General features: G+C 36.2%; 6 protein-coding genes across 9 annotated transcripts; 1 reads left to right on the top strand and 5 right to left on the bottom strand.

Moving 5' to 3' along the window:
• Positions 1-4,394: 4,394 nt before the first annotated feature.
• LOC113285835 lies at positions 4,395-5,132 on the bottom strand. Its single transcript, XM_026534582.1, has one exon. It carries the CDS (start codon positions 5,027-5,029, stop codon positions 4,730-4,732), a length of 300 nt encoding a protein of 99 aa, XP_026390367.1. The 5' UTR covers positions 5,030-5,132; the 3' UTR covers positions 4,395-4,729.
• Positions 5,133-6,109: 977 nt separating this feature from the next.
• LOC113288318 (pentatricopeptide repeat-containing protein At3g59040-like) lies at positions 6,110-12,248 on the bottom strand. Of its 2 annotated transcripts, XM_026537325.1 has the most exons (8): positions 11,936-12,248; positions 11,644-11,840; positions 10,464-10,776; positions 9,669-9,959; positions 8,653-8,901; positions 7,760-7,884; positions 7,178-7,276; positions 6,110-6,864 (listed from the first exon to the last, which is right to left on the bottom strand). In XM_026537325.1, exons 2-8 carry the CDS (start codon positions 11,691-11,693, stop codon positions 6,303-6,305), a joined length of 1,689 nt encoding a protein of 562 aa, XP_026393110.1. In that variant the 5' UTR covers positions 11,694-11,840; positions 11,936-12,248; the 3' UTR covers positions 6,110-6,302. The 2 variants fall into 2 exon arrangements, with proteins under 2 accessions (XP_026393110.1, XP_026393109.1); XM_026537324.1 differs by having other exon boundaries at positions 11,644-12,248.
• Positions 12,249-15,640: 3,392 nt separating this feature from the next.
• Positions 15,641-21,041, bottom strand: LOC113288317 (probable polyamine oxidase 2). Its single transcript, XM_026537323.1, has 10 exons — positions 20,634-21,041; positions 19,662-19,771; positions 19,413-19,501; positions 19,193-19,306; positions 18,537-18,624; positions 18,245-18,330; positions 18,022-18,124; positions 17,476-17,573; positions 16,936-17,365; positions 15,641-16,361 (listed from the first exon to the last, which is right to left on the bottom strand). The coding sequence occupies exons 1-10, from the start codon at positions 20,668-20,670 to the stop codon at positions 16,059-16,061; spliced, it is 1,458 nt and encodes a 485-aa protein (XP_026393108.1). The 5' UTR covers positions 20,671-21,041; the 3' UTR covers positions 15,641-16,058.
• Positions 21,042-22,213: 1,172 nt separating this feature from the next.
• On the bottom strand, positions 22,214-22,792 carry LOC113291024. The gene has a single exon (XM_026540605.1). It carries the CDS (start codon positions 22,790-22,792, stop codon positions 22,214-22,216), a length of 579 nt encoding a protein of 192 aa, XP_026396390.1.
• A 20,664-nt stretch (positions 22,793-43,456) lies between these two features.
• On the top strand, positions 43,457-49,987 carry LOC113288316 (kinesin-like protein KIN-14Q). 3 transcript variants are annotated; one of them, XM_026537321.1, is made up of 19 exons: positions 43,457-43,723; positions 43,812-43,880; positions 43,968-44,015; positions 44,101-44,181; positions 44,257-44,825; positions 44,916-45,087; positions 45,183-45,250; positions 45,334-45,556; positions 45,646-45,722; positions 45,811-45,910; positions 46,020-46,127; positions 46,207-46,383; positions 46,661-46,901; positions 47,061-47,222; positions 47,339-47,554; positions 47,716-47,753; positions 48,345-48,508; positions 48,660-48,785; positions 48,918-49,987. In XM_026537321.1, the coding sequence occupies exons 1-19, from the start codon at positions 43,663-43,665 to the stop codon at positions 49,767-49,769; spliced, it is 3,552 nt and encodes a 1,183-aa protein (XP_026393106.1). In that variant the 5' UTR covers positions 43,457-43,662; the 3' UTR covers positions 49,770-49,987. The 3 variants fall into 3 exon arrangements, with proteins under 3 accessions (XP_026393106.1, XP_026393105.1, XP_026393107.1); XM_026537320.1 differs by having other exon boundaries at positions 46,616-46,901; XM_026537322.1 differs by lacking the exon at positions 44,101-44,181 and having other exon boundaries at positions 46,616-46,901.
• A 10,822-nt stretch (positions 49,988-60,809) lies between these two features.
• On the bottom strand, positions 60,810-62,503 carry LOC113288315 (U-box domain-containing protein 21-like). The gene has a single exon (XM_026537319.1). The coding sequence runs from the start codon at positions 62,370-62,372 to the stop codon at positions 61,041-61,043; it is 1,332 nt and encodes a 443-aa protein (XP_026393104.1). The 5' UTR covers positions 62,373-62,503; the 3' UTR covers positions 60,810-61,040.
• Between the last annotated feature and the right edge of the window lie 9,172 nt (positions 62,504-71,675).

Here is a 71,675-nt window from a genome sequence, read left to right as displayed (position 1 = left end):
TGCTACCACACACTACAGACAAGAAAATTCAAGAATTATCTCTAGAAGATATATTATATAAACCATTTTGTTGAGCGCTTAATTTATATTTCTAGCTTCCATATTCTCTATAGCTTTGAGCTTTAATTTAGCTTGAAGTCTTGTGGCATATTGATCAGGTAACGAAGCACCAGTTTCTTCTAACAAATTCAGTTCACCAATTTTATTAGTTAGAAGTATTTTTTCCCCTTATGACATACCCGAACTCATGCAATCTCCAAGATTTGATAAAGAATTTCAAATTCTGCAGCTTTAAGAAGAATATAGTACTAGTACTCACACTGAAGCTCATAGTATCCCATCAAAGCTTTACTTTGTTAACAAAATCATTATGATCAACTCAACTTATTTCAAGTTTAAAGTAAGGTTTATTACCTTCTGAATGACACGTAATCACCGCCATAGGGTTATAATCAGAATTGGTTCTTGCTAATGCGATCTGAAGAGCATTTGGGAAAGCTTTATCAAAATCAACACGAAAAAAGAATCTATCCAGCCTGCATAAAAGAGGGTCAAGTTTATTATTAGACCAAGTATAAGACCCACCAATCAGTGGTTGACCAACCAATTCCCGCTGAAGAATAAAACTATTAAGCAAAGCATTATTTCTGTTATCTCCAGTTCCTTTGTTTCTTCCATCTTTAAACCTAACAGAGTTGAATTCACCAGCAATAAAAATAGGACCACTCTACCAGTTCCTTGTCTCTACCATGTTTTCCTAGAATTCAGATCTAGGGTTGTTATCGCAGCGGCTATATGCATTACTTACAACCATTTGAAACCGTTAGACCTGGTAGAAAAAGCAATTGATATGTAGTTGTATCCCATCTTTTCATTCTCCTTAGTCAATATGGATCTATCCCATAAAAAAAACCTTTCACTTTCACCAACAGAGTGAATATAGTTTCATTCAAAGAACTCATCATACCAGAGTTGTCTAATAAACCAATCCGAAAATTTCATAATCTCGGTTTCTTGTATAAGATACACTTCACAGTTTTGTGTTGCAATAAGATTCTTTAGAGCAGTGATTTTTTTAAAATCATTTAAACCTCTCATGTTCCTGTTGGGGATTTTATACTCCATTAATATCAACCAACTCCCTTGTATTTCTTCTTTCGTCACCAGAGATTATCAAAGTATCTACAACTTCGGTAATATCATCATCTTCATCTCCATTAGCTTTAAATCTTATTTTATATTTCATTACCAGTTTAGTCATATTTTCCTTCAGAGACTTAGGATTTTCACCACTTATTTGGCCATAACTACATGCGAGACTGACAAAAGATGTGATATTCTTATCGACTATTGTTTCACCTAGATCACCACCATGCTTCGTGTTTTTTTTGGTTTTCAACGAATGTATTCTCCATTTCATTCCTTACGGAATTATCAATAGAGTAACCAGACTCATCTCAATCGTTGTCATCAGAAAAGTATCTTTCGTCCTCACCGTCTACAGAGACTTCATTGTCACATAAATAATTGAACCTTGATCCTAATTTAGATCTCTTACTCTTAGAGTTTGAACCGATATATGGACTGTTATTTTTGTTTGTCTTGGTAAAGTAAATCCAACTACTTTTTTTATCATCTCTAGTGACTTGACCCGAGCCATTTCTAATGTATCCAACTATTTCGTCAGTTGTAAGAGCTCTTGGATCAGACTCATCCATATCCTACATTCTCTTCGGGCTCAAATTTTTCTCGCATGAATATCTGAACTCAATTTAACCGCACTTATATAGGATACCAGAAAATCCTTTATTTTAGCGTCAAAATCTTGAACTTTCCTAAGATAGTCAGATTCTGAAACCTTTGATTTATAAGAATAATCAAAATCCCATTCAGAAGTCAACGCCACCTTCTAACCTTCAATCTTCGTCAAAAAAGCCGCTGAGATATGTTTAAAATCTCCATTAACAGCGATCATGAATAAAGGATTCTACTTTCAAATATTATTGACAAAGTTTTCAGTGAAATAAAACTCATCCCCTTAACTCGTTGCCTATCATTCGAAAAGAGGTTAAGCTCCACCATTTTAATGGCAGTCCTTTTATCTTAATCCATTTGGTTTTCTGATAAAAATAATCAACAAAGTTGATTCGTTGGTGGATAATAATCTATTTCTTAGACTTTGATGTATCCAAACCATCATTGTTTGATGAGCTTTGATGTAGCGAGTCATTCTTGTTAATCTCCTGCGAAGTCTTGAGGTCACAACATCCTCCAAAGAATCAATTAGTGTGATCCAGCATGTTCCATTTTCCTCATTAGGAAAGAAAATAATGAATTTCTTTCCCTCTCCTAAATCTTGAGAAGCGTGTATATTCTTCTTCTTCATTGTTCTGGATTTGCGCCAAATAAACATCTTCACCAAGCTTTTCTGGCCATTTACTTTTGTTTGAATTTCCCATAATAGCTTATTTATTGTCGCCAAGATCCAAGAAACCATTTTAAAATCAAAAGCGGGCTAAGATATGAATCCACCACTTCCTCTTTCAGTAATCTTCATCACTTTGATAAAATTAAAATAATCTACATCTAAAGAAAAGGACTTTCTCTCCACTTGAATAAGTTTCCTCAATGGAGTTAGATTCATCTCCCATACAAACGTTACTTTCATACTTCATTCTATCTCCTACTGTCAATGGGGTCTCTAGTGCTTTTCGCATTCGATCTCTTCTCTGTTTTGATCTATCAGTTAACATAAGAACCCTAAAAAAGAAAAGCGAAAAGACGATAAAAACTTAACAAATGACGAATAGAAAAAACTATACTGATCAATAAATATCGTCCCCAAGAGGAAGGATCAAAGATTCGTCCTTGGACAACAAAAAAGTTCAATTAGCACGCGCACAAAGTGAATTGAATCCTAAGATCCGATTTAATATGATTATTTCTTTTCAACAAATAACTTTAATAAAAAAAAAACAATTACTTGATGGCGTGTTGGTGGCACATGAGTTTACTGACTCAAGGATACGAAGTGGAAAACCAGGATTGTTGTGCAAAGTTGATTTTGAAAAAGTCTTTAATCATGTGGATTGGTATTTTCTAGATGAAATGTTTTTACTTATCGGATTTAGAGCAAATTGGAGAAGCGGGATAAGATGTTGTGCGGAATATGTCGGGTTTTTTATGCTCTAAAATGGCTCTGCAATAGGTTAGTTCAAAAGTAGAAAGGATATTAGACAGGGCGATCCCTTGTCAACCTTTTTATTTCTTATAGAGGTGAAACACTCTATTTTGGATCAATAAAGCTCAAATTGAGGGTTTGCTATCTAGATTTCAGGCTTCTAATGGTGGTATTATTATTAGTCACCTGCAATTTGTAGATGACACTCTTATATTTCTTGGTATAGATATTGAACTAGTGAAGGTTATTATTACTCTCATTTGAATTCCTTACGGTTTTTAACTCAATTTTTTTCCTTATTGGGTTGTTGTACTAGCTGTAAGCTTAATTTTCAGGTTATTATGAAGTAGGCTTCCTTATTCCTAAGAGTACTTAATGCAACTCTGCAAGCTGAATTTGATCGGTTGCTTAGAAAATTAAATAATTATATACAAAATTCTAAGTTGGAAGATGTGAAAGAATGGTTTCCAAACAACAAGAAGGTTTTTTTTCTGTCAAATCCACCTATAAGTCTATAATAGTTTAAGTACTCTCAAACTCCAATATTGAGGTACGGATGTTTTTAAATTTATTTGCAAGCAAAAGTATCCACCTAAGGTCGATTTCTTCATGTGGACTTTGGCTCATAAGTATTCACCTACAAGAGATCTATTAAGAAGAAAAGGTATTGTTGTTGAGCAAAACTGCCTTCTTATTCACAAGATGAAACAACAGACTATCTCTTGCTGCATCGTAGTTTTGCTAGAAAGATTTGATCTTATTTTGAAGAAAAATCTTGTTGGCATTTCACTGTGAACTCTGATATTCTCTTCATGACAGCAGCTTGGGCTTGTTCTTTTTCTTCTAAGACTCGACTTCAAATCTGGAATCTCATACCTGCAGTAGTTATGTGGCGCATTGGTGCGAAAGATCAAGAGCTTTTAATATTAAGGAGAGTAATGATGTATTGATGTGGCAGTGAGGGATAAAACTATTTATCAACTCTTCTTGGTGTTTGGTGTTTAAGGAGTTTGAACATGGTTCGTATAACGATATAACGGTCAATTGGTCTAATTTTTTCGACATTCATTAAGCTCGGAGGTTGTCTTGTAACTTTATTTGCTAATTTTTTCCTGTAACTAGGGTTGTTTCAGCCTCTTATGCACTCTCTTTTTGTTCAATAAAAATTTTCTTTGCCGATAAAAAAAAACCATGAGGATCTGCACACACTGTATAAAGAGTACTACGATAGCTAAATAGTCGATAACTTGTACTATAATTTTTCATCGATCCGGTACATATTAACAAAGCAGTCACTAGCAGTAACTAGCTCGATATAAATAACAGTAACTAGTATAATAATTTAAAACAACCTGATAGTAGAAGCGAGAGTTCCTGTGTACTACCACCACAGTTATACACACCACAAAAACGTCGACCTTGGGACTTGGATCATTCAAGCAATTTGTGTTCCAAATGACACGACGTGGGCCTGGCTGACAATATACACCAGAGCACGCAGGTGGGCTGCTAGCAGAAGATCAAACTTCACGCAGAGGGTTAGTTAGCTTAAAACCCATAAATTGATGACGCACTGTTAGCGTCGTTAATGAAGTAATTAGAGGAAGAGGAAGAGGAGGTCAATATTGCTTTCGCTTTTGTGGCCATTTGAAATGATGATGACGACGGCGAAGAAAACTTGGATGATGAAAATGAAGAAAGATTGTTTTCATTGGTAAAATTGCCAGCATCTCTGTGATCTTCTTCAACTATTGTATCTAACATCTTTGGAGTTCGGCGTCGCATTACGCTTACAAATTGTGGTGGTGCGACTTCCATAACAAACCTTCCAACTCTTGAAGTTGCCATTAATTAAAATCTTAAAAGAGATTCGATCAAAGGAAAACTAAATAATCTAAGAAGATATCTGGAGAAAAGAGGAGGGTATGAATTGGTCGGATAAGGAAAAAACTAACAATTGGACATACCATTTTATAGTGCAAATGAGGTGTGTTGTGGATTCATTTACAAGTCTCAATCGTTGTGGAAATTGTTGCTTTTTAACCACAAGTGCATGCCCCTCTTTACTTATTTTTTTGTGCGAGACATAAATTGGCATTAGTCGTAGGTCCATGTATCGATACGTGTCAATCTTTGGATAAGAAAACGAATAGTCTGGTGATAAGGTGGCCTAAATTGATTAGCAGCGAGATAAGAAATTGGTTTATTGACGTAAGATGGACATTGACAATACCGGCCCTCATATGTGATCTCATAAAGTGTGCACTTGTTGCTTTGTATAGGATGGCCGGTGGGCGTGGGTCTTTCCGTTGTGGGCACTCAGCCTGTGGTTCAATTTGACTCGACATGAGAAAATTTACCAGGTCTAGACAATTACTTGTAAAATGATGGTAAAGGTATCCGGAACTGAGCTCATACATGGATGCATGATACTTGCCCAATGCTACCCTTGAGCTCTCTCTCTCCTCTGCAGGCTGTAGCTAATCTCATTGATCATGGATTCATGATACTGGACACCATTAACTCTAGCAACCCTTTAACGAATCCGGAACTGAGATGAGATCTCTCAGAAACATTTCACATCCAAGTATATGAGGGCTTGGAAGTTGACAAAGGATGGCAAATTTCCCTCTTGGTTAATTTATTATGTTGATGAAGGATATGAGTACACTTATTTATCCTGTAGGGAGTAGTCCAAATAAAGCATCAACAACTACAACCAGTTTGTTAGCAGCAAATACTTCATCTTTGGTTAATTTCACAGTAAGCCACACAGGAAGATTGCATTTGAAATGCCGGAAAATCAGAAAGTGTAAACTGGAACTGACAACAGGTCTAGTCTAAATAAAAACAAAAGGACTCTTTTCCTTTTACCATCTAGAGCTTGGTTGGTTATCACCAGGAACAAAGAAATCAAATAAGACAGTCTTTTGGAACAATATCAATGGTAGCCTATAAATTTAAAAATTAACGAATTACATGAAGCTGTTCTACATACTCTTTCCTATAATACAAAACTTGCAAATCATACAACATCCAAATTTGCATTATTTTACAGTTACAGAATTTGTGCAGTATTACCATAATGGCGATCAAGTCGGTTTGTTATGGGAACAAGAAGCTAAGACATCACTACCTCAGTCTCATCAGTCTTAGTCTCATCCACATCCTCGTCATCCTCATCCTCATCTTCATCTTCATCGTCGTCATCTTCAACGTCACGGTCTACGTAATTGGAGGATCCACTAAGAGTTTGTTTATCGAAGTCATGGTCGGCAAGGCCTGTAAGCTCGTTTGCTTCCCTCTGTTCGTCCGTCGTTTTTGCCAAAGACATGAGGATGTTTTTCGCTTTCTGATCCGGCGGGAACCCAGAAGATCCCATTTCGTTAAACCAATATACAGCACTTCCGAAATCCATGTTCTTGCCATGAGCATCCATTATAATTGTGAAGATTGTCTGGTTAGGTTTTATGTTGTGTAATCGCATCTCTTCGTATTTTTCCATCATATTGTCTAGATTACTAATCCTTGCATATCCTTTTATTAAAGTTCCATAAGTCACAACATTTGGTGTAAAGCCATCTTGTCGCAGTCTCTTAAAGAAGTTCTCAGCACCTTCCATGTCAGACGCATTCACATATGCAGATAACATTGTTGCATAAGAACAGAGATCAGGAGTGCACCTACACAATACAAATAGCAACTAATACTTGAGAAAGCTAAATTGTCGATTTAAAGACCGGAACTCAGAAATGTTATGGACTGGCACCAGAATCCTTATTCAAAAAACACCACTACGACTCATGCTAAAATGAATGTCAAGATTATGTTTTGCTTCCTAATGATTGTGTACATATGGTACAAGAATCCAGTATTCCTCGAGCAACATTGATGCTAGCCGATTATAGGCATACAGTTCTATCTGAGACATAAAAATGACATGCTTCTATAATATTTCAAATTATTACAGGAGGGAGGGAGGGAAAGGGTTCGTACCTGTCTCTCCTCATGCTCTTGAACACAGTCCGGGCTTCTTCTACCATTCCCGAAAGGGCAAAAGCATCAAGCAAAATATTGTAAGCTTTGCGGGTTGGCCTGTTAGAAAGAAAAGAAAAAAGAAAAATAAGAAGGAAGTTCAGTATACCATAATTGTATAATTTGTATGATGTTCTCCTGTTCAACTATTATGAAGTCATATACATGTTGTTAGCTGATTACCTTCTTACTTATAGCTAGGTTCGGTTAGTTTTTTGAAATACTTACCCTACTGCGAAGATGAATCGGTTCAGTGAGTCAAAATTAGCAAATTAGAAAATAAAGATCAGTCCAGTTAGTGATTAACAATATTCTTGTCAGGGTCTTATACACAACTCAACTAGTGCAGTTTCTATTAATGCATTATTATCATAAGTCGAAACAGATCTGAAGATATTTGTGTTCTCTGAGAAAATAAAACGTTATGTGAAGCATATATTAACACAAGCTAAGATCATTGTGAAACCATTTATGAATCTAATGCCGGCTACCATTTGTTGGAAACACAAATAAATATAATTATACATGCAAGTTGCAGCGCACCTTACACCAGCATCAAGCATCTCTTCAAAAACGGCCAACGCTTCTTCATCCCTTCTGGCCTTGCCGTAAGCACTAATCAGCAACGTATAGCTCACAACATCAGGTTTAAGACCAGCTCGTTGCATCTAAACAAGCAAATTATTCTTCAGATTTTAATATCCCCGTATTCAAGAAATACCAAACATATCATATTTTAATGCATGATTAAGGACTTGGGCTGCGAGATTTAGTCAGTATATCCAGAAAAAGAAAGTCAAGAGATGAATGAGTGAAGAAAATTAGTGAAATTCCCATATACTATGGTGTAGATCTATTAATGTTAAATCCACAAGAATAGAAAACAAAAATACTGTATCGTGACTGGGCTGAACTACAGACTATTGAATATGAATCTCACTTTTAACACTTGCGACCAACTTGTAAGTAGTTTGCGGTAAGCATAAGTCCACATTAAAGCATAAAAATATATACCACAGTTTTTAGTGATTTGCTACTATTATAGTAAAACATATCAGTGGTCTCAGGTTCCTATAATTCTTTAAGAGTTTGCTGTCTTTATATAGGAGTAAACTAGTTAAAATAAATATAAGTAATTTCTTCTTGTTCTTTTTTGATTAACTTCTGATTGTCCCTAAAGTCACACCACGATCTCTGTATTCGCTAAAAAGTAAGGAAAGAAAAGGAAAAGAGAAAATGAACTCTAAAGATTCTATATTAGAAACCCCCTATGAGGAGTAATTTTTATATGGTATCAGTTTTGAGCATACATGTGACAGTTACATACTTTTACACGCAAGGTGTCCAATCTCATAGAAGATGGAATATGCCGCAAAAAACTGGGTAAGGTTAAGAATAATGTGTGGATCCCTAGTACTTAAAACAATTTGTAGTACCTGATCATAAATTTTTGAAGCCTCCTTATAATTGGTCTCGAAGGACATCAGGCTGTTATAAGTAATCGTAGATTGGGGGACCCCTTTTTCAGCCATCTTTGCAAATAACTGGCGAGCTTTTTCATAATTTCCAGCTTTCTTATACATGTAAATCATCATATGGAACATTTTCTGATCTGGCTTTAAAGGTGATACCTCATCGTTTAACAGGGTCTCGAAGATTGATTCAGCTTCCTTGAACTTGTCCCCCTGGAATGTGCGCACATTGAAAGTTTTATGAGTTATAAAGCAAATCTGAGGATTAAATTATTTCTAGCAAATCGATGGAGCTGCCAACTCCCTATACTTGAGAGATTCAGGATAATGTGCATAACCTCTTTTCAAAAATATAGATGCCAAAAAGAAGCAATCAGAAAACAAAAGAAAGGAACAGCAAAAATATAATGGGACATGGCGCATAGGGAGTTAAAATAAATATAACATGCTATGCTATGTCTACAAAATGCATTTGTAACAGGTTCATTTTCCTGTTTGATGTTCAAGCCCATATGTTCAGACAAAGTCTAACTGAAAGCTGCTATAGAGACTGCAGTCGACCAACCATCAAGGAAATTGAAGACGAGACCTTGACTTCGACATTGGAAATATGCTCCCAAGATTACAATAGGCAGAAGCAATCAAAACCTACTGATTTTATTAATATTCAGTTAGGTCAGGATGTATGCATTTGGGATCTACATAATCCAGGCATGAGTAAGCAACCTAGAAACTCAAAATCAACCACAGAAAATTTTAAGTCAACTAGCTATTGATCACTGGTATCACAATAAACCAAACAAAGTACGAGTAAACCAGAGTTTAAGTCCACCAAACTCTGATTTACAAATCCCAAGGAAGAAAAGGAAAGAAATATTACTTCACTCCATACACTCCCCAGACTAGATCAAACATTCATGTCGTTCCTATAATACTAGAAAAAGAAATTTCAAGGTGGGATATAAGTCAGAACAAGTTACCCCAACAAATATCTTTAGTATTATCTGATAAGTTACAGCTGACGGTTCAGGGCCTGAAGTCTGCATCCTTCGAAATACAGCTTCAGCCTTATTGTATTGGCCTCCTTTTCCATATGCTTCCATCAGAGCTGTTTGGGATATCACATTTGGAGGGTATCCATTCTTGTTCATGTAGCTTAATACCCTCTCCGCCCTGTTGAAATCACCTAGCTTTCCATAAGCCGTAACAAGCATCAAAAAATCCATCTCATTGAAGTTCCACCAGTGTTGAGTCCTGAGCCACTCAAGAATCTATAAATGGAATACAAACAAAGTACACCATCAATATAACAGATTACCGAGATATATTAAACATGTTGGTAAGGTCTGGGTCGGAAAGAAAAGGTTTCAGTCTACATGCATGAAACTGAACACTAAATGAACAAACCACATTGACATTATTTACAGAAAATTGACTCCCATAAAGATGGGAAACTTCTCGCATTTTTAATAGAAGGCAAAATGGCTCTGTGGAGAACATTCTAGAATAAAATAATGCAAAATTAAGATACATGGGAACCCTAACAAGTCGATTAATCAACTTCAAGCGAGTCTCCTAATTGTATAATATGCTTGGCATCAAATGAGAACTAACAGCTAAGTTAAGCTTCAAACTAGTCGAATTACTTCTTTAACAAACCATGTGAGATCCTTCCATATTTGAAAACATGTTCAAGAAGGTGATTTAATTTTCTAAAACTAGTGAAGAAAATGGAAAGAAAAATTTGATGTGCCACAAGTGTTTCGTTTGAATACCTCGCTGACTAGGTTCCATTTCTTAATCTGCTTAAATCTCACTAAGGAGCCCAGTACAAGGTCCTTTGGAAGACCTTGGTTTTTCATCCTTTGGGTTCTAAGGATCGCAACTGCAGAACCCTCCTCTTCAATTTCTGTCATCAATTTCCTCCAATTCTTCTGATCTACTTCATCAGCTGCATCTTTGAAAACTTCTACTTTTTTTCTCCTTTGCATAAACTTTCTTGGTGCTAACATACCAAGACAAACAACCTCTCCTCTTCGATGGATTTTTACCGTGGGAACATATGAACTTTGGAAGATCTTTGCTTCGCTGAAAAGGAACAAGAGACTAATGGTTAAATTACAAATATGACAAAATGAACTTAAAACAGTATTGCATGTTTTCACAAGAAACCAAGTAGTCAAGTGGAGTATCCCTATAAACAAACGGGGAGACTCTTATTTGTTTGTCATTGATAGTTGATATGTCTAATAACTTCAACTAATTATCCAATAGATGAACTTTCAATGGTTTCGCTCCCGTGACAATTTGGACTGCTTACACCTAGTTTCGTTGAAATAGAAAGATTGAAATACAAAAGAAACAAACTAACACTGACCTATCGCTATCACTTGACTAAACAAGAAGTTTGTTGAAATTACTATAAGATGGTTCCAAAGCAAGTATGTATTAGTGCTTATGAATTTGCATTTGTAGCAAAACAAGCATACGGTGACATGATATAAACTATGTTGAGAGAAGGGCATAAGCCCCGACAGTGACTTCCAACTCTATGTATTACGGGGTTGAGATTTCAAAGCCAAACCTGGACTTCCAAAACTGTTCAAGATGATTGAAATACAGTGGGTTTTGGTGGAAATTTAAAAAACTCTGATGTTATCATTCACTCAGACTCATTGCTGATCTAATTTCTGGAAAGTAAGTTCACCAGAGATTCTCTAAGCATTAATCAAACACTAGAAGTGCATGTTGATTGAAAACAGAAAATCAAAAAAGTAAACTTAATCTTATCCTAAAATGGGAAGGAATTAATGGAAAAGAAACCCCAGTTCGCAACAATCAAACACTAATAAAGCAAACACTGTTAGCAAGAGACAAATACTTTTCATATAGAGAGATACAAGAAACAAATTAGAGAATTTGAACACTGAAAACAGGTGGTGGTGTAATAGTTACCTCAAATTAGACGAGAAGGAGAGGAAAGAAAGTGATTGAATTGCTTCCATTTTTGAGACGAAGCAAAATTTCTCAGCTGATAAGGCAGAGACAGAGCTGTTTTTCTCCCCAATTTCTTCTCAAGTCGATGCCTTATCAGCTTCAACAGAGCAGAAGCTCCAAAACCCAAAACCTCTTGTTAAATGGACAGTATCTGCCTATCCGTTCATTGAAACACAAAGTACTTTCGGTAACTGAGAAAATCCATACCATAAAAAAAAAGAAAAAAAATGGTTCACACTCTACACATTACCCTCTCAAACGTAGCAAACTGGTAAGGTGCGTGCCATGAGTGCCTAGGGGCTAGGGCACAAGGGGGCAATTTTGGGGTGAGTATTAGATGGTCGGATGACCGCGCTACTACGGCAAAACAGATAAGAGATCGAGTCCCAATCGGACGGTAGAGACTACATCGGAGGGTATTCAACCTCCAACGGCTCATTCTCTATCGCAATAAAAATGTGAATTCAAACATAGAATTTACACCACAATTTTTACCCAATTTTTTTTTAATCTTTTCTTCCTAAATAATCCAAATGGCAAAATTTGAAATCCAATTTGGCTTAGTTCAAGGCAGGGAAAATTTAAGGCAGATTGGATTTCAAATTTTGCCATTTGGATTATTTAGGAAGAAAAGATTAAAAAAAAATTGGGTAAAATTTTGACATTAAATTTTCCCTGCCTTGAACTTTTTTTTTGCCTTTTTGTTGCAGGTTTGATTTGGCTACCCAAAACTCGTAGACTTCTTTGGGAAAATTTCAAACCTCCAACAAAAAGGCAAAAAAAAAGTTCAAGGCAGGGAAAATTTAATGGCAAAGCAAAAGATAAACAAAGGAAACTCCATTTATGAGCGCATTGGTTAGAAGTTTAGTGAAATGAAGAAGATAAACAAGATGAAGAACATTGTCCTTGATTTTTATTTTTAAAGTCTTCATTATAAGTTATGAATGTCTGGTTTATATCTTACGAGCAGACTGTACATGCGATGCACGTCTTCGAATTTTAGGTGTTCACCTTTTTTTTTACTGGAGATACTGACCCGAAAAATTTAGTTTTTATCCCCAAGATCCAATGTCAGTGTTTCTGTATTATGTGGGTTTTTCATATTATAGATTTTTATGATCATTAATGTGCCATATATGAACCGTGAAGATAGTGAGAACTACAGAAAAAGGCGATGGAACAGAAGCAGTGTAGTTTCAATTTTAGGTCCTTATACATGTTTATTATTTCAACTACACCCATAAAATAACTGACATATATATAACAGAAGTCCTTTTAGTTTGACGGGTGAGATGTAAATACGGATGATATCCGATGGCTGCCGTGAATAGTTCACAACGGAAATAATTTTCGAATTTTTCAGTCCTCATACATGTTTATGAAAGAGACACTAATGTAAATTAGAATTCGAAAATTAGATTATGAAACTTAATGATGGATGCAATAGTTTATATCTTAATAATATCTTAAAATTAAACTTAACTTAATTGAGATTTCATAATAACTTTAAATCTTGATTAAATGCATCGTACAAATGTTAATCTAGCTGCATCATATTTGGGAAACACTCTCAAGATTTGATAACAAGTATCGAATTAAAAATCTTTTCCCACTTTGTTGCACCATTCAACCCCACACATTTGCTCCACATCAAATTCGTTTTTACCATTTGCTCGTTTTGATTGCCTTGAATAAGCGCAGGAACAAACAAGTTCACATCCTTATTGATTACTTGGAAGCGATGACCCCAAGAATTTGCATATCGATTATTGAGGTTCAATGTTTCTTCTTGAAATCTCTGAAATATGTTTTGTCGTACAGTATGTTGTTACTGTTGTACACCATTGATATGGTTTTATGTAACAAGAACATAATTCCTGCAGATGCATTTATTTTCAGCTAAAGTAAATTTGCGACCGCGTACTGACATGCGAACTGACATATTGAACTCGTGGAGTGAAATAATGAAGATTGAAGAAATAGTGTGAGATGAAATGAAATTCGAATTTGGTAGCCTGATGGATTGAGGACCGTTGGACGGAATACACTAGGCGATCAAGTCTACACCGCTGGCGAGCGACTATTGAGCGTCTGATATAGTGTTAACCGAGCGGTCGAAACTCGACCTGGCCTGGCTAAGTGGGAGCTAAGAGACAAATTTTCCACTTAGCCAGACTTAGCCAGATTAGTTTGTTTGTTTGCCAGCTCCATAGTGGGTGAAAAACTGACAAACCGGACAGTTTGCAACCCCCATAGGAACCGGCCTAACAAAGGGGAAAGGAAAGGACCGACAGAAAAGAGCAACGACATCTGCTGATCCTCGCATATGTATTCGTGAAGGTATACAAAACATACAACAACACTATGATTGGAAAATTGGCAATAGGAAGAGAATCAAAATATGGGAAGATCTCTGGATCCCAAATTCAACAGCTAAGCTCATAAAACCTACTCATTGGTCATTGCCCACAACACATTGAATTGCTGACACACCTTATGCATCCCAATGGGAACTGGAATACTCACCTTGTTCATCACATTTTCAATCTTAACATTGCTCAAGCCATTCTGGCTCTGAATACTCATCCAGGGGAAGAAGACACTATCCAATGGAATTTAAATGAAACTGGCAAGTTTTCTGTCAAAGCCATTTACAAGGCTAAGATAGACAACTTGTACAGGAATGATATCCTAACAAGAAATTGGGAGGCTATTTGGAAACTGAGCATTGCCCAGTTATCAAGATTTTTATCTGGAAATGTGCTCATGAAATACTACCCAATAATGCAAAGACTGCAACCATTCTGCATTATATTAACCCTATCTGTCAAGTATGCAGTAGTGGGGAGAAAACCATGACACATCTTTTCTTAAACTGCCCTGCAGCAACTGAAGTATGGCATGAAATTATTGGAACATCTCATGGCAAGTTTGATAATACCACAAACTTTATGGATTGGTTCAACTCCTGGTTTATCCTTGGAGTTACACCTGGAAAAATTAACATCTATGATACTACTTGTTGGTATATATGGAAGGCTAGGTGTGATCTAGTTTTCAATCACACCAAGCCTAACGCCAAACACACATCTCTATGCATTAAGCAACACTTATGTGACTATAACAGAGTTCACAACTTACCAACTCATGCTCTGAATAATTTTTCACTAAATGGTGAAGAAGTCTGACACTGAGGCAGACATTACAGTTCCATATGATCTAAACCAACATACTCCACAGGAGTGGTTTTATCATCAGAATTTATACTATACAGGACCCTGAATACTTCAAATACTTCTCTGCACTAATTATCTTAGATGTTGCAGGAAACAACATTGATAGCAGAGGACAACCAGGCCATATTAGAGAATGGGGAGCAACAGGAGGTGCAGATCTAGCTTTTACTGGGCAAGGAAAAGCAACACATGAACATTGAAGTACAAGCTGAATCCAGGGAAATTCTGTTAAGGTTTCAATTTCTATATTATCAGGCAATCAAGGGGAGATTTAACCTAGTCATTATGAAGACTCAAGAAGCAATGATGAAGACAATTACTCAAGAATCAACCCAATATCTTTTGTGTTAACTAGTCTTAAAATTATCAATAGACTTCAAAATTTGGATACTCTTAAGTAAGCAGGCTTGGCACAAGCACCGCTGACACTATGTATGGTCCTTAGACTTTTGTCTTAAGTTTTTTCTCAAAAAAAAAAAAAAAAAAAAAAAATCCTCGCATATGTGGATAATACACTTCTGGAGGTTCTATTTCTATTTTTATTTTTGAAGGTCATTTAGATAATACATTCCAAGTAATCACTCTTGGAAGGTGATCACCTCAACTGCCACATAGGGGCATCATACTTACTGACCATACTACCAGGGATTATCCTTCATCACGAGCAGTAGGAATAAAGAATCAAAGATATGATCCCAAAGTACTTGGCAAAATCAAAATATCGAACATAATGCATAGGTTCTATAAAGTTGTCCAAATGATTAAAAAAATGTTTTACAATTATATAATGCCTCTCTCCGCCTAAATAACAAGCAAACTAGATAGTGTCTAGAACTTTTTTGTACCCCTAACTGCCTTCTTCCTTTATAAAAAAAGCTTCAGCAAGAGACATAAGAATCTTTATTCTATGAAAAGGGGAATTTAATCCTCCCCAATAATCATAAGTAAAAAGTAAAATCTTCTTTTTTCCAAACTACCACTAGGCTAATTAAAATGTTCTTGCTACAGGCTCAAAGTCCTCGTGGATATACACATCATACCTGATGCTAAAAAATATCCCGCACATCATAAAATTGAGTTTTATTATGGTTTGACCCACCATGTTAACATATATTACCAAGGAAGGACTGAAGTGCTCTACAGTCGAGAAATCTGGATTGGAACGTGCGTCTCCTTGGCCATGACAGAGTTGAATATATCCAACTCCCCATACCTTTCAAGGACACGCATCCTACATTCCTCAGCTGCCATCTGCCCAGTTGAGAATGCCCCATGCACAGTCCCTGGATAGCTTGCACTTGTCGCCTCTCCAGCAAAGAACATGTTGTCAACAGGAATCCTAAGTCGCTCATACAGATCATGGGGTTTACCTACTGTATCATAGCTGTAGGATCCAAGTGAATTGACGTCTGTCCCCCAGTGAGAAACAAGATGCTGAATCTGCAATTAGGCGCAAGGAGAAAAAGTGGAGATGAGAAAACAGAAGATTAGTTGGTGAAACTGCATATAGACAAAATATATATAACCATGTATTAACCTCATAATTCTTTAACCAGCACAGAAAAAAGATAAGTAGCAACATCGCAAACAAGAAAGAAGTTAAAAGGTAAAACAGAAAAAGAAATAGGTCGCTTGGAAGTAGAAAAGTAGAACACTTATAAGCCTTTATAAAATTATAAAAAATAAATCCAAAGATAAGCATGTGAATATAACAATCAACATCCCCTCAAAGAAGAAAACAATCATCTGTATGACCATTTAAAAGTTGACAATTTACATAGGACCTAACAGTCTAGGACTGCTTTACCTCACACATGAGCGCAGGTTGGGAACTAAAACTTAGATGCAGGCCCTAGATCCAATAGTAGGCCTCAAAGGTGAACATGTATATACAGCTAAAATGGCGCTCTACATGCAGAGTGCGATCATGGGAAGGTGAATACATGTCCTTCAACATCCAGTTTAATGTTAATCAAAGAAAAGAAACAGCTATACACAGGTCAGATAAACTTACTGGTTCAGAAGCATCAGGAAGAATCTTCTTCAGTTGGAGAAATGCAAAATTAGCAGCAGCCTCATCAGACATCTTGTCAATATCATGGGCCAGCCTTCCAGCAGGCATATAAACAAGAACAGGATGGCCTGTTGCCTTGTGAAGATTTAAGAAGTAACTGCATCCATATGAAGTCGGTGCAACTACTCCTAAGAACTCCACGTTCGGCCAGAAGACACTGCCAAAGTGCAAAGCTATCTTGTTCTCAGTCCCAACCCCAAGCTCAGCGATGGCTTCTTCTTTCCAATCTGGTAACCTAGGCTCAAACTCTATACGCTTAGCTTTCAAAACACCAAGCGGAACAGCAATTACAACCGCATCTGCTACAAATGTTTTCCCATCCTCAACCATGACTTTAACTCCATAATTGCGCCGAACAATTTTTGTAACGCTGTGACAGAGACAAAAAAACGGTAATCATAAGTTACCAAGTGAAAGCCCTAGGTCGGTTGTACACCCACAATGTAAGCAGATTAAAGGAACTGATTAACTAGGTTGTACCTGTGCCCTAGGCGGATGTCGAGACCTTTTGCGAGAGTGTTGATAACTGGGAGATAACCCCGAACCATAAGCCCATGACCACCAGAAAGTAGTTCTTCCTATAATGTATGTCAGCTAACAGTTTAGTTTGCAACTTCATACCCATATCAATTTATATCAATCATCCTTTTGTACAAGGACTAACAGCCACTCTATGGAAGATGTAAGAACATATTATTGCAATCTCACTTAATTTGGCTTCATTAAAAAAGTCAAGTTCAGTCAAAAGTAGGTATTATTATCCATATATGTAATAATATGATAGTGGTATTATTGTGTTCCATTATCATATAAAATACTAGACACCTTTATATATTGATTTGATTGTGGAACTGGAAATGATAGTAGTGTCATCCTTCACACCAAGACATATGTTACTTAGGACTATCTAACTGCATTTTAAGAGTCAACCTGTCTTGAGTATGCATTCATTTAAAAGAACGGTGTGCCACTACGCATAAAGATGAAATTTGCGAAATATGGTGATAATGTGATATAAATACATACCTGATCCCAGCACTTAAGCGAGATGGTGTCTGCATCCGCAGCAAACCAGCCTTCCATTCTGCACAAGTACCACTGCAGAACCTTGTGAGCGAGCCCTTCTTGCCTGCACCATGCTCATGTTTCAGAATACTAGATAATTCAAATACACGACTAATTAAGAAAAAGAAATGAGACTGCACGACACTACAATTATACTAATATAGGTACTACTGTATAAACAAACCTTAGGTCTGGCCGCCTTTCCAACACAATAGCAAATGCCTGCATGATGGACATATCATCCCTGAATTCATCACGTACTTTCTCTGACTGGAATCATCAAACATACACAATCTGTAAGTATCAAAAAGAGATAGCAGAATTCCACCACCCTTCCAACCTGGTCAGTCAGCAACACTCTCATATGAGAGAGTTGCACTAGCCAAGTAATGAAGATAAGCATCCAATAATCATATTGATAAAACATTAGGAGACACAGTTAAATCATTAGCTCAAAAAGAAGATGGAAGCCATGCCTCTTTCAAAATGTCCTCGAAAACTATCCCGACTTTAGTGACAAGTTCTTGAGGAACTTGATTTCCTTCAGTATCATAGAGAGCATAGCTGCAAAAGAAAGTAATATAAGTACCAGGAGAACCAACAAGACACACTCATTTTTTCATTGAAATGTAATGGCTAATAGCCTGATAGTCTTTAAAGTGAAGAAGTTTTCTGAGAAGAAGAATATTTTGTAGTCAAGAAGCATAGCATTAACTGAGTCAATAAAATGTTCTGAATTGAAAAGGTATGGAGTAACTAAAATTGATTAAATCAGCAGTCTCTTGGTCTTAGTTCCTCGAACAAAAATATTTGCAAGCGAAGCAAGGTTTTAATATGACAACAGGTTTTCATTAACCCTACCTTTGGAGGAGAGCATAAGACAGATGAGTTTTTCAACCCATAAAATTAGTAAAGTAGACTTTTGTTTTTTAAATGGTCAATCAAAATTATGCCTCAAACATGTAGAAACTCATCTAGTGCTTTAAGAGAGAATCTCCGGGGTAAGTAACTGGAGAGATCACGTGTTGTTTCAGGTTGACACATGTTATCTACCCGGAAAAAAAAAATCATGTAAAAGTTAATAATCTAAACAAACATTATACTTGGGATCAGATAATAATAATAAAAATACCTTTCTAGGTCATGATCATACAATACAGAATTGTCACCACTAGTTCGGTACAGGGGTAATCCCATTCTAGAGATCAAACTTGCCAAGGGATTCTCTTTGCAGACACCATGCAACCTGAAGCATGATGCAAACAAATAAAATAATTAATATCGCTTATATGTAAACTAAAAACCAAAGCATCAGGGTCACTGACACAGAAGTGAGAAGTAGAAAAGCATACCATGATGCTCCCATGTCAACAGGAAAACCAAATGAATAGTCAGTGTAGACACGGCCACCAAGCCTATCCCGCGATTCCAACAGGACAACCTGAGAACATGTGATCAGGACCATCAGGTTAAGCAAAAATAGACCCACAACATTAAACATTTGTAGGTGTATCTAGATGTAACCAACTGGTGCAATGTGAAGTGACAAAAACACTGAGACTAACGAACCATATAATCTTATCCGCAGAAGCCCTACATACCTGAATGGAGGCATCATGAAGAGCGCGAGCAGCTGAAATACCGGCAAAACCACCACCTATGACAATGACGGAACGAGTAAACTGTTTTCTCTCAAGTGAAAAGAAAGAACCTACAAAAAGATAGGATTCAGGTCATATTAATCGATTGATACATGATTGGTTCATGGTTAGATATTAAGGAGCACGCAACTTATAAACTGAACCCATAGGTTCAATTCCTGAACGATACCATCTATATTGTGGCAAGGTCTTGTTAATAACTACTCTACAAATGAAATTGTAGATTCAAGTCCAGTCAAAACTCTTCAATCAAGTCTCACCCGTGGATTACAGAGATACTAGAATCAGGCAATCAGCATAACAACATGTTCATCTCTTTAGGAACAAAAACATGGTATTCAAATTTCAAATATCAACAATACCCAGCAAAAAATTATTTGCTGGGTATTGATGATAACTACTCTACAAATGAAATTGTAGATTCAAGTCCAGTCAAAACTCTTCAATCAAGTCTCACCCGCGGATTACAGAGATACTAGAATCAGGCAATCAGCATAACAATATATTCATCTTTAGGAACAAAAACATGGAATTCAAATTTCAAATATCATCAATACCCAGCAAAAAATTATTTGATGTTAGAACCAGATCAAATTCACCTCAAACATTACTTTTACCTCCCAACACCGACTCGGTTAATCTGCCTAAAATCAAGATCTAAAGTCTAGAGTCTAGTTTGACGTATCCAAATAAAACAATATAATTTCCTCAATCAAACAACACTTTTTTTCCAAATGTAGCACGACCATTTTTATGCATGTTATTCAGATGAACATATTTCGTATCTATGTACTTATATTATCCAAATTGGGTAAGACGCAACTAAAAATCAACAAAAGTAAAGCAAAAAAAACAATTAATCTTTCACCAAAAATTAATTTCAAAAAAAAAAATAGAGAAAAAAGATCAAACCTTTTTTTAATTGATTACTCTGATTCTGTGACTCCATATTGTTTTGATGATGATAATGATATATAATTTAACCTAGGATTCAAGGGTTTTTCAAATAATTGAGGAGAATAATGAAGAACAAAAATCAACAGACAAGTTATAAAATGACTTGAATTCGTTGATATCCCCAGATTTATGAACCAGCTCATACGTATAAACAACAATTATGTACGATCAATAATCTCAGAGACTCAATTCGATTCAGCTCCACTTCATAAAAAAACTGACCTCTCCCACAAAAATCTAGAACAGATACAGATTCAGGAAAGATATTTATTGGAATTGTATTGTAGAGGTTTTTGTCGTATTAGGATATGTTGCAGAAAGAAGCAGAACAAAGAACGTATAAAGCTCTCAAGGTACTTTCTTCCGATTTTATGTGGACTCCTTTTTATAACAATAAAATAATACAGCTTTATTTAACTGGAGTGCCGGTCCAGTTTTATAAGTCTGGGAGTACATCCAGATAATTAATTCGTCCTTTTCGTAGTTGAAAAGGAAACCGAGTTTTTAAGAGGTCAGTACAACTTTCATGACCTACCAGTAACGTGGGTGAGTTTTCAAGAGACAAGCTTGATGGTTAAATACTAACCGCTGGTCATACATTCAACATATGCTTATTAGTCACGTACTTTAAAAGTGGGTGAAAAGGATTTCACTTTTTTTAATATCGTGTGAGATCTGATTACTTGATCCTATCCGTTAAATTTTGTGAATCTTTTTCGTGAAATCTAGTGGTGTAGGGTGAGAACAGATATTATTTTGCTTCACGTCAGTGGGCCACCACTAATGGGACCGGTGCCATGATACAGTTGAAACTAACCATCCCTAGCAAATACCCTAACCAACTCTCTAGTCTCGTGGGAGATTAGTAGGTGCATCTATGCTATCATTAACCGAAATTTGTTCAAACAGTCGTTCTTCAAACAGAGAAACAAAATTAACCGTACCATCACGAAATTAATCATAGTTTTGTGATTTGTGAACCAACCATGGGAATTACATATGTTGTCGAAGAGCAAACTAAAGGTCGCGGGTGCGATAGATACTAGGATTTGGGCGCATCAAAAGCCAAGTCAAAACCAAAACCAAAGCTCTTTTCCAGTAGCAAGTACCGAGTCGAGCAGGGATATTGTCTCAGAAAGACCGTATCCTTAAGGGTGCGACGAAGTTTTTACACCGGCTGTCTACGGACCGAAACGCAACTTACCCAAAGGTAAGAGTAATCCTTGACACCTTTCGTGTCTTGTTCGTTTTCGGCACAGAGGATGTAGTGGTCCATCGCTTCCATGGGATTACGCATTCGCGAACATTTCGGTGATGGGGCCGCGTACTCCATGTCCCGGCTGCAGGGCTACGGGGTAATTCCCCTTCACGATCCTGCGAGCTGCAGAGCTACATAGGGATGCCCCTCCTTTCACAATTCCTCCATGACGGTTTACTAGTTCGCGGTTTGCACAGTCCTATTAAGAGAGAAAGCTTCTAACGAATAATCAAAGGTAAGGAAGGGTCCAGTCACGCACCTCATGTACATACCTCTTTCACGTGGATCGCTGTCCTCCACGTTGTTCTGTCGAGCGCCAACTCTCTCTCTCCAAGCCTCGATCTTTCAGGTCCCGCTTAATCAGTTCATCCCAGGTTAATTTCGGCCGTCCTCGTTTCTTCATTCTCCCTTCGGCTCGTCTGATGCATCCTACTCGTACCGGGACCTCAGGTGGTCTCCGTTGGAGATGCCCGAACCAACGCAGCCGGTGTTGCATGAGTATCATCTTCATCGATGCTACCCCAAGCTTCCCATGAATAAAATCATTTCGAATCTTATCGTGTCTTGTCAGCCCACAAGCCCATCTTAACATCTTCATTTTCGTCACATGTAGCCTTAAGATGTGTGGGTTTTTTGTCGCCCAGCACTCCGCCCCGTACAGAAGTGCTGGACGAATTGCCGTCTTGTAGAACTTTCCCTTCAGTTTAGTCGGTACCTTACGGTCACAGAGGACTCCCGTTGCAAGTCTCCATTTGGCCCATCCTGAGTTAATTTTGTGTCGGATATCCTCGTCAATGTCTTCGTTGCTCTGGATCATAGATCCCAGATAACGGAAAGACTCTTTCTTTGGGCGCATCAAAAGCCATCGCTAGATAAACAAGTTATTGTGGCCGCCGCTAGAATATATTTGTTAATCTTTTCAGGTCATGTATCCACCTCTTGTAAACAAGTTAATGGTTGTGATTTACAAGAAAAGTTAGCCAAGATGAGGAAATCTTTTATATTCCCCATATTAAAAAACCCCTACCATTTTATTATTGAGAAAAGTGTCGTAGATTCTTAAAAAATTACCACATCGAAGTAGAGATAAAATCACCATTAAACTAAGAATATACGTAAAGAAATACTAAAAAGAAAATTTACACTTCATTAACACAATCTATAGTCTTGGTTAAACCAAGATGGGATCCTTATGTCCTGGATGGGATATTTATAGGCTTGGTAGAGTACTCCTTAATGGTCTGGTGCTCCTCTAGCTAGGTTGAATACATTCTAGAGTATTCATATACTTGGATTCGGGCTTGACGCTTTTACATGATACCAGCCCTTTGGGCTTAGGAGGACACGCAAAATATGGTATCCACATTATACGTTTTTCTCATGAACCCCAAGAGAGGTGGTAATCTTCAATGACTTCTATGGTGGAGGGTCTTCTGTATCGTTCTGGTCTAATACGTTTCTGTGATGATGCGGTGTATATGATGTCTTTTGAGAGTTGATTGGAGTACATATTTTTTCGTAGTGTTGCATATGTTAGGAGGGTGAGGTGGTTTTGTTGAGCGTCGGATTTTGCTGGAGCATACGACATAACATTTGTCCGTATGTTGAGATAACTAATGCAGGATATCAAATGTTGTTGGAGTGTAACGTCTGTTCGGATATGAAGGTTTTTTCTGCGGGGCAATGGATGTTGTAAGAGCGGCGTCTGCTTGGATGCCAAGGTTATTTATGCAGAGAATTGGATGTTGTTGGAGCGCAACATCTGTTGGGATGTTGAGGGGCATACACGTCTTTTATGGTTTTTGTACTATAATTACTTCTTCATCTTTAGTGATTTTTGTTCTCTTCATTTTTTTTGTCGTCTTCTCTTCTGCAACTTTTTATTCCTTTTGAAATGGCTGGTAGTCATGCCATCAGTGCTTCTTCTTCCTTCCTGGTTAGAGATCGCGAGTCTTCTGTCTTTTGGTGCTCTTTTGTTATTGCTTTGTGTTTAAGGTATGTACCATTCTCCCGTTTTCTTTTTAGGGATTCATCAGAAGTTTGTTACCGTAATTAGTAATGTTTCTCGGCAGAAGGTTTATTATCATGTTCGAGGCATTTTAGGTCTTGTTCATTATGAGTCTCTTTTTGATTATGTTGCTTATCGCTCTCTTCGTTATAGCTTTTGTTGTATTGTTTGTGGTTCATTGTATCCTTTGGAGAAGCTTTGTTTTGGTTGGTGTGTTCATGTTCTGGATTCGTTTCTATTATTGAATTATCGAAGGTAATGTATGTTTTCCTTTCGATTGTCTTATTCTTTCGGACCTTCCTATTTTGGTTTGGTTTTCTGTAGGTGCTTATGGATTGCTTCATAGTTGATGTTCAAAAAAAGGATTCAGTATTTAAGGATAAAAGTCATTTTCTTCGAGGAGGCATCTAGGTGTGCGTTGAGTTGTTAACTTGATGTTGGGGGAGGCTGAAAGTATGAATATTCTGATGTTGAGGAGATTATGATGAAGGATGTTGTTCGTGAGTCTCGAATATGTCATTCTCGCTCGTTATGGATGCCCTATCATTGCGTTGCTCTTCATAAGCTTTTTAAGCTATTGTTTCCTTTTCTTGATATCTTACGCCTTTATTGTTGTATATGTGGAAAATCGTTAATGATATATTTATTTTTGATCCGAGTTAGGCTTAACGTTGTTTCATTCTGAATCTGTTATTTCTATTGTGCGTTTATCCCCGAACATACACTTGCCTATTAGATAATTTTCACACAATCATAGTTTTTCACCCATTTTTTTATCCTGCTTTGTTCAGTAGGAAAGGAGCTATCTTGCCTCCACATGACATTCGTAAGATAGTCGAATCATCTTTCCCATTTCACCATTTCACGTGGGTTTTAGGTGCCACATACCTCGTATTGCCAGTTAGGGGGTATTCGATTAAGCATTATTTTTTCAATCTTTCAATGTTGTTGCTTTGATGATGACTGTATATACTCAATTAAAGTTAAAACAACCTATATTTTAAGCTAAGTTCGTAAACAGTTTATGTAAAATAGATAATAAGTCGTTCTTTCTGCGACAAAGATGATTAGTAACTTATCTGATAGTGGTAGTATTTTTGGACTTTCTTAATAAGTTTTGATGTCAAGGTTGATTCCTAATTCCCATCATTTTTCATATATTCCCTAGTTTTTTTTCTTTCCAGATTTTCTCACGATTTTATCATTTTTGTAGCTTCATTGTTTTCTTCCCGCCGCCTGGTTTTGTCGTCTTTGTTTTTGTTGTTTGCTTGTACGTCATTTACTTTGGTTATGGTCTTTATAAATATCGCCGCTTCCATCTTTATCTCCGCCACTTGCTTCTCAACTGCCTTTCCCCATTTTTATGTTTCCCTAAAGATGTTTTGTGTATAACTTTCTACCGTGTTTTGATCCCTCTCTAGTACTTGGTTCCATCTGGTCCGATTGTGAGATCATGCTTCCGTTGTACCCTTCTTGTCGTTATCATTTGCGGCATTAGAGGTCATTATGGAGTCGGTATCGTTGTGTACTCTTATGCTTGTGATTTTGGATATTTTTCTTTTTTATTTTCTCAGGTCAACACCGTTTTCCATATTGGATATATCTTTCTCCAGTTACATAACATCACTCTTCTCATTTGGTTTCTTCCTCTCAGTGATGTGTTATTTTATGTTTTTGAACACTTTCAAGGTGTTTCACCAGATGGACCATGACGGTTATGTTTGAGATTTTTAGTGCCAAGTCACATCTATTAATGAACGGGTTTGAATACAGTAGTTAATATTTATGAGGGACTCAGAGCATTTCTGATGTTGACTGTTTGTGCTTATTTTATGACACAAATTTTCGTGTTTATGTTAGTTCTAAGCCATATTTGCATATGCTAATTCCATGCCTTGGGATAATACTTTACACATATGATATCATTAGTTAAATAGTCTAACAACTATTACTGTGACTTGTTTGGGATAATAACTAAAAGCAAGGGAGTTTTATGCCGGACGGACAATTGTTGTTGTTGTTTGGAATGGATTTATGGTAAATCTAGTACAAGCAAATGGAAGTGGGGCCACTTTTATAAAGAAAATAACTTAACAAAGGTTTCATTATGAATAAAAATCCGGTGTAAGCAAGTTTAGGGTTTTGAGGAGCAGAGAATTGAAGAGCAAATATAATCAGATCAAGTGAAGTCCTCATCAAATCTCCACCCGTTCTCAACAACTGAGTTATGTATTCTCATACTGATGAAAGCAACTGAGTTCAGCTGTTCTACAACTCATTAAAGTAAAATCCCCAAACCAGTTAGAGATAATTTTATAAAAATTCAAGGAATGACTTTTCTGTAAATCAAATGTTCATATGGATGATGGTTGATTCAGTTCTTGTAGTAATTATCTTGAATCACCTGAAATCTCTGTGGTTTGAACTCGTTCCAACTATATTACACTTCTTTTACTTTGATATTCTGAAAAGAGTAATCAAATTTTGGCGCCAGTGGGCCGAGGATTGATTAGTGTTCTTTAGTGTTAGTTTTATTATTACAAATGTCGTAGCACAAACCTACAATCTTGAGTTGCAACAACAAAATGCATCGTAGCACAAACCTCATCAAATTCTTTCAAATGTCCTACAATCCCATCATTTCAAGAAGTGTTACATGACCAAGCAAATGTCGTGAATGCATAGAAAAGACTTTTTATCTCACCTTATTCAGAAACATATAATCCTAATTGGAGAAATCATCCTAATTTCAGTTAGAGAAATTGTCTTACGGTGAATGATGTTAATGTTCCTTAAGGGTCTTCATCTAGTAATCTTTACGTGCCACCTCATAAAAAGACTCTTGACGACACTTTACAAAATTTTATGCAGGGACAAACTCAAATAAATCAGAATACCTTGCAGACTTTGGATGAGCTGAAAACTAGCGTAGGACGTATTGAATCACGTCTCAATATTAGGGAGAAATGCACTGTAACACCCTTTTTAACATGGCGCATGTGCAAAGATGCGCCATGGCTTGTGATGAAGCTTCATCCAAATATTCCATTGCGTAGTAAGAGACATTTGGCCAAAGGACAATATCACACCAAGAGTGGCGCATTATGTTGGGCATATCGGACAAGGCCAATATGGCACCAAGAGGAAGCTATATTAGCCTAGATACAATTACGGCGTATTATGGCGCATTGGGTAAGCTATACTGGCCAAAGGACAAATCTCGCACCAAATGGTGTATTAGACCAGTTAGGTAGATGGCCTTGGGAGTTGCAGCGCAACCATTGCGCATTATGCAGGCCATCGGCCTAGAGCCGATATTGCACAACAATGTGCAATATGCCAGAGCAGGCTGGCCTAGTAAATATTGCACAATATTTGAAATTGATCTAAGGGCCAGAATAGAAACGCAGCAATCATTGTCGGTTATTCAGGAATACATGGCAATGGCCATGAATAGTGAAGCAAGCACCTCAAAAATGGTACTTGGTGAATGTTAGTTCACCCACCTTTTCTAAGTTGTAAAAATGTCAAATAAACATATATGGGAGGGGTAGTTGGTTGAAGGTGCATATGCGGATTATGCACCAAGTAAGCTTCATAGCTTATCCGGAATAGCATAGATGATGCTTAGGCCTCATTTATAGCTGCGCAGCCTTGCCAATGGAGCATATTAAGCATTGTCATTACTATGTCTTGGAACAGACTCAGTAATGCGTAACTTTTGTGCATTTTGATGGAATGGCCTACACGGACTAGGCCATTACCATTATTGCCTGGCCACGGCTTTGCAAACGAGTTGGATTAAGTTGTAGTACCTTCGAGGATGAACTACGGTCAGTGTTTGATCCCTTTAGAGTAGGGAAGGGTATGTAGGCAACCACGATGAGTTGCAGCATTTCTGGTCCAGCACTTTGTCGCTCATATTATCTAATCTGACATGACTGCGGCATGCTGGCCTCTCATATCATCTGGCTCGGTATTGTGATGCAAGAGATGATTGTGGCCACACTTGATGAGGCTAGTTGCATGCCATCCACTAGATGCTCATACTTCCTATCAAGTTATATGGAATTGACATATGCATCAATTACGAAATGGGCATGGCCAATAAAGTAAGTTACATCAGAGATTGCATAAGCTTAAAGAAAGTAATGCATGAGCCTAATTGATGCACCTTTGGCACGAGCAAGACAACTGCATGCTTTCAACAATGCCTAAGCTAAGAAAAGAGTTGGAAATAGGCATGCAATGACCTATGTACAAGTTCAAGGCATGTTCTATGCCTAGAAAGGACTCTAAGTCTAGTGATGCATGAAACGCATCGGCCATAGCCTTCAAGGCTTTATACCCATGTTCTGTAGTAAGTTGGAACTGTATGGAAGCTAATTTAGTTGTATCATGATCCATGAGCATACTTGCAAGGGCAAATGAATGTGTATTTTCCTAGTCTTCCGGTAGTAGTATCATCATGGCATATCGGGGAAGTTATGGCATGCGCGCCCTGGAGCGCTAGGCGTAATTTTCCAGCTTGTGACAGGGATACCAGCTTATTAAACTCAACCAAACCCGAAAGTTCAGTATGAAGCTAACAATGCTAATATTGAACAAGTTAAGGTTGTTACAACACTTAGAAATGATAAGGTGATAGAGATTCCAATGAAGGTAAACGAACCTGGGAAGTCTCAAAAACCCAAGGGTGGTGTCTGTTACAGTGATACTAAAAATGAAAATTCTGATGTTGATAAGAAAATACATGCTCCATTTCCTCATCGTTTGTTGTCTACTAAACCGCTGGCTGATAATAAGGATATTCTTGATGTTTTGTAGCAGGTAAAGGTTATCATTCCTCTCTTGTGTGTGATTAAGCAGATTCCAGCTGACGCCAAGTTCATGAAGGATCTTTGGACCATCAAAAGGAAGCATAATGTGCAGAAAAATGGATTCCTCACGGAACAGGTAATCGTTATTCTTAAACACAACACTCATACCAAATATAAAGATCCGGGATGCCCTACTATTTCTTGTATATTAGGGTCGTGATCAAACAAGCACTTCTGTATTTGGGAGCTAGTGTAAACCTCATACCTTTCTCGGTTTATGAGCAAATGGGCTTAGGTGAATTAAAACCCACCCCAGTCACTCTACAATTTGCAGACAAATCTGTTAAAGTACTGAGAGGGGTAGTTGAGGATGTGTTAGTTAAAATCAAAATTTTTTATTAATGCTAGCAATGAAATACCTATTATCTTAGGTCGTTTTTTCCTTGCAACTGCGGATACTTTGATTAATTGTCAAAATGGTATAATGTTTTTTTTCATTTGGAAATAAGACTGTTGAATTGAACATCTTTGATGCATGTAAATACCCGAGTGGTAGTGATGATATCTATGAGGTTATTATGACTGAAACAATTGTGCAGGAAAAGTTATCTCATCCAAAAGCTAAGGATACATTAAAAGCCAGTCTTCTTAACCTTTGGGATTTTGATGAGGATGGATCCATTGAAGAGGTCATTCCTTATTGGATTCATCTCCATTATTGGATACAGATAAGTGGCGGTCTAGATTTGAGTCACTTCCAATCAGTGAGACAAAGCCACTACCTTCATCCATAGAATTCCAAAAGCTTGACCTTAAGCCACTTCTTAGTGACCTAGAATATGTTTTTTTGGGTCAAAATGAAACATTTCCAGTAATCATATCATCTGAACTTAATGAAGATCAGGAAGCAATGTTTTTGGATGTTCTTAGGAAGCACATAAATGCTTTAGGATGGACTATTGCAGACCTAAAAGGAATTGACCCTGGTATTTCTACGCATAAGATTAATTTGGATTCTGTTAGTAGGAAAGATCATTTTCCTCTGTCATTTATTGATGAAATTCTTGAGCGACTTGCAGGTCATAAGTTCTATTGCTTTGTCGACGGATACTCAGGTTACAATCAAGTGGATATTTCTCGAGAAGATCAGGAAAAGACGACTTTTACATGCCCGTATGGAACATTTGCCTACAGACGTGTATGCCCTTTGGCTTATGCAATGCACCAGCGGCATTCCAACGTCTCATGCTAAGTGTGTTTTTTCTGATATGGTTGGTAATAATTTGGAAGTATTAATGGATGATTTTTCGATCTTTGGTGATAGTTTTACTGATTGCTTGCATCACTTTGAATTATCTTTGATTCGTTGCAATGAAATGAATCTTGTTCTTAAATGGGAAAAGTGTAACTTTATGGTTTCTAAAGGGAATGCCTTAGGTCATGTTGTTTCATCTCAGGGATTTGAGGTAGATAAAGATAAAACTGATTTGATTGCATATTTGGTAGACCCGGAGAATGTCAAGGAAATAAGGTCTTTTCTTAGACATGCGGGATTTAACCGAAGGTTCGTTAAGGACTTTAGTAAAATCTCCAGGCCCCTTTACAATCTCTTATATCAAAACACAAAGATTTTGTGTTTGATGAAGAATGCTACATAGCATTTGAAAATCTAAGGACTTTATTGACTACAACTCCGATCATATAATCCCCTAATTGGTTGTTACCGTTTGAGATCATGTGTGACGCTAGCGATTGGAGATGTTTTAGGACAAAGAGTTCAGAAATTACCATGTGTTATTTACTATGCTAGTCGTACTTTAACAGATTCACAATGTAATTATTCCACTACGGAAAAAGAATTCTTGTCAGTTGTGTTTGCCTTGGATAAGTTCAGGTCATATCTAGTCGGGTCTAAAGTTATTGTGTACACGGACCATGCTGCCCTTAAGAATATTTTCTCAAAGAAAGATGTGAAACCTAGACTGATTAGGTGGGTTCTTCTTTTCCAAGAGTTCAACCTAGAAATCAAAGATAAGAAAGGATTTGAAAATGTGGGTTCCATCTAGGATAATACTTGACTATTCTTTTCAAAGTGATATGGTTGAAACATTTCCTGATGAACAATTGTTACTTGTTAGTGTATCACTAACACCTTGGTATGTAGACATTGCAAACTATCTTGTTGTAGGTTACATCCCAGCTCATTGGACTCAACAATACAAGACAAAGTTCTTTGCAGAAGTGAAGAATTGTTTATAGGATGATACATTTTTATTTAAAGTTTGTCCAGACCAGCTAATTCGAAGGTGTGTACCAGAGTTTGAACACCAAAGTATCTTGAAATTTCAGTCATTCTAGTGCTTGTGGAGGACATTTTTCAGGTAAGAAAATTGCCCTGAAAATTTTGCAATGTGGTTTTTACTGGATGACTCTTTTTAAAGATCCATACTTCTTTTGCAAAGCATGTGAAAGATACGAAAAAAAGTAGGAAGGAATTCTCAACTAGATATGATGCCATTAAATCCTATTTTAATTGTTTAAATCTTTCAAGTATGGGGCATAGATTTTATGGGCCCATTTCCCACCTCTTATGTTTATCAATATATTGGTTGTTGTTGACTATGTATCTAAATAGATTGAAGTTGTTGCTTGCAGGGATAACAACAATAAGACTATTACTAAGTTTCCGAAAGATAATATTTTATCTAGATTTGGCACTCCTAGGGCTGTCATAAGCGACAGAGGTTCTCACTTTTGTAATAAGTTATTTGAGAAATTAATGAGATTATATAGCATTACTCATAAAGTAGCTACAATATATCATCCTTAAACGAGTGGTCAAGTAGCAGTTTCCAACAAAGAGATAAAAATTATATTGCACAAGACCGTAAACCTAAATCGCAATGATTGGTCACTACGACTTTTCAATGCGTTGTGGGCTTATACGACAACTTTTAAGGCTCAAATGGGAATGTCTCCTTATAGGCTTATATTCAGAAAAGCATATCATCTACCTATAGAGTTAGAACACAAGGCATACTGGGCAATCAAAAATCTTAATTTTGACATAGGTAGGCAGGTGAACATAGGAAATTGCAACCAAATGACCTTGACGAAATAAAAAATGTGGCTTATACTATTTCCATGAACTATAAAGCTAAAATGAAATGTTTCATGATAAGTATATTTTCTCGTTTATATTTATTTTATGTCAAGCTTAAATCTCGCTGGACTGGTCCATTTATTGTTAAAAGTGTTTTTCCACAAGGTATTGTTGAGATCGAAAATCCAAATAATGGAAATATTGTCAAAGTAAATAGGCAGAGGTTGAAGCCGTTTTCGGAACTTGTGAATCCAGAAGTCGATACCACGATTCTGGAGTATCCTTCTTATGTTTAATTGGTTGTGTTTTGCAGATATCTGGATGGAGACATATAATTCAGCACCTTAGGGATAAAACCCTTGTGTTTATAGGTATTGAAAAAGCGGGGGTCTAACAATCACACCCAATATTTCGTTGGGCAATCTGTATGGATTAAATTCAGTATAATTCCAAGAGAATCAACTAAACATTCAAATTCAATCAAGGAAAATATATCCAAGAGTTATATCTTTGTTTCTCAATGTAATTAGCAAATCAAACAGATAGGAATCCGTGAACCTGATTATTATGAAAAACAACTTGAGCGGTAACAAAAACTAATATTTAAATGTCAATCAATTTCAATCAACAACCAAAGGTTGGATTTACCAATTGATTGAACTACGCACAACCTGTGATATTTCAATTATATAAACAAATATAATGCGGAAAGGAAATAACACAGACACCAGAAGTTTTGTTAATTAGGAAACCGCAAATGCAGAAAAACCCCGGGACCTAGTTTATATTTGAACACCACACTGTATTAAGCCTCTACAGACTCTAGCCTACTACAAGTTTAACTTCGGATTGGAATGTAGCTGAGCCCTAACCAATCTCACATTGATTAAGGTACAGTCGCGTTCATGTCGCCTCTGAATCCCAACATGACTCTATGCAGTTGATTCCCTTAGCTGATCTCACCCACAACTAAGAGTTGTTACGAACCAAAGTCGAAGACTTGATAAACAAATTTGTCCCCCGCCGAAAAGTTTGTTCTGATAGATAAATCTGTCTCCCACAGAAATACCTACGAAGTTTTTGTTTCATCTTTTGATAAATCAAGGTGAACATGAACCAATTGATAATTCAGTCTTATATTCTCGAAGAACGGACTAGAAATATCAGTCACCTCACAATAACCTAACTATATGGTAGTAGAACAAGTTATTGTGGAATCACAAAGAATGTGACAAAGAGCTTTGTGATTACTTTTTACATCTTACCTATCGATGATAAATCTCTATCAAATCTTAGAGAATATATTACTCACTATGATATAACAAGTAATATTAGAACACGCAACTACAGAGAAAATAGTTGGGAATGGCTTCAGAATCCCAATGAAGTCTTCAAGTCGTTAACCTATAATGGTTTTAGGAAAAACCTAGGTTAAAGGAGAATCGACTCTAGTCGCAACTAGTATCACACAGGAGGTGTGGGGATTAACTAGGTTTCCCAGTTGCTAGAGTTCCCCCTTATATAGTCTTCAAATCAGGGTTTGATAACTTTGTAACAAAGAAATCAATATTCACCGTTAGATGAAAACCTGATTTAATATTCAATCTAATATCTTTACGCCGTTAGATGGTCTTAGCTTGTTACACACATATGAAATATATGTTTATTCATATATGGGTAACCGTACCTAAACGTGTATATTAAGTTGGCTCAATAAAAATTAACCAAAGTTAGCCACATGAACGCTTTTGTGTTAACCACATTCATCGTAACACTTATAGATCAAATGATAATCGAATGAATCTAATTGTGTTATTCATAGAGTTGTTCAATTGTTTATATTCTCGTAGAAGTATACAAGACACGATTGAACCAAAATCGGATTGATTCAAAAGAATCAGTTCATGAACATTTTAGCCACGGTTTGCAAAGATTGTATTCCTTAATTTATTAATGTATTTGTTCATGAGTATGAACTCATACTTTGCCGATTTTAGAACTTAACCACATAAGTTTGCAAACGGGTACACAAACTTAAGTTTCAGACTTTGATCTTTTGTGACAGTTCACAAACGGGTACGCATACTGTCGTTCCGGACCGAACTTAGGTGAAAAAATTTGCAAACGGGTATGGAAACTTAGTTCTCGGACTTTAATAGTTAAAACCGTTCGCATACGGGTATGCATACTTGGTTCCCGGACCTGAATCATTCTTACAACAGTTTGCATACGGGTATGCATACGGTGCTATATCCAGACAATGATTAATTATTCTAAACTCCCATTTCAATCATTGAAACATTCTTAGAAGACGAAAATAGTTGTCTCACACAAACTAATAGCTTATAAGCAATTTTCAAGTGCTCAAATGATCAATACGAAACATTCCGAGTCTACATCAAATGGTTGTCTCACAAAAATCATGTAAGATGGTACCAGGCGATTTTCACATGATCATCTTTCGACTTTCTTCAAGAATAATCATGAACATAGTTAAAGTAAAAAGGTTTCCATCACATATTTCCAGAAATATATAAGCGAGTTAAACTCAGCCCGAAATATCAAATGTGTATGATGTAAAAGTTTATATAGCTATACGACTTAGTCTCAATAGGAGATAGAATAGAATAGACTTATGAGTGATAGATGAGTTCAAGTCTCCACTTACCTTTTGTTGATGAAGTTGCTCCAATCTCCCATTAGTAGATCTTCGTATTCAATCGATGATCGTCGTGAAGTCTAAAGCTCGACTACACATTTTTTCCTAATCCGAGACATAGCTATAAGTAGACTAGAAATCAAGACTTATAGTTTTGACAACTAAACTTGACAAACAAGCTTGAGATAGCAACGCTTGCCAGTTCGACCGAGCAGTGATCTAACAGGTATCACAATTGGAAGCCCTCACAAGACAGAACTCGTCCTCTTATGGGAGCTTGAGGTTTAAAGGCTTATTGCATGGGATAAATGTTAATGACTTGGACTGCGACAGTGGTAAAATAATGTAGTTATTTAAAAAAAAAATCATTTTTCTTTATCATGAATAACATGTTTGTGCTTGGTTGATCACCCTTTCCACCTTTGAACTGTTTTTGGCCACTGCCACATTGGGGACAATGTAGAAATTAGATTGGGGATGGGGTAAATCCATGCTTGTTTGTTTCTCTGTTTGCATATTCATGTTTTATTGGTTCTTTGTTTACATATAGATTTTAATCCAAAACCAAAAAAAAAAGAAAAAATTATGCATGATAAGATCAGCTGTTGAGCAGTCTTTCTATACCATTGTTTAGTGCTTCCGCCTAGTTGTTTAGCGGAAATTCCTAATCCACTGTTTAGTGGATCCGTCTTGCTGTTTAGCGGACATCCATATCCAGTTGTTGAGCGGATATTTTATCTATTCTTTGTGGATCGGATTTCATTTCGTTTTTATTTTTGTTTTGCTTGCGGACTAACAAATTGCTGGTTGGGGTGGTTTTTGTGCTCATTTTATGACACAAATTGTCGTGTTTATGTTGGTTCTAAGCCATATTAGTGTACTAATTCCTTGCCTTGGCTAATACTTTACACATATGGTCTCATCAGTGAAGTAGCCTAACAACTATTATTGTAAGTTTTTTTGGATAGTAATTAAAAGCAAAAGAATTTTGTTCCGGGCAGACAAGTGTCATTGTTGTTTGGAAGGGATTTATGGTAAACCTAGCACAAGCAAATGTAAGTGGGACCACTGCTACAAGGAAAAGAACTTAACATAAGTTTCACTATAAATAAAAATCCGGTCTGGTCGTAAGCAAGTCTAGGGTTTTGAGGAGCATAGAATTAAAGAGAAAATACAATCAGATCAAGTGCAGTCCTCACCAAATCTTCATCCGTTCTCAACCAAGAGGAGAAGAAGAACCAACCAAGAGGGTATGCCAGGAATGCCACTTTTCCCTTATTTTCTTCTCTTGGTTTTCTATCTAGGTCTTTCTGTTAGTTTCTCATTTTTTTGTTTTGGTGTTTTTTCAATAGAAATACTTAATGGATTCCAGTAAAACAATGAGAAGTTAAGCCCCTCTCTGAAAAGACTAGAGGGGAAGCTTAATGGGTTCAAAGTTCTTTGATCAAAAATGAAATTTTATGTTTTAATTCATATCATCTTTGTTTGATTGCAATTTTGTGTTGAGTATGTCTACAAACTTCTTAGATTTTGTGTGATTTCCGGATACATTGAATGCTATGAAATCCATGTGACATTTCTCAATTGGGTTTTACTTTGGTTACACAATTAAAATTTATTAAATGGTGTTTTTGGTTACAATTAAAATTACATGAGCGATATACTATCCGTCTTTATTCGAGTTATCATCTGATCACATATAAGAACTTGAATGATATTAGGTGGAACCTAGAAGTCTTGATAGATTCACATCAACGGTTACCTTTTACAATTATGTTTTGCTTTATTCTCAATTACAACGCAATTACATTGTTGCTTTGCTTTATAATTCTCTTGAAACACCTGCAATCTTTGTGGTTTGAACTCGTTCCAACCATAAATTCTTTTACTTTGATACTCTGGAAAAAGTGATCATTGACGTAAGCATCGATTATCTACCGGCTGTCTCCGGTATACGGACTATGTGTGCGACTTTTTTCTTTTCAAGGTTACCCCTAGCTAATGGTTACTCCTGACTTTTGTATAAAAAGGAAAACACCATCGCCGCCAGGATCATATGGTCAAAAATATCAACAAAGATCATTAGCAAATACTTCGCATCAGCTGCTTGCATGTATATCTGATTTAAAGTGGTTATATGTATGGATGTTTTATCACGCCTTCTTATTAATGCTTAAAATAGGAAGCCGGTTCATGGTGTTAAGTCGTATAGAAATGGACCTTCAATTTCTCATTTGCTTTTTGTGGATGATATGTTATTATTTTTGAAAGATAAAACTACTGAGTTCCGACTGTATTACATTTCTTTTACTTAGATACTCTGAAAAAAGTGATCATTGACGTAACCATTGATTAGCTATTCCGCAAGATGTAGCTCAAGACAACTTTTTACGAAAAACTCATACGCACTGAAGTTGTAAAAACTGATACCTGTTGTCTCCGGTATACGGACTACGCGTACTGACTTTTTCCTTTTCAAGGATACTCCTAGCTAATGGTTACGCCTGACTTTTGTGTAAAAAGGAAAACACCATCGCAGCCAGGATCACATGGTCAAAAATATCAACGGAGATCACTAGCTATCAAATACTTTGCATCAGCTGCTTGCATGAATATATGATTTGGAGTGATCATATGTATGGATGCTTTATCACGCCTTCTTCTTAATGCTGTAAATAGGAAGCCGATTCATGGTGCTAAGTCGTATAAAAATGAACTTTCAATTTCTCATTTGCTTTTTGCGGATAATGTGTTATTATTTCTAAAAGCTAAAACTACTGAACTTAAGCATGCACGAGATTTTTTAATCGATTTAGTCGGGCATCTGGATAGGTTATTAACAATTTTAAAAGTGAAGTTTCAATTTAATAAAAAAAAAATACCTAGAAGTAGGCAACATGAAATAACCAATCTTCTTCAAATGCATCATATGAAGTTGACTGACAGATATCTTGGTGTGCCATCTAAGGTTACTAGTTTTCAACCTCTTATAGATCAAATGCAACCAAAACTTGATGGATGGAAAGAAACACTAATCTCACAACGGGTAGAGCTATACAAAATTAGAAATTCAAGATGTTCTCAATTCTGTAGCGTTGATAATGGTGGGGGCATCATCCAAAAAAGAAAGATTTGAATCCTAAGGTTTGGATTTGTTTACGTGTACCCAAAAGGTATGGTGGCTTAGATTTTGAGAATTTAAGTAAATTTAATTTGGCTGTATTAACCAAATATCCTGGAGACTAGTAACTCAACTTGAATCTTTATATGCTCGGGTGGTAAAATCCAAATATTTTCCGAAACAAAAACCTATATACTTCCTTAAAGAAACATGATACTTGTATTTTGAAGGGTTTGAAAAAAGGGTCTAGATATTATTAGAAAACATCACGTCTGGGAAGTGTCTACATAAGAGGACATCATTATTTGGCAAGATAAATGGATTGAGTCTAATTCTGAATTGTTACAAAAACATCTGAGTATTATGTGCAGGACTATACTTTTGTTTCTCAATTGATCAATCCATATGCCAATGAGTGCGATGATTCTACTTTGAACGAAATGTTCTCAATTGATCAAATTGAGAAAATTCATAAGAGAAGACTCCATATTTCTGGAACAGACATTATTAGAAGGTTTTTGACTGGTTCTGTACAATTTTCTACTACATCTACTTTTGAAGCTCTCTTGTAGGAACAATATGATTTTCCAGTTTCACAATAGAGACGGCTAATGTTGTTTGGATACACACCAATAAGTTGACTTGACTTCTAAAAGCGAAAAAGGCAGAAGTTAGTTTGAATAAACAATTTCAAAATGACTTCCGTAAGCAAAAAAAGCTAGCTTTTTGTGAAGCAAAATGTTTTTGCTTCTGACTTCTGCTCCTGATTTCTGCTTTTGGTATCCAAACGCGGTACTGCCTCTGTTTCAAAAAGACCGTCCTCTATTCCATTTCCGTCAGTTTCAAAATTGTGTCCAGTTTCCGTTTATAGGCGTATTTTTTCAATGAACTCTTTATTATAGCCTTTAATTTTTTATATTCATAAATGCATATTAATGGGACCTAATCTAAAATATTAAAGAAATGTGTACAATTAAGGAAACAAATATTTCCTTCATTCCTTTTAAAAGTCAATATATTTGGCTCCAAAATTTAAATTCCCTAAAGAGTTTATACTCCATAAATTCGATATTTTTTAATTTTCCTTTTTTATTTTCTATTTACAATCCTCTTAATAATTTTAGGCAGTTTTTAATACTTGCATTTTTATTAACATAAAATAGGTAAATAATTAAGGGTAGTCAAATAAAGTATTATAGTCTCCTTAATATTTTGACAAAGTCAAAGCGGACTGTCTTTTTGAAACGAAGGGAGTATAAAACTTTAGATATTCTTCCAAAATTTAAAATTTTCATATGAAAATGCTTGCAAGATATTTTTCCCTTGAAAACTTACTTGATTCGATTTGATGTTGTTGATAATGATTTATGTCCTTTGTATGGTCTAACTGCTGGAAATTTAGATCATTTGTTTTTTCATTATGCTTTTGCAAGAGCAATCTGGTTTGATTTATGTCTACAAGTTCTTTCTATAACTCTGAATTTTCCTTGTTTTAAAGAGTGGATCATGCACTGGTTCCATAGTAAAGTTAATTCTCATCTGCTTGATTACTCTAAACTTTACATCATTATTATTTGGAAAATTTGGAAGATAAAGCTAGTATTAAAAACCTCGGTCAGAATCCTTTAAATTTTATTCATTGCATTAAAACACAAGTCAACTCATTGAAACAAACTCAGAAGCTTTACCACAGTCTTACTTATACTTTCTTTTATGTTGTTTCTTGTCTAACAAGCATCCGTGTGACTTTTTTAAGAATGTGAAAGATTGTGATCTAATGTATGATGATGCCTCTCTACGAAAATCATCCACAAACGCAGGGTATGGAATCGTCTAATGCAGGCCTAGTGGAGATTTCACCGCAGCCAGATGTTGGTCAACCAATGCAAATTCAGTAATTGAAGCAGAAGCACATGTTTTTTTTCTTCTTCAAGCAATCAAATAGGCTACTCAAGATCACATTCAACCTAAAATTTCATCTCGAACAATCTCTCCTTAGTGAAAGCTATTAATGAAGAAGTGTCTAATATCCGGTGAATACAAATTTCTTTTATAAAAGATTGTATAAACGGCTTATCGGAATTTCACCAGGATTATTGTAAATATGTTCCGTGTATAAGTATTGAGCAGTAGATACTCTAGCTAAACTTGCTAGGAAATCCCCTATAACTAGATTTTGGGATCTTAATCCTCCTGACTGTATAAGAGCAAGGATTATTTTTTTTTGAAGCATGAAGTTTATTAAACTATTAAAGAGCTATTAAATAAAGGTAGATCATACCCAGAGGTTCATCAATTACATTTGGATTGGTATTTCTAGAATTTTCAACAACATGAAGGTGGAGTCTAATATGAGCAATAGTTTTCGGGTCAGATTCGCATCGGGGGAGATGATGTGATTAATGAAGTGGATATAAATTAGGGTGTCGAGGGTCGGTAGACACACGTTCAACACTTTCCACAAAATGGACACAACAGTACCCAGAGGAACTCGGTTGCTGATAATGGATTTCGATGCAATTGATACGAGGCGTTGTTCCAACATTTGAGTCTAGATGCTGAAATATAAAGCCCATACACTATCTGCCTGTTTATTTTTCCTCTGCTTGATCCATATTGAAATTTTTGACTTGACGGTTCAGCTGGAATAGCTCAATCTGAATCCGGATCAAGTGAGGAATAACGATGGCCAAAATAAACTATTACAAATAGACTATCTAATTAATTATTGTAATTATTAAGACTATACGACCTACACTAAAAATTAAATGCTTAATTAAAATAATATTTAATTAAGTCTACAAAAATAGTTAACTAAAACAGCTAATTTTCTAAATACACCAAGTAAAATAAATTTTGCGATACAACAGACTCCTACAATTATACTTAGTTATTTATTCGTATTATACTAATAAAGAAGGGAGATTATCTAGAAGGTGGCTGTTCCACCGACCCATTAACATCCAATTAGAAGTTGTTGCCTGCTCTTGTGATAATAATGTAGCAATTTCTTGGTTTCCTTAAAACTGGTTATCATCAGGATGAAAAGATGATTGTTCTACTGGTGCGGCTTGCTGTGAAGAAAAACTTTACATTTCAGGTTTGTTGGATGACTTCGAATTCCAAATTAAACATAAAGGAGTTGATGCAGATAGAGCATGATATCCCTAGCCCTCAGGTTTCACCGCTGACGCAAGAAAGAAGTCGAAAAGCATACTCTCTCGAAGAAGTCAAATCTTTAATCTAAGGTTTCTTCAGAAGGCAATTAAAGCATATAATTCTTTCATTTAAGGTACCAATCTTAACAAAGGATTTTGCAGATAACTCCAATTCAAGCAAAACTACAACAAGGTTCCCTAACTTCAACATAGAAGACATCTCACAAGACAAATGCATACATGGTTTTAAAACACAAAATAAACCAGATAGTAAACTCAAACCAATAAGGAAACTGAATTCCCAAAAAAAATGACATAAAAAAACTACCTTGAACCTTGAAAACCTACACACCAGGTACAATAGAGACACACATGCCTGCACAAGATAAGAACTCACTAGCAAAACAAAGAACAAAAACACTGAAATAGCTGTGGAAGTCTAGAGGTTTGAAGGATAACATCTTTTTGTTGTACTGTATGGTTCGCTTAAATATTTATCAGGAAAAAAAAAGGTTTTGCCTTCATCTTAATATCCTGGCTAGTTTGGGGACTAGGGCAATTATTTGGGGCCTATAGATTTCTTCATCCACCCAATAGAGAAGGATAAGGGGTGTCTAAAGTGTATTAAAATACTGAATTAACCTTATATAAACTTAATAATTCTAACTATCTAAAACAAATCCTAAATCAATTTTATTAAAAATATCCAATCAAAAAATTAAAACCCAATCCATCAAAATTTAAAACTATAACTAAAACATAATCACAAATAACAATTCAATTCTTATTTTTTTTGGTTTTCGGACAATATTTCAGTGACAAACAAATTCGAGTGATTGAGTTAAATCCCTTTAATCTGTTCCTTTTAAGAGGGTATCATCAATGATTTAACTATGAATCTCTGAAATTTCTCATCAATTTTTTTTTTTTAAATAAACTAGAATCGATTGATATAAGCATTAACAAAAACCGATTGTTGTTGATGTTCCACATAATCGGTAGATATGGTACACCTATATAACCCGATTCTGGGTTGATGTGTTGAACATCAACCACAATCCGTCGCTAATGCACACATAAACCAATTCTGGAACCATGTTTGAGTTTATACAGATATCAAGAATCGGTATATGTGTAACAGTCGGGAAAACCGATTGTGAACAATCAATTTTTATATCTAAGTATATCAACCGATTAAGGATCCAAAAACAATAATCGGTTCAAGTTGAGTAACATATAATCCGATTTATGTTCGCATTTTCCTGAATAATTTTTGTCTCCACAATCGGATTACTACAATCGGTTTGTGTGGTGATGAACAACGACCGGTTGTAGTTCTAAATTTGGGAAGTTAACCCAGAATCGGCTTATGTGGTGCTATCGAATAAACCTATTCTGAGTTAAGATTCCCCCCCTCATATATGGGTGATCATAAAATGAACCCACTTCTTCATCACTGTTAGAGTCTTCATCGTCGCTATACAGTTTCATTTTTGCAAACAAAATCACAAATCCAGGTTTTTCTTTTTTCCTCTTCTTTTCCAAACCTTGAAAGATGAATCGAATTTCTACTCTAATCTTAACAAAATAATTAAATTTCAAACACTGATTAATTTAACTAATACTAACTTAATTAATCATCACTAATAAATAAGGGCATTTTAGCCATTAACATAAATAGGTAGATAAGGAGTCTCTGGAGATTACTTCCTAATGATCATTTTTGTCTTTTGGTTCCAGGGCCCAAATAATCACACTAGGCCTCAAACTAGCTAACTAGCTAGGCTTATAATATATATATATATATATATATATTCTTTTTTAAATTAATATTATTACATAGTTAACTAATCGGAAGCATAACAAACTAAGCTTCAAGCAGCGTACTACTACATTAGTTGAACAGGTTGTCGTGCTAGCCTACCAGCGAGCCTCATGAGGAACAAAGCCAAGGAAGCCGAAGCGAATATTGTGGCTAATGTTGTCGCGAGGGGGGAAAGCTAACTCTACCGTCCATGTCAAACTCTGTAATATTGCGCCATTAGACCTATTCCTATGCACATGCAAAAAAGAAGAAGTTTGGCATGCCATGTGGCATGGCAAATAAGTTTCCCTTACTATGGTAGATATGTCAAATTTGATTAAAAACATATATTTAATTGTGTTGAGTGAGATCCTAATGAATAAAATATATATTTGTATTTGTATGGTGGGTTATTTATAAAAAGTTTAGTATTATAATATATTAAATGCACCCTTTAGATATAAAAATATATTAGAAAAGTAAAAAAGTATGAGAGAATGAGATATTTTGTATATATAAAACTACTCGGAAATAGTCTGACTATCGCTGGAGATGGTCCATCGCTAGATGGAAAGACCATCGAGCGATGGAGTCTCTATCGCCCGATAGAAACTCCACCGTGTATGCATAGGAATAGGCCTCAGAGACTCGAATCTGGAACATTCTGGAAAGTATAAAACCTGTGTGGAGCGCATGAAATACAGGCCGGTTTTTTTAATTTCCATCCATAGATGAAAAAGTGTGGGAATAAAGGATCCAAAGAAGGATCCAAAGTTAGGAATGTTATAAAATTCGAATCACTGTTGGCACTTTCCTATTACTCTGGATTAGGTGAACAAAAATTCAAATTTCAAATAATCAACGGTCGAGCGAATGCTTTCTCCCCGACGAAATCAACGGCATTTCTAATGTAACTTTCCTTTTCTGATCCCCCACTCTCTCTCTCTGTCGAAACCATCATTTCTTCTCTTTAACCCCTTTTTTTTTTTCAAAATTCATCGCTTTGATTACTCTCTCCCTCTTTATCATCGACTTTTCTCCCCTCTCAATCAAATGGAAGAAAATCTATGGCAAGACCCACTTCTCCTTACTGATGTTTCTTGGCAAGAGAAAGGTACTATCAACATTTCATATATATACCAGTCACTGTTTTCTCATTTTCCTTATCAGTTTTTAACCTAATCCGATTTTACACTTAGCAGATATTCCTTGGTCGAGAATAAATAGCTCAAAATCTGTCGACATGCCAGATCCTAACATAGCAGCAAATGGTAGTTTTTTGAGTTTTTATTTCTTATCACTGATTTAAGATTTTTGATTCGATGATTTAACTAACTAAGATTCATTTCTTATTGCAGATGATTCTACGCAGGAAGCAGTGGAAATCAATGAAATGTCTCCTAATAGTGAGTTAGCCTTTAAAATTTCTTTGATTAGTTTGCATTTCATTAGGGTTTTTCCCTAAATAATGAGATTTTTTCCTATCTCTAGATGTTTCTGCTCAGAGAGAGCGGTCAGTGAGTTTCAAATTGAACAACTCCAGTGACTGGCATCCATGTGATCCAATTGACGGTGAACCATACAAAAAACTTCTATAATGTTAAATCCCCATTTTATTTGAGTTTTAATTAGAGGTTTTTGATGTAGGTCGATCACTGCTAGGGTTTTCTCTATCATCTCCGGATCTTGTAATCTGCACTAGCTCTAGCTCACCTGATATTCCCTCTACTAATAGATTTCAAGAAACCCCAAAATTCTTAAATAATGAGACGCCTTCCTTTGAACTCTCTTTTGATAAAGGAATTGGTGGATTAGAAAATGAAGGTAGAGACGAAACAAGTAAGCAGAAAGAATCTACAGAAGCTTCTGTTGAGCTGATGGCTAAGTCGTCTGTCGATAGCGAAATTCAAAAAGGTTCATCTCCTGTGGTTAGTATCAATGCCGGTGGAAATGATTTGTCTATAAACTGTGGTGAGATTGGCTTTTTAGCGGATAGTTTCTTCCAAGGTGGGGAGGTTATAAGAACAGAAGCAAGTTTCGTGGATAACGAAGAAGATAGTCTACTATACCAAACTGCTAGGTCGGGAGATTTCTCTTACCAGTTTCAAAATCTGGAAGCGGGAAAATACACTGTTGATTTGCATTTTGCTGAGATTATATTCACAAATGGCCCTCCAGGGATGAGAGTCTTCAATGTCTTTATACAGGAAGAGAAGGTCAGAAAATCAAAAGTATCTAATGTTTCTTGAAATGGATTGTATAATGCAATATCAGCAACTTAATCAGGTTATAATTTGGTTTTTCAGGTGCTTTCTGAATTAGACATTTACGCCCGGGTGGGTTCTAATAAGTCTCTGGTGCTGTCTGATCTGCATTGCTCTGTTGTTAATTCAAATGGAGGCCTATCGATCAGATTTGAAGGCGTGATTGGATGCCCCATTGTATGTGGCATTTCAATAAGAAAGGATTCATTAACAAGTAGGTTTCGAAGAATGTTCCAAGTTCCCTTTGCTAGTACTATTACATATTGAAAATGTGGAATTTCTGATAACTACCCACCTTTTCTGTATTAGATTCCGAGAATGTGGAGTTTCTCAAAGATAGACAAGGGTCTCTAATTGGAGAGCATGAAATGCTGGACGTAATTCTCTTACTTAAACCTGTTGAAGAGCTAGTTAGTTTGATGCAGCAGATGTTCTTGTACTTATCTTTTATCTCTCACAGGATGATCAAAACGATGATTCTAACTTAGTGGGTGAAGGAGAGGTTTCAAAGCTCCGCAGAGATATGGAAAAGCAATATCAGGAACTAACAGAAACCAAAAGGGTTCTACATGGATTGAAAAGTGATTACGAAAAGAAAAGCAAAGAATGCCAGGAAGCTTGGATGTCTCTGCGAGATCTCCAAAATGAGCTTATGCGCAAATCCATGCATGTTGGATCTTTAGGTATGAATAATAGGTTTTGGAGTACTTTCCATAACAAACGGATTTAATTTTGGTTGAACAACATCTCAATCATGGTCTTCTTTTCGTAGCTTTTGCAATTGAAGGACAAGTCAAGGAGAAGAGCAAATGGTTTTCATCCCTCAGAGATTTGACCAAAAAGTTTAAGGTGCTAAAATGAATTATCAGGCTTGAAATCTGTATTTTTGAATCAAAAGATTATTTCGGTTTGACTCTTGAAAATATTTGACGAACAGATTCTAAAGATTGAGCATTCCAAACTATCAGAGGAAGCATTGCAGTATAAGGAGTGCCTTGCGGATATGGTGCAAATGACCTCTACGGTTCAGTCTGCAAGTATAACTTAAATACCCCGTTGATCTTATTTAGACACACACTCTCTCTATTTCTCCCCACTCTCCTGTGATTAAGTTGTTTGCTCTTTTTTTTTTATCTTTGTTGATAGTGACCAAGCACATAGATTTGGAGAAGGAAAACAGTGATCTCAGGATGAAATTTATTAATGGCGCCAAGGAACGTAAAGAGCTTTACAATAAGGTTCTTGAGTTGAAAGGTAAGAATATGCAAACACGCTATTCATGATAGTGATTCAGAGCAGAAGAAGGATAAGGAACATGAACTATTGTTTGCAGGAAATATAAGGGTCTTTTGCAGATGTAGACCTTTAAATGCAGAAGAAGTTGCCGGAGGAGCTTCTATATCAATCGATTTTGAATCCGCAAAAGACGGAGAGCTTGTGGTGAAATCCAATGGAGCACCCAAGAAAATGTTCAAATTTGACTCAGTTTTTGGCCCACAAGCAGACCAAGGTAAACAATGGAATTGGAAGAACTTAACTATTTGTGGATAGAAATCCTGATGACATGTGTTTTCATGGACTTGATTAATCGTACTTGGGAAGCTAAAAGGCAGCGGCGCAGTGCTTATGGCTTTAAAATTTAATTGCTACTTTGTTATGGTCTGATGACATCTTAAATGACCGTAGGGAGTGAATAGACTATGAGATCTCTAAACCTCTATTTTCTGTTCTTTCTTGAATAGCTGATATATTTGAAGATACGGTACCCTTTGCCACGTCGGTTTTAGATGGATACAATGTCTGTATATTTGCGTATGGGCAGACAGGAACTGGCAAGACCTTCACAATGGAAGGAACAGAAGAAGCACGCGGAGTTAATTACAGGACTCTTGAGGAGTTATTCCGCATCATGAGAAATCGACAGGGCCAATACCGGTATGAAGTTTCTGTAAGTGCCTTGGAAGTCTATAATGAGCAAATACGAGATCTGCTCGTGCCAGGATCACAACCAGGAGTTGGGGCAAAGAAGTAGGTGTTTTTTAATGTTACCAATTTGTAATGATGCCTGGATATTTCTAAATAGTTCATGTATCCATGTCACATGCATTTGACACTTCCCAATATTTTTAAAGGGTTTTACTTGTTTGCACACATTGATATCTAAGTATTTAACCATACTGCATTTAGGCTTGAAATAAGACAAGTTGCAGAAGGAGTCCATCATGTACCTGGACTGGTCGAAGCCCATGTTACCGATATGAATGAGGTTTGGGATGTTCTACAGACAGGCAGCAATGCTAGGGCTGTTGGTGCGACTAATGCAAATGAGCACAGCAGCCGATCCCACTGGTACCCCTTTTCTCTCTTTTTGCGATATGCAAGAAACCGATATGTGCTTTTTTATCTGCTGTTGTGGACTTTTTAGTGCAGTTTTACTGAAAATTCACTTGTGGCATCTGATGCAGCATTCATTGTGTTATGGTGAAGGGAGAGAACTTGATAAATGGAGAATGCACAAGAAGCAAGTTATGGCTTGTTGACCTTGCTGGAAGTGAGAGAGTTGCGAAGACAGACGTTCAAGGAGATCGACTGAAGGAAACTCAAAATATTAACAGATCTTTATCTGCACTTGGCGATGTGATATCAGCACTGGCGACCAAAAGCCCACATATCCCTTTCAGGTCATCTTTTAAGAGGAAATCTTATGAAGATAAAAATTTAATATCGTTATAAAATTTGGCTTGTTGTCATATGATTGTTTTCTTTATTTTATTTTATTTTATTTTATTTTATTTGATGCCTAATTAACATTCTGATTGTCGAATATTCCCAATTTGTGCAGGAATTCAAAGCTCACTCATTTGCTCCAAGATTCTCTAGGTATTTTCCTGTCTTCTCTAGTTAATTTTGAACTTATTGAAAATGGACCGAGGATTGCGTTTTTCTGTTGCTTATGTTATATGCCACAGAATAATTACTACTCCAACTAATCACATCAGAGATAACATCCCATAACAGTTGCTGAATAGAAACGAAAAACCAAATTTCTTAACCATCAGGACCATAACATAGTTCACACACTTCCAAAGTGGATGTTCATGGCAACCCACTCTATCAACATATAGTTTTCCCCTTCTTGTGATTGAACCCTGACATGGTTGAGTAATTACCACCTTAAAAGAAATTGCTGATAAAGAGATGACATACAAATTAAACTACCTTTCACTAGAACTGTAACTGTAAAACTCTCCTAGACAATCTTTATGACTAGAGCCAAAAGTATTTAGCTCTTGTGGTGATATCTGCTTCTCATCACACCCCTTTGGTGTTCTTCCAGCCATGAATTTAGAGTATGTTAGGCTGTTGCCTGGAGAATTTATCCCCTATACATCTTGAAGTACTCCTTCATTTTCTGTTTCTCTCTCTTTTAGCTATATTAATCTGCTCAATTCTTACTATGTGTATCCGTAGGAGGAGACTCGAAAACTCTTATGTTTGTACAAGTCAGTCCAAACGAAAACGACCTGAGTGAGACACTGTGCTCTCTGAACTTTGCAAGCAGAGTGAGAGGGATAGAACTTGGTCCGGCCAGGAAGCAGTTGGACATCGGCGAGCTTGCGAAATGCAAACAAATGGTATGCCATAGATCATCTTGGGTAAACTTTTTTTGTTTTTCTTGATTTTTTGTTTTTCTTGATTTTTGGTTTGTTCTTGTTTAGGTAATAATGAATTGAATTTATCAGTTATTTCCATTTCATCTGCTCAAACTTCTGACTATCATTTTAGGTTGAGAAGGCAAAGCAAGAGATGAAGATTAAGGATGCATATATCAAGAAGATGGAAGAGACTATCCATAGTCTTGAACAGAAGTCAAAGGCAAGAGATCTGAACAGCAAGAACTTGCAAGACAAAGTAAGATTGTAGCTTTATTCCTGATTCCAGAGCACTGCAAATTATTTTATTTGTCTCATAATTTACCCCCGATTCAGATTTTCAATAATCGTTTTTCGGTAATGCACAATTAATTTTTTTCCCCTTATACAGGTTAAGGAACTGGAATCGCAACTTCTGATAGAAAGAAAACTAGCTCGACAACATGTTGATACAAAAATAGCTGAACAACAACAGCATCAGCAGTCACAGCAAAAACAGCAGCAAGATGAGCTAAGTTCTGTGGTAACAAAACCCCCATTGCCTATCTTACAGCTACTTGGAATCCAGAAAAATAGTAGTGCTGCTCCACTGGGTAAGGACATGGTAAATCTCATTCGTCCACTTACAGAGAACAATAGCATCTTGCGACCTCCAACTACACCTCCTTTATTCGATAACTTCCTCAAATACAACAAAGCGGCAGAGAAAGAAAACAAACCAGAGAAAGAAATCAAACCTGAGAAAGAAAACAAATTCGAAATGGCCGACACTATCCAACAAATACCAAAACGAACTGGTAGGGTCTCAATGTGTACTGCTGCTCCCCGTCGGATTCCACTTGTTACGGCTCCCAGAAGAAACTCGTTAATGCCATTGCCAACTTCATCATCAAACTTAGCTTCAACTCCAGCATTACTCGTGGTGCCACCACCTCAGGTTGAAAAGATTAAAGAAATCACAGAAGCATGTGAAATTGGATCCCCAGAGCAGGCGACCTGGAGTCTTAAAGGCCAGAAAGTTGGTAATAAGAAGGTCAATAGTATACTGCGAAGAAGCCTCCAAAAGAAGGTTAGTATTAAATCATCTCCACTGCAGCAGCATATGAGAAGAGGCGGGCCAGAAAGAACGCGACTTACCATGGTTGGTAAAGGGAGATCCGCGCAAAGATTTCTGCTCAACAACGGGGTACCAAAAGAAGTACCACAGAAGCATAAGGAAAAGGAGAGAGGATGGAATCTATGATTAGAAAAGAAGAGTTGGAAGTTGTTTTTATGATGAGATTAATCTTTGTACAAAAATTAACTGATATCTGAAAACAAAAAGGCTGCTCGCTTTTTTGTACTGCTGAAAAGAGGAATTGGTATTATCTTTTGATCTTTTTTTTTCTCCTGACCTTAAATTTGAAAAACTAAAAGATTTGTGTGCCAAACTAATGATTGTATTCAACTATATTAAAATCTTGTTTCATACATCAATATTGTTTCATTTTTGCTTTATTTTTAGACTTGGAATTTTGTGAAATTAACAGTACTAATCAAGAAGATTTCAAAATCTTTTACATAGTTCCTTAAATCGTATATTCTTTGTACAGAAAAATCGCTTAACAAACCTCGCGTTTTTAGGGGCCACTCAAAAGGATTTAGGGGCCAACAATAAAACAAAAAAGGTCACCCAAAGGGAAAATGTAGCCAGTCCTTATCTCGCGTAATTCGTAATGGCAAAATTACCCTTATATATTCGGAGGATATGATAACATTTTTATCCTCCGATTTCAATCGGAAGCCAAAATATTACCTAGACTTTCGATTGTAGTCGGTGCAGTATTAGAATGATTTCTGTTTCATTTTTTCCATTTCTTTTTCATTTTTGAGTTGTTAGAGTTATAGAGAAGAAGGTGAAGGAAAAAAGGGAAAATCCATTTTATCACTACAAAAATGGATATGAAGAAGAAGGTGAGAATCATGGCGAAGACGATTTGGGGTATATGTTGAATGATCCAAACTTTTGTGGAGAGGAAAACTTAGACGACCCTTTCATGGAAGAAAATGGAGAATCGCCTGATATTGAAGCTAACGATGCATGTAAAACACAGGTATTGTGTTAAGAAACTCAAATACTCGATTTGCATGCGTTTGTGTGCTTTTGTAAACAAGAAAAACCGATTATTGCATGCATTGAATGCCATGAACTTCCCAGATTCGGTAGATAATTTCTCGAATAAACTTACGAATATAACACACTGAGTACCAAATATGTATATTCGGTAGTTCCAAGATAGTAGTTTACTGCGTATGAGAAAAAACTAGGGGTGTCAACGGGTCCGGGTCCTCCCGGGTATCACTAGACCCGGACCCTACTTATAAAGGTCGAATCCGGGTCCTAACGGTTCCGGGTCCGGTTCCTACGCTTGTGGACCCAGAACCGGACCCGTTTAAATACCCGGGTACCCGCCGGTCCTGGGTACCCATTGAGTCTTAAGAAAACTATTAAAAAAACCTCAAAAACTTAATATTTGTCTCTTTTTGGCTTGGATTTAAATAAATTTTATAAATTTTATTATTATTTCTTATTAATGTACTAAATAAAGATTAAATGTAAGAGAAAAATTTAAAACGAGTAAAATATCAAAGCTAAAACTAGCAAAAACATGAATAAAAGTATGAATAAACGGGTACCCAACGGGTATTACCCGTTTGGACCCGTTTAGATTCGGGTCCAATCGGGTAATTACCCGTCGGGTCCTAAGTTGCTAATGGGTCCAACTTTAGGACCCGGAACCGGACCCAAGTCTACCGGATCCGGTTCCGGGTAATGGGTACCCATTGACAGCCCTAGAAAAAATCCCAAACTGGTTTTCCAAAAAAATCTACATTCGGTAGTTATGTAGAGTTATTTACCTCTGAATGGCCCCAAAAACGAATTTCTCAAAAAATTTCAAAACTCAGTATTCTTATCCTTTACAATCGGTAATAGTTTAACATTATTTGACTGCCGAATATAACAGTGGCCTCAAACTAAAATTTCCGAAAACTTGAAAATCGGATGTTTATCGATTAAAGTTATCTCCCGGTTATTTATATTCGGCTGTTTTACTATATATTTTAGATTCCGATTATATCATTTTTTGCACTCAGTAAACTGTGTACATTCATTTGCATAAATCGGGTGTTTTGGGTAACCGATAGGATTCCGAATATAGTATATTCGGCAGTTTGACTTATTTAATAACCTCCGATTATTGTATAATAATTTGTTCCTTTCATATGCAGGCCGTTGAAGAGTTTGTTGATGATTTCTATTTGAGGCCCGACACTTCCCTATACTATGCAAACGATTTGGTATACTCATTACTACTTTTCTTTTTTTTTCAAAATTTATATGTTAAATGGTTATGCTTATTAGATTTGTTTTGTTTTATGCACGTTTAGACATTTGGAAGTAAGAAGGAGGCAAAGGAATGGCTTATGAACAAGGCAAAAGATAACATGTGCGTGGTAGTTCAAAATAATCATGTTAGTGACACTCGATTTGAAATGATTTGTGAGCGAGGTGGGACGCGAAAGAGTCACAAGGGAAAGAATAGTAAGTACGTACGGAAGACGAATAGGAAATACCGAAGCAATACCAAGAAGATAGGATGCCCATTTAAGATTGTCTTCTATAAGCCCGATGGTATTAAAGGTAAAGAGTATAAAATGTATAAAGTTGATAACGGTTGTCACAACCATGATGATCCGTTGGATTTAATTGGACATGTAATGGTTGCCAAGTGAAAACCACATCAAATGCAGACAGTGAGGTCTATGCGGATCCAAAAAGCGAGTGCGATCTTAAGTAAAATAAAGGCGGACGACCCCGACAACTTGTCTTCTTTGTCTACAATTAAGTCGGCCCTAGCTACGATCAAAAGGACTGAATGGGATGGTAGAACGGTCATGCAACAATCAGAGTGGTTAGCGGAGTTACACGGCTACACCTTGAGAAGGGAAGAAAAGGATGGTATAGTGGTTCGTATTTTCTTGGCACATCCCGAAATGATCCAATTGGCTCAATGCTTTCATCAAATTTTGTTGATAAATGCTACTTATAAGACAAACAAGTATAACATGCCGTTGTTGAACATTGCTTGCCATACTTCGGACAAAAACACGTTTACGATTGCATGGGGTTTAATGGATCATGAGAACAATGTGAGTTTCATTTGGATGTTGAGGTCCATTTATAACGGTGATAATTTTCCAAGGGTTATTGTAACGGATAACGATCAAGCCTTAATGCATGCAATAACGGTAGTGTTTCCGGAAGCCCAAAACTTGCAATGTACGTGGCACATTCAATGCAATCTCAAAACTAGTTGCCATCATCATTTCCAAGCTAAAAGACCAAGGAAGGGTACCAAGAGGTCAAAGGAAGAGGATGAGCGCATTAGTAAATTAACCGTGGAAGAACGTAAGGAAGAGGATAGGTTATTTGAAGAAAAGTGGAAGGAGGATGGAATTATTTGGAAAATGTTCATGAAAGCATGGGACAAAATCGTTTGGTCGATGACCGAGGAAATTTACCAATGTAACTTGAAGAAATTTGAGGATGAATACGGCACGGACTACCCAAAACCGGTTGAGTATTGTAAAAAACAATGGTTAACGATTAACGATTAGGTTGGTATTTCTAAACACGACTATATTATTCGGAGGATAAGTTTTTTTTGTAAAGTCCCGAATGTACGATGACCCAAAAATCAGAATTTGGGAAAAACTGATACTTTTCAAATTTTGAACTTGAAATAATCGGAAGTAAACTTAGTTACCCAAACTTCCGAATATGGGTTGTCTAACCTTCTATATTGGCCCTTGGAACCACCTAGAGCCATGGCATGGTTTGTTTTGAACTTGTAATATTCGGAGGATAATTTTTTTTGTAAAGTCCCGAATGTACGATGGCCCAAAAATCAGAATTTGGGAAAAACTGATACTTTTCAAATTTTGAACTTGAAATAATCGGAAGTAAACTTAGTTACCCAAAATTCCGAATATGGGTTGTCTAACCTTCTATATTGGCCCTTGGAACCACCTAAAGCCATGGCATGGTTTGTTTTGAACTTGTAATATTCGGAGGATAATTTTTTTTGTAAAGTCCCGAATGTACGATGGCCCAAAAATCAGAATTTGGGAAAAACTGATACTTTTCAAATTTTGAACTTGAAATAATCGGAAGTAAACTTAGTTACCCAAACTTCCGAATATGGGTTGTCTAACCTTCTATATTGGCCCTTGGAACCACCTAGAGCCATGGCATGGTTTGTTTTGAACTTGTAATATTCGGAGGATAATTTTTTTGTAAAGTCCCAAATGTACGATGGCCCAAAAATCAGAATTTGGGAAAAACTGATACTTTTCAAATTTTGAACTTGAAATAATCGGAAGTAAACTTAGTTACCCAAACTTCCGAATATGGGTTGTCTAACCTTCTATATTGGCCCTTGGAACCACCTAGAGCCATGGCATGGTTTGTTTTGAACTTGTAATATTCGGAGGATAATTTTTTTTTGTAAAGTCCCGAATGTACGATGGCCCAAAAATCAGAATTTGGGAAAAACTAATACTTTTCAAATTTTGAACTTGAAATAATCGGAAGTAAACTTAGTTACCCAAACTTCCGAATATGGGTTGTCTAACCTTCTATATTGGCCCTTGGAACCACCTAGAGCCATGGCATGGTTTGTTTTGAACTTGTAATATTCGGAGGATAATTTTTTTTTGTAAAGTCCCGAATGTACGATGGCCCAAAAATCAGAATTTAGGAAAAACTGATACTTTTCAAATTTTGAACTTGCAATAATCGGAAGTAAACTTAGTTACCCAAACTTCCGAATATGGGTTGTCTAACCTTCTATATTGGCCCTTGGAACCACCTAGAGCCATGGCATGGTTTGTTTTGAACTTGTAATATTCGGAGGATAATTTTTTTTTGTAAAGTCCCGAATGTACGATGGCCCAAAAATCAGAATTTGGGAAAAACTGATACTTTTCAAATTTTGAACTTGCAACAATCGGAAGTAAGCTTAGTTACCCAAACTTCTGAATATGGGTTGTCTAACCTTCTATATTGGCCCTTGAACCATCTAGAGCCATGACATGGTTTGTTTTGAACTTGTAATATTCGGAGGATAATTTTTTTTTGTAAAGTCCCGAATGTACGATGACCCAAAAATCAGAATTTGGGAAAAACTGATACTTTTCAAATTTTGAACTTGCAATAATCGGAAGTAAACTTAGTTACCCAAACTTCCGAATATGGGTTGTCTAACCTTCTATATTGGCCCTTGGAACCACCTAGAGCCATGGCATGGTTTGTTTTGAACTTGTAATATTCGGAGGATAATTTTTTTTGTAAAGATGGCCCAAAAATCATAATTTGGGAAATATACTTTTCAAGTTTTGAACTTGCAATAATCGGAAGTAAACTTAGTTATCCAAACTTCTGAATATGGGTTGTCTAACCTTCTATATTGGCCCTTGGAACCACCTAGAGCCATGGCATGGTTTGTTTTGAACTTGTAATATTCGGAGGATAATTTTTTTTTGTAAAGTCCCGAATGTACGATGGCCCAAAAATCAGAATTTTGGAAAAACTGATACTTTTCAAATTTTGAACTTGCAATAATCGGAAGTCAACTCAGTTACCCAAACTTCCGAATATGGGTTGTCTAACCTTCTATATTGGCCCTTGGAACCACCTAGAGCCATGGCATGGTTTGTTTTGAACTTGTAATATTCGGAGGATAATTTTTTTTGTAAAGTCCCGAATGTACGATGGCCCAAAAATCAGAATTTGGGAAAAACTGATACTTTTCAAATTTTGAACTTGCAATAATCGGAAGTAAACTTAGTTACCCAAACTTCTGAATATGGGTTGTCTAACCTTCTATATTGGCCCTTGGAACCACCTAGAGCCATGGCATGGTTTGTTTTGAACTTGTAATATTCGGAGGATAATTTTTTTTTGTAAAGTCCCGAATGTACGATGGCCCAAAAATTAGAATTTGGGAAAAACTGATACTTTTCAAATTTTGAACTTGAAATAATCGGAAGTAAACTTAGTTACCCAAACTTCCGAATATGGGTTGTCTAACCTTCTATATTGGCCCTTGGAACCACCTAGAGCCATGGCATGGTTTGTTTTGAACTTGTAATATTCGGAGGATAATTTTTTTTTGTGAAGTCCCGAATGTACGATGACCCAAAAATCAGAATTTGGGAAAAACTGATACTTTTCAAATTTTGAACTTGAAATAATCGGAAGTAAACTTAGTTACCCAAACTTCCGAATATGGGTTGTCTAACCTTCTATATTGGCCCTTGGAACCACCTAAAGCCATGGCATGGTTTGTTTTGAACTTGTAATATTCGGAGGATAATTTTTTTTTGTAAAGTCCCGAATGTACGATGGCCCAAAAATCAGAATTTGGGAAAAACTGATACTTTTCAAATTTTGAACTTGAAATAATCGGAAGTAAACTTAGTTACCCAAACTTCCGAATATGGGTTGTCTAACCTTCTATATTGGCCCTTGGAACCACCTAAATCCATGGCATGGTTTGTTTTGAACTTGTAATATTCAGAGGATATTTTTTTTTGTAAAGTCCCGAATGTACGATGGCCCAAAAATCAGAATTTGGGAAAAACTGATACTTTTCAAATTTTGAACTTGAAATAATCATAAGTAAACTTAGTTACCCAAACTTCCGAATATGGGTTGTCTAACCTTATATATTGGCCCTTGGAACCACCTAGAGCCATGGCATGGTTTGTTTTGAACTTGTAATATTCGGAGGATAATTTTTTTTGTAAAGTCCCGAATGTACGATGGCCCAAAAATCAGAATTTGGGAAAAACTGATACTTTTCAAATTTTGAACTTGAAATAATCGGAAGTAAACTTAGTTACCCAAACTTCCGAATATGGGTTGTCTAACCTTCTATATTGGCCCTTGGAACCACCTAGAGCCATGGCATGGTTTGTTTTGAACTTGTAATATTCGGAGGATAAATTGTTTTTTGTAAAGTCCCAAATGTACGATGACTCAAAAATCAGAATTTGGGAAAAACTGATACTTTTCAAATTTTGAATTTGAAATAATCGGAAGTTAACTTAGTTACCCAAACTTCTGAATATGGGTTGTCTAACAACACAAATCATTGTCATTTGAACTTGTCTAACTTAGTTACCCAAACTTCCGAATGTACAACACAAATCATTTTCATTTATCTGCTCTTCTTTACTTTACGACCGTGACTACCTCCCAGTCCTGCACGACCACGGGTTTGAGCACCTTCAGTTGGAGAACCTTCAGCGCTCGATGAAGCTCGAGTTCTTTTACCCGTCTTTGATACTGCCACCTTGGGCGGATACCTCTTCGTGACTTTCTCCCCAAACTGGGAAGCATAATCTTCGTTATCAATATTATCAACTAGATCTCTAGCCTCTTTGATCCTCTCAGCTGGCATGGGATCTCCGCTCTTCAGGCATGCAGTTAACATTTTGGAAACACGCTTGAACCTACTCACCTGTTTTTTATACGTAATGACATAACATCAAACGGTAATTACCTAAGATTTATAGGAATAATATAAAATGAACAAAAATATAAGAACACGCACCAGTCTATCATAACCAGCTGGTTTGTCTTTGATGATACAATTATAACTTGAACCCGCCGCAGTAGTATTGGATTTGATTTCACGGATAACCAAAGGATGTGATACCTTGTTATACCAACTCATATAGTCTGGAGAATTTACATCACCTCGGGTGGTTCGTCTACCAGTGTCGATAATGAAGTCATTCCTCTTATCCCAGTTATCAAGAACAGTAGGTGGGCCTGTGTGAACAATCGTGAGATTATCACCACTAGAAGAGCACAACTCCAACTCCAATTTGTAGTAATCCCCCATTTTCTCCACAGGTTGATGTTGTATATACCCGTGTTGTCGCATCACCCTAGAGGGGTTATACATCACATATCCTGTGGGGTGCCACAATGGTCCAAAATAAAGGGACAAGTCCGACCGAACATTTATATGCCCACTGGCTCGATCTTCCTTGTATGGATCAAAGCATACGTCCGAGGCCTTCAATTGGTCCAAAATCTCTCTCATGCGAATCAAATGCTGCTCTTTTGTCCTAGAACGGTTGTCTTCAAATATATACTTTGTTCCTCTAGGAGTACCTTTGCACCACCCCGGGTTCTCTCCGGCCAACTTCAGGATATGGAAGTGGTCATAGATCCATGCCTATATACATAAGAAACCAAGTTTTAGTAAATAGATTGTGTATATTCGGTAGTAATTTCCAAACATTATTTCCGATTATATATAATCGGAAATAAAACTGAGTACCTATCCACCGAATACCCAACATTCGGAAATAGACATGGATCATTTCCTAACGAATATGCGTCATTTGGAGTTCAGTAACCTATAGTTTTTCTGGCCTGTATATTCGGTAGTAATATCAAAAGAATATTTCTGATTATATATAATCTGAAATAAAACTAAGTACCTAGCCACCGAATAACCAACATTCGGAAAAAGATATGGATCATTTCCTACCGAATATGCGTCATTTGGAGTTCAGTAACCTATAGTTTTTCTGGCCTGTATATTCGGTTCTAATATCAAAAGAATATTTCCGATTATATATAATCGGAAAACAAAATAAGTACCTAGCCACCGAATAACCAACATTCGGAAAAAGAGATGGATCATTTCCTACCGAATATGCGTCATTTGGAGTTATGAATATGCATCATATGTATTGTCTACCGAATGACTATAGAGTGAGTTATAGAGTTAAAGAAAAAACCTGCAATAGAGCCACGTTCCCGGCAACTTGGCAGGTTCCTAGCCTCGAAGCCTTTCTCAACTCTTCCATCAAGAATGCTAGGCATGCCGTTCCCCAAGAATAGTCACCGACTTCATGGAGAGGATCCAAAAGTTGTATAAGGTTGGCGTCGATCCGGTTGCCAGAAGTATTGGGGAATATGACACATTCCAATACACAAAGGAGATATGCGATGGCAGCGTGGTTCACTTGCTCATCAGTTAACGTTCCATTCTTTTCCTTCTCCAAGGTGCCTCGGAACATATTCATCAAAGCTGTAATGTTGATATGTCTTGTTCTGTAACTTGCATGCCTCCTAAACTCTGCTGTTGTTGTCTCTTCATCCCAACCTAAGCACTTTTTAGTTAGAGCATAAAGTTGTGCCCAACTTAACTGCTTTGTGTAGTTAAACTTCACAGCTGTGCCTTGGTCGGGAAGGTTAAGAATCTGCACAACATCATCCGGAGTAATCGTCATCTCCCCAAACGGCATATGGAAAGTATCGGTCTCAGGATACATTCTCTCCATGAACGCCGATATGGCCACACGATCATGTTCCAACAATGAATTCTCGGCGGCATTAGCTAACCCCGAGTTGGCAACAATTGACTTGAACCTTTCACATTCACCGGATAAAGGCCACACAAGCATTTTTGTTGGTGCGGCGGTAGGTTTGAGTAGACGGACCGCATCTTGATGATCCTATTAAAGTACATAAAAAATCCTTAATACAAATATTAAGATATAACACATAGACAATACATTAATAAAAAATAGTAATTTTATTACCTCGGTTTCGTATATTTCTCTGGCCCATGAGTCTTTGTATCCAAATAGCAATTTTCCTCTATCCGCCGGTAGCCCAAGGATTGTGCCTGCTGGAATACCCTTCTTCTTCAAGTGCCGAGGGACAAGATGTGATGCTTTCTTAGCAATATCCTTCTTTACACCATATTTTCCTTTTTTGGCTTTTTGGGTACCACTTGGTTGTCCTTCTTCTTCTACTCTTGGCACTGGATCAACTGGTTCAATTTCATGGTGGGGTGTAACTTGTGGAGCAGTTGGTTCTGCACTTTGTTGAGCGGGTTGTTCAACACTTGGTTGCACCCCTTTTTCACTGCCTTGTTGTTCTACACTTTGTTCAGCACTTGGTGGCACTCCTTGTTGACTGCTTTGTTCTTGTAAGCTTTATTCAGCACTTGAATTATCTTTGGCACTCCTTTCCCTCCTAGCACTAGCTGTCACTTTCTTCCTCCTTTCTCGACTTTGTCTAAACAACAAAGAAAGGAACAATATTTACAAATTATACAATCGGAAGACAAAGTATGGAAATATAACCCGAATGTACACATTCGGACGTAAGAAGACACATATTGTTCCCGAATACAAAACAATCGAAATCTAACTAAACATATTTACAACCGAATATGCATCAATTGGAGTTCAGAAGCTCTAAATTTTTCATCCTACACAATCGGAAGACAAAGTACACAACTATAACCCGAATGAACAAATTCGGAAGTAAGAAGACACATATTTTTCCTGAATGAAAAACAATCGGAATATAACTAAACATGTTTACAACCGAATATTCATCAACTGGAGTTCAAAAACTCTAAAATTTTATCCTACACAATCGGAGGTATAAAACATTATATTGTCTTCCGAATAAATACTGGCCCCAAAATGGGATTTTTCCTATATCAGAAATTTTGAGATTTTTTCAATATATATATATATATATATATATATTCGGTAGTGAGTGTACTTCCGAATACTGTGTGTCTACTTAAACATATTCGGGAGCCAAAAAATTCATTAAACTACCGATTATTACCAGTTTGTATCCAGGAAGATATGGCCAACAATATTCGGCCGATAACCATCAAATATTTCTCCCGAATACTGTCGATGTTCTTGAGAAATGAAGAACACGACTACATTCGGAAGTAAATAAGCATGAATATCGTCCGAATCTGGATAAATAACCGAAAACCCTTGAATTTTTTTCTCGATTCGTCGAATTAAAGCGAAATAAACCCCAAAAATGATAGATTCTTACCTAATTGGGGCTATTTGAAGTTGACGAAGTGTTTGACTATCGGAATCGCAACCACCGACTACATCGACGGGTACTTCTTCTTCGCGTTCTTCTTCATTTGCAGCAACAATTTCTTTATTTCTTGCTAAAATCCCAATCTTTGGATCGATACCCCGAGCAACGTTTTTGGTTCTAGGTCTGTGGGTTTTATTTCCCTTATCCATTGTTTTATAAACGAATCGACGATGTTTTGATTTTACGATTTGCGGCGATGTTTCGGTTGAACACAAGAACGAGTGAAAGTTTTTTTTTCTTCCACAATCGAAAGATAATATGAAACTGGAAGAAGAAGAGTTGAAATGAGTAGAATTTTTTTTGATTTGGTTTTTATACAGTTTTACCAGAAGGGCATTTATGTAATTTCAATATCATATAGGGTACCCCTTAACTAGAGTCTTTGGCTGGGTATAAATTGATGGCCCCTAAATCCTTTCGGGTGGCCCCTAAAAAGGCTAGGTTAACAAAGTGTAAAAAAATACTCTATTCCTAAGCTTTTTCTTTCATCACTCAATTACATATGTAACTAACTACTCAAAATGGTCTTGCAAGTTGCTTAAAATCCATTGATTCAATACATTCGGCTGTATTCCTTTTGTTGTTCATCAATTTCAAAAGCTCAGTTACCTTCTCTTTTGTTCTTTCGCTACACCCAACTTGCAACATCAACAAAAGCTTCTGAAAAGCACCAGCTTGTAAAGCTTCAACCAACACACTTCTTTCTTGATCTCTGTTTTCATCATTCTTGCAGAGTTTCAAAAGAGCCGATACGGAGAACTCCGTCACCAAATCCGAAATCCGAAGAAGCTTTTTAACCAATACTGGTATTGTTAAAACATGATTGTAACCCTTCTCTAAACCTTCTTTAACACTGAATATTCCATCAAGAACACCTAGAGCTTTCTCACATATGCTTCTATCTGAATCAACAAGAATTTCCACAAGCAGTGAAACCAAACCCATATCTGCAGATATTGCTTTGATCTTCTCATCATTCGATGTGACTAAATAGTATATTATCACTAAAGCAGATTTTGTAGTTGTAGAGCATATTGGTTCTTTAACTAGCTTAAATAAAGCCTCCATAACTCCATCTATTTCTGCAAAATCTTTTCGCCTGTAGCCTGAGGAAAGAACATCTTTGATTGCTAAAACGGCGTTGCGTCTTCTTGAGATACTTCCAGATGTTGTAAATGATACCATGCGACGTAAAGACTCGGATGATCCTAGATATGATTTACCTTCTGTGTCAAGTGGGCATGTCCATGGCAACACTTCTAAGATCTCCTCGAGTAATTCTTCTGCAGTACTATCTTTCACTGACGCAAATTTGTGGAATGTGGCTGACAATACACTGCCGGTTCCGTTAGAGACGATAGTCCGCCTATTTCTCTCGCATTCTCTACCAAAATTCTTCATCTTTTTCACCACTTCCATACATTCAGAATGATTTCCACGCTGAGTAGCTGATGTAATACTTGAAAGAATTTCAAAGACTTGAATGGAAGAGATTGGAATTCGAGGTGTTGGAATACGTTCAATTCCATAAGAACGATTATCCACACACAAATCTTGTATCATTCTACGAATAGTATGATTTGGGATTTGCTCCATGTTGTTTAACACTTGCATCGTGACTGGACAAGTGAAGTTCCCGGCTTCAATCCATTTCTCGATACTCTCTCGATCATAAGTTATACCTGTTGATAACGTAACAGGATCTTTCATAAGATCAAGTGATATCGGACATAGAAAATGCCGCGGAATTGTTACCTCCATCTTTTGTTCACTTATGTTATTTGATAACGACGGAATCTTACCGCATGCACGTCTTCGAGCTTTTCGTTCTCTCCATGTTGAGATCATGATTATCAACTAGTTTTTACCTGTTGTATAGAGTTCTTGATTTGCTACAAATTAATCAAGAGTACTGCCTTTTTTGTTCACAATGGGAATGTACAGTTCTTTTTTGTAAGGTTGTTTGGTTTGATTCTGAAGATAAGAAGGCATGGCTGTATATATAATTATGTAAGGAAGATATATAGTAGGTGAACGCGGCTTAGGAGACTAGGAACATGAAGAAAGAAAGGTTCAAAGTGAAGACCGTGTATGCAATGGCAGAAAGAGTTTGGAATGTTGACTCTTGAAACGTTCAAACCGTAAACACGGACTAAAAGTCAACAGAGTTGACAGAGAAGAACTAGAAGAAGCACTGATGTCCTACCGAGTACCGAGCAAAGAAAGAAAAATTGTTTTAAACTACTGCAATAAAAAACAACTTCTACAGAAACTAGCGAAAAGATTAATTAGGTCGGACAACAATTAGAAGTCGTCTTTAACATACTATATATTAACTAGTGCTTGTACCTCTAATGGTATACTTTTATTTTTATTTTTCTGAATGGAAAACTATATTAAAAAAGTTACCAACTATTAGTCTGCTATTTTTGTGCGGCCTTACTCGAAGTTGTCCCGCTCCGGTTATTCCCCATGTCGAAGTCGGGATGGACTCTGAATTTTTCCTTGGACAGGGGTGAAGTATTGTTGTCAAGGTAGATAAATTTTTCGAAGCGAATCACGTAGTTGGCAACCATAATTTGTTATAGACAACTAGATAAATAACAGTGTATTGAAAAGAAAAAAAAATTAATAACAGAGTGTGATTGGATATATTTCTTACTAGGTTATAATTCTCTTATTACATAGGCTAAAATTATATGGATTGGAAATTATATTATCTAATAACATTTATATGTATCGGCTAAGAAAAAAAAACACAAGTTATTCATAACTAAAGTTTAATGGGCCAAAATCAGGGACGAGCTATGTTAGCCCTTCTATAGGTTATTATCATGGGGTGGGTATAGTAAAGCTTCAAATAGAATTGAAGTCGTACTTGGGTTTTCAAATTATTCATCCAAATATTATATCAATTATTTTTTGCTGATGATCTTTTTCTTTTCACTAAGGCTGACTTAGGTAGTTGCAAAAACCTCTTAGATGCTATTAATCTCTTTAGTGACTGTCCAGGACAAGTTATAAACTTTACTAAGTCAGGATTATTTTTCAGTAAGAGAATTCATAGTAAACATTAGGAGAAAATAAAGAACATCATAATAAGAGATACCCACCTAGGAGTCCCTCTCTTTGTTGATAGATCAAAACTTAAATCTTTTAATCACATAATTGAAAAAATGGAACAAAGAGTCAAAAATTGGTTAGCAAAAGTACTCTCTCAGTCCATCAAAATTGTTTTAAACAAATCAATTCTCTCAAGCATGCCTATTTTTAACATGGGTTGTTTCGTTTTACCAAAAAAGATTACAAAATGAATAAATGGCATTCAAAGAGATTTTTGGTGGGGGAAAAACACTAATTTTAAAGGCATTTATATCAAAGCCTTTGATTTTCTATGTAACCCAATTAACCAGGAGGGGTTGGGTTTCAAAGAAGCTAACATAGTTAACCAAGCCATGATCAGTGGGGTAGCATGGAGATTAGTTAGCAAACCTAATGAGTTATGGGCAAAATTTTTAAAAGGAAAATATTTTAAATAAACTGGTGCATTAATTCTAAGAAGAAGTCTTCAGCTTCTTGGATATGGAAATGTATATTGCAAGGTATTGAACATATAAAGGAATACAACTTTTGGGAAGTAGGAGATGGCTTCTCTATCAACTTTTGGGATGACAAATGGTTACCCACTAGGGACCAACCTCTGGCTAACTCAATTACCAGATTTTCCAATATAACACTTGTGTCTGATTTGATCAATCATGACACAAAGAAGTGGAACAAATCCTTGTTACATTCTTTTTTTGACAGTTCATTAGTTTTTGAATTTTTGAATATCAGACTTTACTCCTCCAACAATGGAAATCTGAAAAGAGATAAACTGAGATGGATGCTCATCAGAAATGGTGAATTCTCAGTAAAATATCTACATGCTAAATTGCTTAATCCTTTGGGATCAGTTTCTACTGAGACTAAAAGATTTTGGTAGGGTCTTTGGAGAATGGGTACCTCACAAAGAATACAGCATTTTACATGGAAATGCTTGCAAGACACTCTACCAACAAGAGGGAAATTAGGCTCAATCCTTGATGTGGAAACTCAGTGCATTTTCTGCAAACAGGCCAATGAATCAACTTATCATCTGTTTTTTTATTGTTTTTATGCTCAAGCTGTCTGGAACATAACACCAATGGCATCACTGGGAGTAAACTCTATCACTAATAATACCTCCTTCTTAAATAAATACAATGAATGGTTGAAAGGTGACATAAATTCAATATCCATGGCTCTAGCTGCAACTAAATGCTGGTTCATATGGAAGGAAAGATGTCTGAGAGTTTTCGAGAGACAAGAATGAACACCTGAACAACTAGCTGTAGATATCTCAAGACACTTTTCATATTGGCATCCACAAAATCTTAATATTATTACTGCACAAACTAGAAAAAAAAAGTCTTACATACTAAATGGAACTACCCTGCAAAAGATAGTATTAAAAATTAAACTGTGATGCTTCTTGGGTTTCAGAAGACACTAATGCAGGTTTTGGTTGTGTGCTCCGTAACTGGTTAGGCACAGCCAAAGGAGAAGTAATGGGGGTCTTCAAGGCATCAACAACTGAAGAAGCAAAAACGCTAGCTCTTCTGCAAACTACCAAATGGACCAATCAGAATAATCTACAAAATCTGGTCATAGAGGGAGACAATCAAGTCACTATATACTATCTTTAGGGAAAAATTGTTTCAGTTCAATGGCAAAGCATAGCTATCTTGGAAGAAGCTAAATATGAAGCAACAATACTAGTTTCTTTTTTGGGTTTTAAACATGTTGACGGCGAGCCAACAAAGTTGCAGACTTACTAGCAAAGAACGGGAGGAAAGAAAATGCTACTGACTGTTGGTTAAATTAAGCACCTATGTTTTTATTTCCTTCAATTGCTTATGACTATGTCAAAGCACAAATTGATTGTAATAATCAAAACTCTATTGTAGCTATTACAGATGTTGTCAATTCTGCAGATTCAGTCACCAGAAGAACAACTATTAACGAGTTGATTCCAAATGGGACTGAATCAAGAGATTAACACTCTGCTTGGTAATCTATCTTATTTTCAAAAAAAATAAATATATATCAACTTGTATTCGATTTGCCTCAAAATAATCGCAGGCACTTTATTGGCGTTCCACCATCGGAATGTGTAACTATCATATAACGACTCTAAACTAGAATCGAATGGTGATTTGGCAAATGATCTAGCATTGAGATAAGAAAAGTTTAAAGTGCTCCCTCAAGAGGTTTCTCCGGGTGTCGATATACTTACATCTTCCTATAAACCAACAACAATTTTTATCATAATATTCCTGGCAGTCAAAATAATTTTCATAGTACTGGATATTTTTGACTTTGGATCACAATCCCGGAACGAGATATTATACAAGTACTTAGCCAAAAATAAAAACGCTCACATTAATTGCTCCCACGATTTTTTCAAAGCTCTACTCTGGTTTTGTCACCGTACATTTGTTAGAATCCATACTGCGAATTCCTAGACCCCCAGGTTCTCTTGCTTTAATATCTTTTTCGAGTTGATAAAAATGAATTTTCCTTGTGTCCTTGTGTATATCTCATGTCCCCGCCAAAATCTCTTTGTATCTTTGAAGTTTGATTAAGCACACCTTTTGGAAGAAGATTAGTTCTCATTGTGAAGATAAAAATAGATAATATCACGTTCTTAAAATAATAGTTCTCCTAAAATTTATGAAAAGAGTTCTCCAACCATCCAATTACAAGTTGAATTTGGAAACTAATGGCTCAAAAAAAAATTTATTGTCTGACTCTAAAGGATATTGCACCCAGATATATTTCATCAATTCTCATATCTCTAACTCCCAACTTCTGAATAGTAGACCATCTATTTGGTGTGCCACATCCCTTATTGAAATGTATTAAGGTTTATTATTTCCCTGAGATGGAAAAATATATCAAGAATGGTCTTTAATTGATTGACACTGGTTGCTGAATTCTCCTCAAAGAAAAATAAAATGTATGTAGAGATGACTACTTTTTGGTGCAAATATGTTAAAACTTTATCCATCATACAGGCCAGTAGTTTGAAGTGTTTTCATTAATAATTATAGACCTTGATAAAATATAATAAATGGTTGGGAATAGCGTACAACCTTGTTTCAATCCTTTTTGAAATTTCATATGGTGATTCATTTAGTAGTATCGATAATGTAGCGGAAGTAACACATTCCATGATTAACGTATATACCTGATAATGTATGCCCATTAGGTGTAGCATGAAACTGAGAATGACCATGAGATACAATTAATTTCCTTCCACATATCTAACTTAAGTACAAAAATACCTTCTTTAGACCTTAACTTCTCGTAGAATGAAATAATTTATCTGCAATGACAATGTTTTCTGTAATTTCTATATTTTATAAAACCATTTTGAGAACAAGAAATAAATGTATTCATACATCATGCAAGTATGTTAGGATTTTTTTAGTCACGGTGTTATACCAAGCATTACATAGTACAACTGGCCTATACTCAATTCTCTGCCCAAGCATCTTTAACTGTTGCACTAAATGTTAAAGCATAACTTGGTTGAACCTACCAAGCGTTGGTATGTCAAGATTGGTTGTCATATTTTAGTGAATCAAAACTCATTTAAAGATTCGCTTGATTATTTACTAGAGTCAACTTCGTATAGGTTAGATTGAAAGTATTAGGATATGAGACATTACAAGTATTATGTGAAGAGTTGAAGAACGTGAAAAAGTAAGAAGCTACAACGACGACATCATCCTTCCACTTGAGGTTAGTAATATTTGACTTGAACTGTTTAATTCCCTAACATATCTTTCAAGTCGTACATATTGAAAACATAACTGCGAAGCTGTGAATATTATACTCTAGTTAGACATAATATTAAGGAATTACAATACGAAGTATAACGTCTATATTTTGAACTTCGTATATAAGACATCGACATAATCGTATGAATGCTATTGTGATTATGTATGGGTATGGATGAAGATTTCGTCTTAGCAAACAATTTTAACGTTCGTTTAAAGAAAGTAAATTCATAAACTTGTTTTGTGAATCGAAAAGGAAATCGCTAGGCTTATTGGTATTGTTATTCATTGCAAATCTTTTAAATTACCAATATGTGTGTTTAGTATAACCTCTCATAACTTGTTTATGTATATTGGTAAAACTATTCACAAGGCCTGACTTTTGTATTGGTATGACTTTTATTAGTGAAACCGATCTTAAGTAATCACCTAAGATGGTAAGATCGATATCTTGAAATTGGTGTGACTAAATACTAGCCATTGGGTAACCGATCCTAGTTAGAGGTGTGAATGACCACAAGAGAGAGTGTAATTGATCCTTGTAAGAGTTTTAACAAGTTTTAGTAAGTTGGTGTAACCGATCTTATAACTTGGTCAACCGATCACAAGTTTTACCATAAGAAGTGGTAACCGATCCTAAAACTTAGTTAGCCATTTTATGGTAGCTAGTGTAACCGATCCTAGTACTCGCTTGGAGGTAGAACCGAAACTTTATGTTGAGGTAGAACCGTGTAACCCATTAATGGTGATTTGATAGGATAATCAACCACATAGTTCTTGGAAGTCAGATGAGCCAATTATAAACTTGTTTGGAAGTGTGGCAAATCGGTTCCAAGATTGTAAATATGAAAAACGATTTACAAAGTAAAGATGTCAACATATTTTGAACTCGTGCAGTAACTTTTATCTTTTATTTTTCAAAGATATTCCTTAATAACTAAAGGAGAATCCCGGATCGAAATAAATTAAGAATCTTTTAATTAAGGTTTTTAGTTTTCTATGCTTTTAATTTCCAGCAATTAAAAAGCATATCTTTAGAAAATAAAAATTAGTATGTGCATTTATTAGTTGGAGATTTTCTACTGAGATTTAGGTCAATATTTGGACAAAGCATTTCCAGGAATTATGAAAACCGTTTTTTCCCTTATTGCATATCTTTGAGAATATTCGGTTTTGGAAATTCCTTGGTGTCCAAACTTCCTTGTCTATAAATACTGAAGTTTTCATTTCTAGCAAACTAATCCTCAGAGCCAGCAAAACTACTTAGTTATGTTGTTACTTGTGGAGCCATCTATTTGGAGAGGAAAGTACCCTAATTAGGCGAAATCTCTTACGACCGCTCGTTTTAAAGACTTCTTTGGGATTGGGAAGCTCTACGAGTACCGTTGGTGGGAAACTACTTATTAGTTTTCGTTTGATTTGATTGACTAACGATTGTTGAACTTTGATTGCACCTAGTTTGTTTATGCTTGAGAATGTTCTCTTCTGATATAAGATTCACTCAAACTAGATCGAAGTTTCGACAGGGATTTTTAGACTGTTTGTAGATCTAAAGACGTCTTGTGATAATCCATCGTTAACAGACTCCGTTCTGTGTGTGATTGATCACAAGAGATTCAAGTTGTTTGTGTGCAGGTGTTTATTGAAGATCAAAGAAGATTTGAAGACAAAGAAGATATTTGGGTTCATAATCTTTGGTGTGCACAAAACTTGTTTCGGATGGAAAAGGATCCAATTATAATCGGTTTATCTTTGTGATAAATTGTATTGATTAGTTGAGTAGATCGGCATCAATACGATTCTTTGTGATTAAAAGTATTTATTGCATAATCTTAATAATTACTTTGGTAGTTGTTGAAAAGATAGATCTAAGGACCCGACAAAGGTGTTTATTGGGATAAACGGAAGATACTTTTGTCAAACTCATATCACTTGTTTGAAAAGAGTTGTTACCGAACATATTTGTTGTTCCTTTAATGTTTGATGATCTCTTACGTGTAGAAAATCCCTTGCTTCTCCCATATTCTTTGTAGAATAAATCAGCTGTTTCAATAGAAGAAAATTCCAAACCAACTGCTGGTTTGAGATCTTTGGATGACATATCATTACAACAAGTTTCATTATTTTCAATAGTAGTTTCCATTCCTCTGTTGAGTAGACAAAGAATAGTGTAATTAGTACAATCGAAAAACAAAGAAAACAAAGTTCTGATTTTATATTTATAGGATGATAAATCATAAAGCTACGTATGATAAGAGATCTGTTATACATAATCACGTTAGAATTCTCATGATTCAGTGAGTTGAAAAGAACAACATACAATAAGCTAGAAACAACTATTTCCACTATGATAATAAAACATCTAGCATTGATTTAATAAATCCCTACAAAACAATCACGTTCAGTATATAATCCACTAAAACCCTAGGCTAAATATTTACTGAATCAAACCCTAAAGAAGAAAAGAGAAATATTAATATCGTCATTACCTTTGATGAATGGGATTTAGAAAGGATATTGGGTGTGAATCAGTTCTTCGTATTATAGATCTAAAAGAAGGATAAAAAAATACTTGTTCATATTTTTCACAGAGAGTGGGAAAGATGAACCGGCAAGCTTCTGAAGGGAAAGAAGAGGGAAAGACGAAGGAACACACGTGAATAGAAAACAAAATCACCGAAAAATATTAGAAAATAAAATAAAAAATTAGCCGGAAATTTAATCGGGTCGTTAATATCCATCAACTAGTTTGTTTAACCTATGAAATCTCTGTCGTTCATGTATTGGAATTGGACAACTAAGATACACTGTTAGATATTGTAGAAAGGGAGCCTGTCAACGGATCCGTTCACTTCATCTTTTACCAATAATTAGGATTGTTTCAGTTGAACATGGTTTCGTTTTATGGACAAGGCGCCGCAAATGGTTTCACAAAGAGCCGAGATGTGGGTCTGACAAGATACATGGTGCATGAGTTAAACACTGACATAATACCACTGTAATTGATATGTTAAAAATACACACAAGATAATTCAATATCCATGGCTCTAGCTGCAACTAAATGCTGGTTCATATGGAAGAAAAGATGTCTGAGAGTTTTCGAGAGACAAGAATGAACACCTGAACAACTAGTTGTAGATATCTCAAGACACTTTGCATATTGGCATCCACTGAATCTTAATATTATTACTGCACAAATCAGAAAAAAAAGTCTTACATAGTAAATTGAACTACCCTGCAAAAGATAGTATTAAATTAAACTGTGATGCTTCTTGGGTTTCAAAATATACTAATGCAGGTTTTGGTTGTGTGCTCCGTAACTGGTTAGGCACATGCAAAGGAGAAACAATGGGAGTCTTCAGGGCATCAACAGCTGAAGAAGCAGAAGCTCTATCTCTTCTGCAAACTACCAAATGGGCCAATCAGAATAATCTACAAAATCTGGTCATAGATGGAGACAATCAAGTCACTATAAACGATCTTCAGGGGAAAATTATTTCGGTTCAATGGCAAAGCATAGATATCTTGGAAGAAGCTAAATCTGAAGCAGCAAAACTAATTATTTTTTTGGGTTTTAAACATGTTGACAGGCGAGCCTCAAAATAATCACAGACACTTTATTAGCGTTCCACCATCAGAATGTGTAACTATCAAATAACGAATCTAAGATAGAATTGAATGGTGATTTGGCAAATGATTTAGCATTGAGATAAGAAAAGTTTAAAGTGCGCCCTCAAGAGGTCTCTCCGGGTGTCGATATACTTACATCTCCCTATAAACCAACAACAATTTTAATCATAATATTCCTGGCAGTCAAAATACTTTTCTTAGTACTGGATATTTTTGACTTTGGATCACAATCCCGGAATGAGATATTATACAAGTACTTAGCCGAAAATAACAGCGCTCACATTAATTTCTCGCACGATTTTTTCAAAGCTCTACTCTGGTTTTGTCACCATACATTTGTTAACAAAATCCATACTGCGAATTCCTAGAAACCCAGGTTCTCTTACTTTACATATCTTTTTCGAGTTGATAAAAATGAATTTTCCTTGTGTCCTTGTGTATATCTCATGTCCCCGCAAAAATTTCTTTGTATCTTTGAAGTTTGATTAAGCACACCTTTTGGAAGAAGATTAGTTCTCATTGTGAAGATAGAAATAGATAATATCACGTTCTTTAAAGAATAGTTCTCCTAAAATTTACGAAAAGAGTTGTCCAACCATCCAATTACAAGTTGAATTTGGAAACTAATGGCTCAAAAGAAATAATATTATTGTCT

The sequence above is a fragment of the Papaver somniferum genome, chromosome 6, assembly GCF_003573695.1.
Source record: "Papaver somniferum cultivar HN1 chromosome 6, ASM357369v1, whole genome shotgun sequence".
Taxonomy (NCBI): Eukaryota; Viridiplantae; Streptophyta; class Magnoliopsida; order Ranunculales; family Papaveraceae; genus Papaver; species Papaver somniferum.
This window is presented reverse-complemented; position numbering and strand designations above follow the sequence as displayed.

What these genes read in the sequence shown, in the direction of transcription:
- LOC113288317 (XM_026537323.1), bottom strand. Translation starts at nt 20,670, where the DNA reads ATGGAGTCACAGAATCAGAGTAATCAATTAAAAAAAG. An exon ending in GAAAGGCGGCCAGACCTAAG is followed by an intron (nt 18,125 to 18,244) that starts GTTTGTTTATAC and finishes AGCATGGTGCAG; the next exon opens with GCAAGAAGGGCTCGCTCACA. An exon ending in TTCCTGATGCTTCTGAACCA is followed by an intron (nt 16,362 to 16,935) that starts GTAAGTTTATCT and finishes GCCTAATTGCAG; the next exon opens with ATTCAGCATCTTGTTTCTCA.
- LOC113288318 (XM_026537324.1), bottom strand. Translation starts at nt 11,693, where the DNA reads ATGGAAGCAATTCAATCACTTTCTTTCCTCTCCTTCTCGTCTAATTTG. An exon ending in ATGCTTGATGCTGGTGTAAG is followed by an intron (nt 7,277 to 7,759) that starts GTGCGCTGCAAC and finishes TCTTTCTAACAG; the next exon opens with GCCAACCCGCAAAGCTTACA. An exon ending in AAGAGCATGAGGAGAGACAG is followed by an intron (nt 6,865 to 7,177) that starts GTACGAACCCTT and finishes TGTATTGTGTAG; the next exon opens with GTGCACTCCTGATCTCTGTT.
- LOC113285835 (XM_026534582.1), bottom strand. Translation starts at nt 5,029, where the DNA reads ATGGCAACTTCAAGAGTTGGAAGGTTTGTTATGGAAGTCGCACCACCA.
- LOC113288315 (XM_026537319.1), bottom strand. Translation starts at nt 62,372, where the DNA reads ATGATCTCAACATGGAGAGAACGAAAAGCTCGAAGACGTGCATGCGGT.
- LOC113291024 (XM_026540605.1), bottom strand. Translation starts at nt 22,792, where the DNA reads ATGCGCCCAAAGAAAGAGTCTTTCCGTTATCTGGGATCTATGATCCAG.
- LOC113288316 (XM_026537320.1), top strand. Translation starts at nt 43,663, where the DNA reads ATGGAAGAAAATCTATGGCAAGACCCACTTCTCCTTACTGATGTTTCT. An exon ending in CCAGGAGTTGGGGCAAAGAA is followed by an intron (nt 46,902 to 47,060) that starts GTAGGTGTTTTT and finishes TACTGCATTTAG; the next exon opens with GCTTGAAATAAGACAAGTTG. An exon ending in TTTGCTCCAAGATTCTCTAG is followed by an intron (nt 47,754 to 48,344) that starts GTATTTTCCTGT and finishes GTGTATCCGTAG; the next exon opens with GAGGAGACTCGAAAACTCTT.